Source organism: Nomascus leucogenys, chromosome 4 (assembly GCF_006542625.1).
Source record: "Nomascus leucogenys isolate Asia chromosome 4, Asia_NLE_v1, whole genome shotgun sequence".
NCBI lineage: Eukaryota > Metazoa > Chordata > Mammalia > Primates > Hylobatidae > Nomascus > Nomascus leucogenys.
In genome coordinates, this window is record NC_044384.1 from 97648684 (window position 1) to 97720772 (window position 72089).

Below are 72089 nucleotides of genomic sequence, written 5' to 3' on the forward strand. Positions count from 1 at the left end.
TTAGAACTCTCATGTACCACCAATGGGAGTGTAAAAGAGTACAACCATCTTGAGGAACACTAGAGCAATTTCTTATACTCATATACCTACCCTATAATCCAGAAATTCCTAGGTATTTACTCAGGAAAAATGAAAACACATGCCTACAAGTTATACATAAATGCTCCTAGTCCCTAACTGAAAACAATCCGACTGTCCATTAACATGTCTTTGGATAAACATATGGTGGTATATTCATGTAATAGAATACTATTCAGCACTAAAAATGAACTGTTAACACGTGAATGAATCCAACAAACAACATGAATGAATCTCAAAAACATTATGCTTGAATGGAAGAAGCAGGGTACAAAACAGTATATACTATAACGATTCTAAAATATGTGAAGTCCAGAAACAAACAAAAACTAATGGTGGCAAATTAGAAAATGCTTGCCCAGTTGAGAGGCATTGGGTAACTGACTAGAAAGGGCACTTCCTGGGGTTATACAAATGTTCCAAATTTTGGTTTAGGTGGTTTTTGCACAAGTGAATACCCCTGGCAAAATTTTTAAAACTGAATACTTTAGACATGTGCATTTTATTATGTGCAAATTATGCTTTGATTTTTAAAAATTATAATTAGATTTATCTCTATATATTTGTGCCCAGCAATAATAATATCATTTTCAAGAGATGCTGATCGATTCCTTTGCATTGTGATAATTATCTTATTATAACTATTTGTAATTATATGAAGTCTTCATAAATGTGACCAAGTGCAATAATAAAGTTGTAAAACACTTAAAATAGTAACTGGCAGACTGGGGAAAATATTTGCAACTCAGCTCTCAAAGGGCTAATGACCCTCATATATAAGAATTCTTAAAAATATATCTTTAAAATACCATAAATTCAACATCCTTTCATGATAAAAACTCTCAACAAATTAGGAAGAAAGCAGTATGGCAGTTCCTCAAAAAATTAAAAATAATAGCAGGGCACAGTGGCATGGGCCTGTAATTCTAGCTACTCAGGCGGCTGAGGCAGGAGGATAGCTTGAGCCTAGGAGTTCAAAGCTGTAGTGTACTATGATAGTGCCTGTGAATAGCCACTGCACTCCAGCCTGGGTGACAGAGTAGGACTTTATCTCCAAGAAAAAAAAAAATTAAAAATAGAACTACCATATGATCCAGCAATCCCACTACAGGGTATATATCCAAAAGAAATGAAATCAGTATATTGAAGAGATATCTGAACTCCTTTGTTCATTGCAGCACTATTCACAGTAGCTGAGATAAGGAATCTACTTAAATGTCCATCAACAGAAGCATAGATAAAGAAACTATGGTACGTTTATATACATATTATAGTTTACACACACACACACAATGGAATACTATTCAGCTATAATAACAAAATGAAATCCTGTCATTTGTGGCAACATGGATGAACCTGGAAAACATTTTTAAACTAAATAAGCTAGGCATAGAAAAATAAGTCCCACAGGGTCTCACTTCTATGTGGAGTCTAAGAAGTTGTTCTTATAGAAGTGGAAAGCAGAATAGTGGTTAGCAGAGGACAGGAGGATGGGGAGAAGCCGGAGAAGGTGAGAGATTGGTCAATAGGTACAAAGCTATAGTTACATAGGAGGAATAAGTTCTGGTGGTCTGTTGCATAGAAAGATCACTAGAGTTAACAACATTGTATTGTGTATTTCAAAATAGCTAGAAGAGAGGTTTTTGAATGTTCTTATCACAAAGAAATAATACATGTTTAAGACAATAGATGTTCAACTATCATCATTACACAATTATACATGTATCAAAATATCACATTGTACCCCACATATGTACAATTATTATGTGTCAATCATAAATAAAAAAATAAAAATGAAAGTCATAGGACTGTTAAAAGAAAACATAAATTACCAAAGTAAAGACTGCTTTACCCTGGGAGTGGAGTGCTTTCATCACAAGTGGATTTCACTCTTAGGTGTAGCCACTTTTTCCTATTTCTGGTTTTATTTTCACATTTAATGGTGGTGTGAAAAAAGGAAACAAAGAAAGAAGAGAGAGAGGAGGAAAAAAGAGAGATGCACACCTATGCTCAAAGAAAGTACTGGACAGAACTATACAAATGTATTAATAACGGGGTGGAATTATGGGCCTTTTTTTCTCCTAATGGATTTTCTGTATTTTTTTTACAGTGGACACATACCTTCTCCTCATTTATAGGAAATGTTATCATGCAAATGAGAACTATTTCTGGCGAAACTATTATATCTAGAAGTACTTTAAATAATTTTCACAAAGTTCAATTTATGAGTCAAAATTTTATTCCTTCAACAGGCAATGCTTTTATTATTCTTTTATCCCCACCCACAGAACATGGGTGGGGATAAATGAATTAAGAAAGCTTCATGAACTTTTTACATATAAATGCTGCATCATTTTATATTCTAGTAGCTGATAATATTTTTTAAAGCTCATTCAGATCTACCTAACTTATATTTGGAGTTTTCTTCCACAGTTTTCATCAGACATGGTGCCCATATTGGTTCCTTAAAATAGATGTAGAAGCTGGGAAGGTGGTGCATGCCTGTAATCCCAGTTACTTCAGCAGCTAAGGCGGGAGGATTGCTTGAGCCCAGGAGTTCAAGTTTAGCCTGGACAACATAGCAAGGCTCTGCCTCTAAAAAATAAAAAAATAAATAAAAAAAAAAGTAAACAGATGTAGTAAAGAAATCCACTGGCAATTTATATGTCCTTCTCAAAAAGCCTTTGTATTATAAAATCTTCAAATGTGTATAAAAATAGAAGACTGTCTATTTAACCCTGTATAACCATCAGGTCGACTTACATTTTGCCATATTTGCTTAGTCTTTAAAAAAAATACAGATTATAACATTTCATCCCTAAATACTTTAGCAAGCGTTTCTAAAATATAAGGACATCTTATAGCCACAAAACTATTTTTACACCTAACAAAATTAACAACAATTTCGTAATATCACCTAATTCTTAGACCATATTCAAATTTCCCCCATTTCTGCCCAAAATGTATTTTATAGTTATTTGTTTGAACTAGGATCCATATAAAGTCCGACTGACCACTTCATTTCTAAAATCTAGTCTTTTTAAAATCTAAAATAGTTTCCATCATCACCACTACTTTTTTCTTTCTTCTACTTCTTTTGTTTTTTAATGTTATTGACTTGTACTTGGTTACCTGTTTAATAAAGTGTTTCCTGGAAATTTAAAGAATGATCTGACAACACCGCCAAAGAACTCACTGTAAAAATGATCATCTCAAAAGAGAAAATCAGACTCATTTTTAATATCAAAATCTTGCAAATCTCCATCTTGAACATCAATACTATAGTGTGGAGGGGCGGGGCAAGTAGGAATATTAGAAAAATTCCATAAAACTAGCATATTTTAAGAGCTGGGTGCAGTGGCTCATGCCTGTAATCCCAGCTCCTCTGGAGGCTGAGGCAAGAGACTCACTTGAACCCAGGAGTTTGAGTCTGCAGCGAGCTATGATTATACCACTGCACTCCAGCCTGGGTGACAGAGGGCGACCCCCTTGAAAGAAAGAAAAAAGGAAAGAAAGAGAGAGAGAGAGAGAGAGAGGGAAGGAAGGAAGGAAAGAAGGAAGGAAGGAAGGAAGGAAGGAAGGAAGGAAGGAAGGAAGGAAGGAAGGGAGGGAGGGAGGGAGGGAGGGAGGGAGGGAGGGAGGGAGGAAGGAAGGAAGGAGAAGGGAAGAGAAGGGAAGGGAAGGGAGGAAGGGAGGGAGGGAGGGAGGAAGGAAGGAAGGAAGGAAGGAAGGAAGGAAGGAAGGAAGGAAAGGGTAAAGGAAAGGAAGAAAAAAGGAAGAAAGAGAAAGAAAGAAAGAAAGAAAGAAAAGATGAAAGAAAGGAAAGAAAGACGAAAGAAAGAAAGAAAGAAAGAAAGAAAGAAAGAAAGAAAGAAAAGAAAGAGAGAGAAAGAAAGAAAGAAAAGAAAGAAAGAAAGAAAGAAAGAAAGAAGGAAAGAAAGAAAGAGAAAGGAAGGCCCTGATTTTAGAAAGCTGCCTTCCCTTTGGAGCCTCTCAACCTGGAAGAGACATCACAATTTCCCTTCTAGCCTGGAGGAACACAAGCTTAATGTAGCTTGCAGGAAGCCTGACTTCAGCTGGCTTTAACACCCCCAGGAGGAGTTAAAATGTGAAAGAACAGCACTTTGCCTTTTAGGAGGCTCATCTTATCACAGACAACAGAGGTAAGAGAAAACATTTTAAGCTAATGACATTTACTGCTAACCAGATCTGGTTGAAGCAATCCATTGGACTCCAGTTTGCAAGTCTCATTTCTTAAAAGATTCATTTATCTTAGAATGCTCAACCAAAAGCACCCCACCTTCACATTTCTCTGAGTATTATGCTAGACAGTGAATTATTCTCCCAGCTAGTTAACTATCTTTAACCCCCAGGCTGCTACAATATTGCATGTATGTTAATTCAACTGCATTGCAAATTATCTGACATTGAATAACAATAATAAAAGAGAGAAATATTAAGTCTAATGGAAGGAATGTTGCTAGGGAGATTTTTATAAGATGGAACCAAGAAAGTCCTTCATGTATAGAAGGAAAATTTCTGAAATCATCCGACATGCAATAATTGAGCATCTGCCAACTGGGTCAGCTGCTGACCCATTTCTATACTGGTCAGTGGGGTCTAGAAAGGGTGAGGCTTTCATTGGCAGGTTTGGGCCACATTCCCACTCCTAAGGTCAGAGGTGAAGTCAACTTCATCCAACCTAAATCTAAGAGTCATGAACAAAGCCTTCCCCAAGGAAAATCAAAAGCAGCTACCAGCAGAAGGGGGAATGAATCCTGGGCAGCAAAACCAATAGATAGATGGGCATCCATAGAGCCAGAGATAAGTGAAATCAGAAATATCAAAAAGGGGCCATGAGTGTGTGTCCCCTCTGTCTATTAGAATGCTTGGGTCACTAATGCTTTTTACTAGCTTTGGTCCTTCCCCAGTGGTATCCCCGTCTCCCAGGTCTCTGGGTCCATTGGGTTTGTTGGCCTATTGGGCAAGCTTCCTAATATATTTCCTCTCTTGTGTGGGAAAGCCTTGTCTCCAACTAAAAGCATTTTTCTAAAGTCTTTAATGGAATGACCTTAATGGAAAGAGTGTTTTAGTCCCAATCCCTGGAAACACATCATAGTTCAGCTATGTCCACTGTTGAGTCCAGCCTTAGTGGGAGAAATCATGCATTTCTTGATTTCGTTCTTCTAGGTGTCGAAAGGCAACATAAAAAACAGTCCTTTAATTTTTCAGGGAAAGATGAAATGAAGGCAGGGAGTTTTCAAATCACTAAGCAGATTCACCTTTCTAGTAAAAAGAGATTCCTCTCAGGGCTTTCCTAGCCCAGAGAGGTTGCTTGGTCCTGCCTTGTGGTTCTTGCCTTCTCCTCCCCTCCTGCAAGCAGCTCAGAAACAGAGGGAAAACTCTGTAAGTATGGGCACAAGACAACACCAATCTTCCTCTGGCCCTGCTAGAATCGCTTATCAGAGCCTTCCAGAGAGGGACACATGTGTGCTAAAAGATGCATGGCAAATATTATGGATAATACGTTAAAAAATAAAAGGGGAATGAGTCATGTTGGCAAGTGAATTTATGTTTATACAAAATATTTGTGGAAATATGCTTTCCACTTTGGAGATTGTCCTAATCCATCACCATGACACTAATGTTGCAAGAAGCAAATCCGTCAGACAGTGACCATTACTTTTTGATAGACCACTCCATTTTCAGCAATCATACTAACAAAATCAGGACATAGCCCAGTCTGCTTGCAGGAGATGAAAACTACTTTCAAACACTTCACAAATGCTCCCCTGCACAATGAGGAAGCTTGCTCACAGGTAGTCCAGATGCAGAACAGGACAGGAGTGTCAAGGGAACTCCGCTATGCGGATTCTTCTAGGGCCTGGCCAATATCTGTGTGGTGCCTACACAGCCGGTGCCAAGTTTGTTTTTCAGAAAGCTGTTCTCATTTTGCCCAGAAAGGCTCTGCTTGAGGGCTAGGTGTATGGCCTTTGCTTTCAGATTATATAAGATGTAAAAACACATGATCTGGATCACATAGGCCAAAGTATGATTTTTTTAAAGTGCTTACCAAAGACACGAAGAAAGAGCCTTAAAAAAAAAAAAAAAAAACCTATCTGATATATTTGTGACTACACCAGAACACAATTCATTCATTCACTCTTTTGACAATTACCTCCTAAATGGTGGGAACTGTGCGTGATGTTATGAAATATGAATATTTATAAGTCATGGTCCCTGCTCTCAAATGAAAGGGAAAGACACAATTGGCCATGCTAAATATCAGAACTAATTAAGTACAAATAAGAAGCTATAGGAGCATAAAGAAATAAGTGATTTATGAAACTTCATGTGAATTGAGAAAAACTTCAGGGAGGAAATTTTTGGATGCTGACCTTGAAGGATAGCTAGTAATTATTCTTTTATGATGTTGATGATGATGACTTTCTTTTGTTGCCTTATTTAAAAAGCGATATATTTGTATTATAGAAAATACACATAAGCTCCCTACTCAAATATAACTACTATTGATATTCCCAATTTTTTCTAGCAATATGTACTTTTTACAAAAATTCATTCATATTTCATGATTAGACTTGTAGCCTGCTTCACCCAGCATGCATGTGTGTATGAGTGTGCATGCACATATCTAATGTTGTAACAGAAGCTCTCTTATTTGATAGAATTGGATGCACTAGGTCAGTAAAAAAAAATTCAGTCAATGCAAGGAATCATCAGATAGGATAAAAACCAACACCTGAAATATCTTATTTTAATTTAAAGCCAAGTCCTATACCTTCACTCTTCTGCTTTCGGGCCAGCACCTTTTCTCTGGGCACAGCACTGCTGGGAGGCTGTCCTGGCAGCAGTCTTGAGTAAGCCATCTTCCCCATGCACTATGTGTAAAGTTTAGTTTTTAAGTCTTTAACATAAAGGAAGAATTGAGAGTGGCTGGCAGAGTAATGTGACTCCAAAAACCTTTTAAACCTTTATAGTTCTTCTCTGCTCTTTAGTTGCCTCACCCACCTAATTCCATGGCATTTTTCAGTGATTACTGTTCAGTGTTTCCAAAGCATTCAGCTCTTGGTAGAAAGATCAGCTCTCTTCATGTTCACTGTCTTATGTACCCTGTTGACATAGTACCAAAATACATATAAATGGATAATTATAATAAGCAATAGAATTAGTGGCCAGGCACGGTGGCTCACGCCTGTAATCCCAGCACTTTGGGAGGCCGAGGCGGGTGGATCACGAGGTCAGGAGATTGAGACCATCCTGGCTAACACGGTGAAACCCCGTCTCTACAAAAAATACAAAAAATTAGCCAGGCGTGGTGGCAGGCACCTGTAGTCCCAGCTACTCAGGAGGCTGAGGCAGGAGAATGGTGTGAACCCAGGAGGCAGAGCTTGCAGTGAGCGGAGATCGTGCCACTGCACTCTAGCCCGGGCGACAGAGCAAGACTCCGTCTCAAAAAAAAAAAAAAAAAGAATTAGCACCAGCAGGTTTGGGAGCATACGACTCAGCCCACCAAAGCCGAGAGGACAGGAGTACGAGTCCCTGGCAACCAAAGCATTCAGGCTGCCATGGGCTTCAGTCAGCAATGGTTACATGTCAACTCTCTCAAGTCCAGCAAGTTGGCTAAAATTAATGTTTATTATATAAGACAAAGCTCTATGTCATTGTATCTGTTTTCTGTTGTTGCTCTAACAAATTACCACCAATTTAGCAGCTTAAAACAATATCCTCATTTACTTCACAGTTGTGTGAGTCAGAAGTCCAGGTGGTCTCAGCTGGGTTCTCTGCATAAGGCCTCACAAGGCCTAAAACAAGATGTTGGCCATCTCAGCTCTTACCTGAAAGCTTCAAGGAAGAATCTGCTTCAACGCTCATTCAGGTTGCTGACTGATTGCAGCTGTAGGTCTGAGGTCACTGTTTCCTTGCTGGCTGTCAGGTGGGGCTACTCGCAGCTCCTGAAGGATGCCCACACTCCTTGGCATGTGGCTGCCTCCATCTTCGAGCCAGCAGTGGCATGCCAGATCCCTCCAAGGGCTTCAAATCTATGACTTCCCCTCTGCAATCAGAAAAGAAAACTCTCAGCTTTTAAAAGAACTCATATGATTAGGTCAAGCCCACCCAGATAAGCCTATCTTTTTTTTTTTTTTTTTTTTTTGAGACAGAGTCTTGCTCTGTCGCCAGGCTGGAGTGCAGTGGCACGATCTCAGCTCACTGCAACCTCTGCCTCCCAGGTTCAAGCGATTCTCCTGCCTCAGCCAGGCACCACCACGCCCAGCTAATTTTTGTATTTTTAGTAGAGACAGGGTTTCACCATGTTGGCCAGGATGGTCTCGATCTCTTGACCTTGTGATCCCCCCGCCTTGCCCTCCCAAAGTGCTGGGATTACAGGTGTGAGTCATCGCGCCCGGCCTAAGCCTATCTTAAAGTCAACTATGCTATATGACAAAACATCATCATGGGAGTGATAGCTTATCAATCAATGAGTTCTGGGGAGTAGAGCTTGGAATCTTGGTTTTGGAATTCTGCCTACCACAGTCATTAAAATGGGGACAAAAGGAAAGGGTCTTCCAGGCTAAATGGAGTGCATAAGCAAAGACATAGGGAATGACAGGGCATTGGGTGAACAATCTGGGGAACAGTAACACCGTATCCCCCTTTAATCCCAGCTGGGACCCCTTCTGCTTCTAACATCCCAACTGAAAGCAGATAAAAGAAAGTGAGAAGATGAGAAAATAGAAATTAAATCATGCTAAGATTTCTAAATAATATTTCCTTCAGTTGTACCCTAATCATTAGTTTATGAAATGATGAGTTAAGGATCTAAAGAAGTGCCATCACATTCTTTCCCAAGAGACCAAGAGATAACATTCATTGGTCTACTGACAATGATATAATGATGTCAAAATATAGCCACTTTCTAGCTGTTCAAGTGGAAAAAATTTAAATGAGGATTACCAATGCTAACAGATAAAACTGATATTGTCAAAAATTGCAGTGTAAACCAGTACAACTCATTAAGAATATAATTTTGTAATATGCTAAAAAGAATAAAAATATTCATACCCTTTGACCTCACTTTGAGGACATTATACCAAGGAGATAACCCAAAAGAATTTTTTGAATTATGCAATAAAAATATACTTTGCAGCAACATTTATATACCGTGGTTTTTTGTTTGTTTGTTTTTGTTTTTGTTTTTGTTTTTGAGACAGAATCTTGCTCTGTTGCCCAGGCTGGAGTTCAGTGGTGCGATCTGGGCTCACTGCAAGCTCCGCCTCCCAGGTTCATGCCATTCTCCTGCCTCAGCCTCCCGAGTAGCTGGGACTACAGGTGCCCACCACCACGCCTGGCTAATTTTTTGTATTTTTTTTTTTAGTAGAGACGGGGTTTCACCATGTTACCCAGGATGGTCTCGATCTCCTGATCTCGTGATCCACCCGCCTCGGCCTCCCAAAGTGCTGGAATTACAGGTGTGAGCCACTGCACCGGTCCTATATACTATATTTTTAATCTAAATGTTCATAAATGAAAAATGGGTAAATTAGAGTCTCACCATTTAATGAAATAAGCACTTTAATTGTGAAGACTATAATGTAATACTGAAAAATGTGGATGATACTTTACAATTAAAAGTAAAATACAAAATCTTATCTATCCTACAGTTACAACTGTGTAAAAAATTCTTCTGTCCATAAACAAGATTTGGGAGGAAACTTGAAAAATGAAAACAATTGGATTAAGATTGTGGATGAACTTTCCCTTTCACTTTGATTTATATTAATAGTGCCTTACGGTTGTTTGTGCAATAAATAATAACGGTAGTAAGCTTTAGAAAAGTCATATGTGAACTCCTAAAGACTCTGACTACTGTGAATGTCACTGCACTCTCACCAGTTTTAAAAGGACCAGGGACAGTTAATCAAACAAAATATAGATTACAAGTCAAGGCCACTGTAAAATGAGCCCTCAATCTCTGAGCTCAGTTCTTGAAGCAGCCCTACAAAAGAGAATTACAAGTACATTTTCTTTCTATGCTGTTTTCATTTTATCTTAAGTAAATCAGCACATGTGGTATTGAAAATTGTATCCTCTGCCACCTGAAGCAATGAGGAATGTGAAAAGGTAAAGAGAATTGCAACAATTCACAATTCCTGGAAAGAGAAAAAAGTGGTTATTTGCAAGAGTGTGTCACAATGAAGAGACTAAAAACTCCTTAATCAAGCCTATTATCTAGAGAGTTATTAATTAAAAGGGGCTTTGTTTTTCGCTCATCATTTGGTAATTAAAAATATCTCTAAAAAGAATTCACATTCTAAACCTGAACTGGGCAGATATCATATTCAACTGCTGGAAAGTGACTTAAAAAGCAAAGAAACCAAAAATCACAGCTTTTAGCCAAAAGACGAGATGAACTAAGCTGTCCCTCCTGTTGTGTAGATTTCATTATTTGCAAACACACAATAGCATCTACCTCTTCTAAGATGAAAATTGTTTTAATTCTGTTTCACTGAGAATTGGCTCATTTTTATAATGAGACTTGCATCGCAGTGCCCTGAATCTCAAGTACAGAAATCCACTAGAGGACCTGTTACGGTGGAGAGAAGATCACAGTCTCCATTAAGGTTGGCGATTGATCAGGTAGCGTTGACCTGCCTCACCTCTGTGGGCTTCTAATTCCCTCTGGTTTCATTTTCATCAAAGAAGCAAACATTGTGAGGAAGTAGTTCTATTACCATACTTAAAATTCCTATACTAGTCAGCAGTACTCAGAAAAAAATCATGTCTCCTCCAGCTCTAGGGGATCTACTGCAAATCCTTTAAATTGTCATATTATCCTCTCATTTGCTTCTATTTTAGCAAAGCAAATGATTAAAAATTAAACTTTCATTTAGAAGCGTAATTATTTTAAAGGGTGTCAGGGCTTCATGTTAAACAAATTTACCTCAGCAAATAGAATGAGTCTTTGGAATTTTGATTGGAGAGTTAATGAAATAACCATAATTTGGTTAGGTGAATCAACCTACATCATCTTATTTGAAGAGATTTCTCTCATTATTTATTCAGTTGTCATGTGCATAGTTGTTACTTATTCTTTCAGTAAATATCTTAGCTGTGATTCTGACTGAATCAGAGAAACAATCAGGAAGATAATTTTCTAGATACATGAAAATGAAAATTAATGTGATTTCCCTCAAAGACAGTGGGAATTTATAAGTTTAAGAAGTAGTAATAGTACTAATCTGAATTTCTAAATCCTTAAAAATTCCCCATGGAACATAAAATTTTGTTCCGAATACTTGAGATAAATTAGTATAGTGTTATGAGTTGGAAAAGGCCAATACCTGGCCCAGTGCCTGAAAATCTCTAGGTTGAATGAACGAATGAATGAACAAATGAACCGTCAACCTAAATAACAGAGAGAGGCTCTCTAAAAGAAAATGATGTTTATTCAAAAACAAGTATTTGGGAATAGAGGGGCTTTTAGAGAATCTCTCTGTTACTTAGATTGACAATATGCTAATCTAGTCAACTGTCTAAGCAGTTGGGTACCACAGAGCTCATGGAGTCCAGGAGCTGGTGCAGAGGCAAGCCACTGGACATAGGTGTGATAAATATGCAATGGAAGTGCCACCTCTTTGTCTCTTCTACCTTAAGATTGTACCCCCACCACCAGCACAATAGGCCTACTAGATTTCATTGTGGGGAAGGAAAGATAAGGGAATGGTGGTGCGTAAGTCTACCCCTCAATGTATGGGTATGGACCAAGAGTGTAGATGGAAGCCCATATATGTTATTTACAAGTGATAATCAAGCTAGAGGAAGGTGCGTGTTTTCACTGAGAGCTCTCCACCCACCCGCACAGCCCTCTTCCTACATGCCAAAGGAGTCCACTCTGTGCCCCAGCGCCAGCTCTCTGTCCTGTGAGCCCTGGCGGGAGCAAGGGTACACTGGGGCAGGGCAGGTGGGAGCCAGGCTGACTCCTCAGTTGTTCCTAGACTGGCCCAACAAGGGAACAATCTAGTCAACCTCCCCAGGCAGCTAGCCTGGCAAGGCAGCTGGCAATAACTCTTATGCTGAAAGACCAACCAACTGATGGCTGTCCCACCTTCCTCTCAGGGAGAGAACCATGCAACACCACCAGCAGTCCTCAGCTGAGAAAGGCAGGTTAGAGAAGCTCAGCTCACCGTGCAGTCACCATGCAGCCACCATCAGAATGAGGTCCTCCCATCCAAACTGCATGGCTTGGAGTAACGGAAGCAAAGTCCCGAGGGAAAAATCCAAGATGATCTCTGGGGAAGTGACAAGCACCCCACAACCTTAGGTGTGCAACCGGGGCTACTCTTGACCTCCTGAGCCTCGGCCTCTTCACTCTGACCCCAGGGGCCGATGCCCTCACCTCTAAGAGGTTTGGGGAGGACTCCATGAGACGCCTTCAACTCAGCACTCCAAGGCCAGCACAGAGTGAGAGCTCCACAAACCAGAGCCTGGCGCGCTGTCGGTGCTTGGGAAGAATGCGTTCTGTCCGAGAAGGCAAGAATAGTTAGTTTGAGGCTGGCTGAGGTCCCCTGGCGGAAGCCCCCCACGTGGGGGTAGCCGTGGGGCCGCTCAGAGGAAGGCTCCATGCTGCCGCCCACGGGCCCGGGTGCGTCAGGTCTCCTTGGACCTCGGGCGAGCTCAGGCGGGCGGCGGCCTGGCCCGTGCCCGCTCCCCCACGCATCTGAACATGCCGGGCTCTGCTGGCTGGCCCGGATGGCAGAGAGAGCCGGGTGGTGCCCTCGGGGAGGGGCGGGACTCTCCCCCCAGGGTCCCAGATGGCTCGGGAAGAAAAACCATCAACCAGGAAATGAAGAAAACAGCAGGTCAATTAGTGGCGCGCCTGTGATGCGAGGGGCCCCCGAGGCGGCGGGGACTGCCGGGGCCACCCACCCTCAACGTGCGGCCCGTAGGGTGTGCTGCTGGTCCTGCGATCCCAGGACCCAAGCCCCATGTCCCGGGGACTGGGAGCTGCGCGCGGACACACTGACTCTGGGCTGCTAAGACACGCCTTTTCTCTGAGCTGCCTGCCAGGAGGTCACGGGCAAAGCGGCTGCGGATCTGGCTCTTTTTTATTTTTTAAGAACTCAGCCATCTGGAGCTGGTCGGCCTGGTGCACAACTCTTTTTCCCTTTCTTTTCAATGTTTTTCTCATTGTAGCCTCCTTTACCCCTGCCCCCACCGCTCTCTTAAGTGCTTTTAGTCGGTGGAAAAATTGACCCGCAGAAATCACTGCATTGTACCCAAGACAGTATTTGAACTTCCTAATAGCCCTTCGAATCCCCTCAGGGCTCTGCTTCTAATAAACCAAACCTTCAAAGTGGAATAAAACCGTTTTCTCACCCTGCCAACCTTCTTCATAATTAGCCTCAACTAGAGGGTCCCACTTGGACTGTCTGGCTGACAGCTGTGCCGCCCAGGCCTGGAAACTGGGCCCTCAAGGACTGGTAGCAGAGAAAACAAAGGGGGAAACTGGCTGCCCCCACTGAGCCTGGGCTGGGTGTTCTATAAAGCCATCCTGTGCCTATGAACTATTAAACCCATTTTACAGGAAGGGAAGTGAAGATCATGGGGACGGGTGATTCTCCCAAGGCCCTCTCCTCTGTAAGCTGTAGTTAGGTCTGGAATCCTGGTCTGTGGGTCTCTAAATGTTCTTATACTTCTTCCTGTGCCACATAAGATTCTCACGGGGTTATCAGCTATTTTAGTGACTGCTGGATTTAGTGAAATCAGCTACAGAGCGTCTATGATTTTCACTCAGGGGCTATGTTAATCATTCACCCTTTATAGGCCACTTGTAGGCACTTACAGTTTCTGAAAGGCCACTATAAGAATCATACTTCATTTAGTTGGCTCTCTGTGGTAGACTCTACGGCACTGGTAAATTTTCCTCAGACTAATACATCTGGGTGCTCTCTGGCATTCAAGGGGGTGCAACTTTGCATAGAAATGTATCTGTCCACCCTGACATCACACTGCTTTTAGCATCATAAAAGCATGTTTCCTTGCCTGTATTTTCTAGTGCAGATTTTCTCCTTTTCAATGTCCTTGGGTTTAAAGCCTTCATAGAGCATAGTAATCTAAAGTCACAATGAAAATGTGTATTTCCTTTTCAAATGTGAGAAATGAGAAAAGCCATAATCATAGATTAATACTATAGAGTTTAAACTGGAGCGCTCTGTCCAAGTGAATTTACAGCAACATCTTTACCAATGCTATAGTCTTCCCCCTGAAGAAAATGTTTTATTTTCCCAAGACCTGCTTATTATATCAGAAAAAAAATTCGCTTATTTCTTCAGCCACATTTCTCCTTTGTTTTGCCTTGATGGTGTGTGTAAAAACGAAATGTACTAATAAACAAATACCAAGAAATACCATAGAAGCAAGAAAAAAAAAAAAGGACTGACAATCCAAAGCTAAAGATTAAATTAAATTAAGACCCATAACTTCTAGGCTGTAAGGAACAGAGCTTTCACCTCCCCAATGTTTAACAAGCATTTCTCACGTGCCAGGCCCTGTGCTAGGCACTGGTGAACAAACCACTGTCTATGACTTCAGAAATCACAGAGTAGTGGAGAAGATATGCCTGAAGCCAAAAGTTACAAGGTATTAATTAAGCCTTACAGAGAACTGTGAGGACATGTAACAGGAGGCTGTAAGCTAGACTGGGGTGAGGGAAGTTTCTGGAAGGAAGACAGAGTCTTTGTTGAGTTGAAAAGGAGATTGCCAGTTAAGACAGGTGTTTTAGTCTGGTTTATGTTGCTTATAACAAAATGCCTGAAACTGAGTAATTTATAAAGAAAAGGAATTTATTTCTCACAGTTATAAAGCCTGAGAAGTCCTAGGTACAGGGGCTGCATCTGGTGAGGGTCTTCTTGCTGGCAGAGACTGCAGCGTCTCGAGGCAGTGCAGGGCATCACATGGTGAGGGGGCTAACTGTGCTAGCTGAAGTATCTTTTCCTCCTCTTATAAAGCCATTAGTCCTACTCTCAGGATAACTCATTAATCCACTAACCCATTAATCCATTCATTATGAGTGGATTAATTCATTTATGAGGGCCCAGCCCTTATAAACCAATCACCTCTTAAAGTTCCCACCCCGAAATACTGCCACCTTGGGGATTAAATTTTAACATGAGTTTTAGAGGGGACAAACATTTAAACCAAACTGCTGGGGACAGTGTCTCACACCTATAATCCCAGCACTTTGGGAGGCTGAGGTAGGAGGATCACTGGAGCCCAGGAGCTCAAGACCAGCCTGAGCAACATGGCAAAACACCATCTCTACAAAAAATACAAAATAGCTGGGCGTGGTGGTGCACACCTGTGGCCCCAGCTACTCAGGAAGCTAAGGTGGGAGGATCACCTGAACGCTAGGAGGTCAAAGCTGCAGTGAGCCATGATCATGCCACTGCACTCCAGCCTAGGTGACAGAGCAAGACCCTATCTCAACCATAGCAAAGGGGCAAAGAGCTCTCAGGCAATGAAGAGTATGTGGGAGTATGTCGGCAGCAGGAGAGCCTGGCAGGCTGGAAGAACTGAAAAGATTCCAGAAAGACTGATGAAAAAATATAGAGAACAGAGTGGTGCAAGGTGAGTTTGGAGAGGTCCCAGCCTATCAGTGGACATGACCTTTGCCTTAGAAACCTAGTCCAGTTGTGTAGACCACAGAGGGTAAGCTCCATGAGAACAAGGACCAAGCCTGCTTTTACTTGTTGTACTTGGCATACTTGCTAGCCCAGCACTAGTACATGGTAGGTTCTCATTAAACAGTGGCTATTTCTGCATTATTGTCACAAGTCTATTCATTTCTCCCACTTTCTCTCTATTTCTTTCCCTACCCTCTAACTAAATGTTGCACCTGTTTCTCTCACTGTTCTTTCCCTTATTTAAAAGTCATGGATCAATCAGGTTTTTCTCTTCCTTCCATGTTCTTCCCTGTTCTTTCTTCCCATTTTGCCATATACTGTATTTAACAATTCCTTGCAATGCCACAGAGAAGGGAGAAATCATCCAGCCAGATCACTAAGCGGGAAAAAAACAAGGACACTCTTGCATCTTAAATCTGAATCCATTCACTCTAGGGTGGATCAAATCTGCACAGGGCTTTTAGGTATTTACACAACCAACTAACAAAGTGAGGAGGACTTTCTGCTTTAAATGGCAGGTAATTTATACCTAAAGAGCATATTTTAATTCATCATTAGGCTCCTTTTCATTGATTATGATGCCAAAGCTTGAGGTGGCACATGGCAAATATGTGCCCTGAGTGCCAAATTGGTCCCTCTGGGACTGGAAAGGCATTTTAGAAACCATGCTTGAAGCTGATGTACACATAATTTTGAGTCGTCAAAGTTCATCTCTCTACTGTGGCAGAATCACCAATAGTCTCGGCTTCTGGAAAAAAAATTGGCATTCTTAACTCTCCAGACACTCATGCATATGTTGTATTTTGTTTTGTTTTGTTTCCAAGTAGTTTGGATACCGAGAGACCTTCCTAGAAACCTAATTAATAAGCAAATCATCCTGAGGGTTTATTTCAATTTGTTTATTTGCACTCCTCAGCCTTCTGGGAGAGTCACCTTCTGCTTCAATACCCAACTAAAATGACTCACCTCATTGTCCCACAGTTGTTCCCAAGAGGTAAAGATGCAAGCTCCTGTTCCCTCTTGCTTTGAGTTTGTGCTCAGAGCTCGTCTCCAGCCCTTTCTCCTTAAGCATGAGCAAAGCCTCTCCCGTTTCCTTTCCCAAGCACCACCAAACCAAGGTTCTGTGTATAAAAGACCTTTACAAAATCTGGAGTGAACAGAGGGTAATTACAGCTCAGGGCTGCAGGGGGAAACTTCAAGCTTAAAGCTTGACACGAATAGTTACTGAAAATTCATCACCTATCCTCTGACCAAGAGTGACTCTTGTAGTCTCCTTGGGCCCTTGGGTCACCAGCCCTATTTCTCTCCATTTCTAAAAGCTTTTCTCCCTCTCTCTTGTTGTCCAGATCAGTTCTGCTATTCTCCTATAATTTACTAAGCAATGATAGACACTTTATATTCTCAAATAGCAGAAATAATTATTTCTTCCCTGTTGCACTTTTACCGGAGATGCTTCAAGAAGAAGAGCCTGTCAGCTGGGCACAATGGCTCATGCCTATAATCCCAGAAATTTGGGAGGCCAAGGTGGGCAGATCACTTGAGGTCAGGAGTTCGAGACCAGCCTGGTCAAGACCAGCCTGGCCAACATGGTGAAACCCCATCTCTACTAAAAATACAAAAAAATTAGCCGGGCATGGTGGTGGGCGTCTGTAATCCCAGCTACTTCGGAGGCTGAGGCAGGAGAATCACTTATACCTGGGAGATGAGTTTGCAGTGAGCCGAGATTATGCCACTGCATTCCAGTCTGGGCAACAGAGCAAAGCTCTGTCTCAAAAAAAAAAAAAATAGAAGAAGAAGAGCCTGTCTTTAAAAGTCAAAACTACTATGTGTTCAGAAATTCATCTCCTCAGAGTCTTCCTGCCTCTCGCCCAGGCTGAAGTGCAGTGGTGCAATCACAGCTCACTGCAACCTTGACCTCCTGGGGTCAAGTGATCCTCCCACCCTAGCCTCCCAAGTAGCTGGGACTACACGTATGCACCACCATACCCAAGTAATTTTTTTTGGTAGAGATAGGATCTCACTATGTTGCCCAGGCTGGTCTTGAACTCCTGGGCTCAAGATATCCTCCTGCCTTGACCTCACAAAGTGCTGGGATGACAGGCATGAGCCACCACACCTGGCTGATACTTCTAACATAAAGAAATAGCCCTAAAAGGCCGGGCGCGGTGGCTCACGCTTGTAATCCCAGCACTTTGGGAGGCCGAGGCGGGCGGATCACGAGGTCAGGAGATCGAGACCACGGTGAAACCCCGTCTCTACTAAAAATACAAAAAATTAGCCGGGCGTGGTGGTGGGCGCCTGTAGTCCCAGCTACTCGGAGAGGCTGAGGCAGGAGAATGGCATGAACCCGGGAGGCGGAGCTTGCAGTGAGCCGAGATTGCGCCACTGCACTCCAGCCTGGGCGACAGAGCGAGACTCCGTCTCAAAAAAAAAAAAAAAAAAAAAAAAAAAAAGAAATAGCCCTAAAACTACCATTTTATGAGTGCTGTCTAGGTACCAGCTACGTAACAAGCCTTATTTCATTTAATCTTTACAACAGCTGTATATGATTAGCATTATTCTCTTCATTTTACAGATTATCATCATCACAGAGCTGAAATTTATTGGGTGCTCACTATGCATCAAGCTCTATGTGAAGCACTTCTCATGGTCACCCTGCTGAATCCTCACAATTCTATGTAAAGTTACTATTGCCATGCTGTTTCACAGAGGAAGAAACTGAGGCTGAGAGGAGAAATGATGGGTTAGCGGCCTTCAGACAATAATGGAGCCCAGGTCCCATGATTCCAAAGCCTGTGATTTTTCATCCACCATAGAACTTCAATATGACTGAGCTCCTGGAATTTTAGGAACATCCCCTTAGAAGAAAGACCATGAGCAATGGTCTTTACGAACTATCTCTGAGCTAACCCAGGGCCTGTCTCAGAGAAGGACCTCGGTAATTAGGTGTTGAATGAACGAGGGATACTGGTTCTGGATTCTTCTGTAGAGACTTTCAGGAGCACCACTCCGGGTTGAGGTAGCTTGTTCCTCTCACTGGGTCTTCTCTTGGTTATCATTCTGCATCCCCTGTGATGGTTCAGTTGAGGAAGTGCCCATCAATTAAGGAAAAGCATCCTTGCTGACAGTGCAGCATTAAACTTTAATGGGAAGAAAGAGGGAAGAATAGTAATTGTGGCAAGAATAAAACTAGGCTTTTTTCTAACAAAACCCCTGCCAGTATCATCCATGATTGCCTAGGACTGTGGCATGATGAAATGACCCTACTATCATTGAGAGACTTAGGAGCTCCCATTCCTTCCTTAAGTCAGCTGACAGGACCTGCAGTTTGATTCTCTCTCTGTTTCTCCACTATGTCAAGAACCTGTCATCCTAAGCACTCAGAGGAACACTGGCCTGGGACTAAAGGGAAAAGGAGGTAATTCACCTGAAACATGAGACTGGCAAAGTGATGTTCCTAGCCCCTCCAAACTTAGAGGCTAGGTTCATAGAGGGGGTACCTGCTATTCTGCTCTGATCCACATCCAGGAGAAAGGTTTCTTTGTCAGGGAGTCTCTCTGGAAAGGGAACAGGAGAAACCAATATGACCCCTCAACTGACACTCTTATGCAAGTCTATATGTCCCCATCCTTCAGATGGCAAAAAAAAAAAAAAGAAAGAAAGAAAGAAAAAGAAAAGAAAAATGATAACACGCAGTATTGGGGAGAGTAAATAGCAAAAGTCAGTCTGGCCACGTGTGCCACAGAGCTTTAGAAACGTGCATCTCATTTGACCCAGCAATTGCACTTCTAGGAATTTATCTGAAGGAAGTGATTTCAAATGTGGACTATTTTAGCTATAAGGATGTTCGTTCACAGCAGTGGTTTTATAATAGCATAAAACTGGAATAACCCTAAATGCCCAACAACGGAAAATTGGTTCCATTAATTTTAGTTCATCACTACAATGGCATATTCAGCACTCATTAAAACAATAATATACATCTCTATTTGTTGACATGGAAAGACATGACATAATGTTAAAGTGGATTAACTTAAACATCAGAATTTTTTCATTTTTGTGTATGCGTGTGTGTGTGTGTGTGTGTGTGCGTGTGCATGTTCCTTAGAAGTGGTTATTTCTTGGTAATATGATTATGAGAGCTTGTTTCTTCTTTATACTTGAATGCATTCCATGAAAATTATGTAAGTGTAGAAAAATTATAATCAGAAAAAAATTAACGATCATATTTCTGTTTCTTCAAAAAGGACTATTTATCAAGAAAATCAAAGATAAAGACAGATCCTAGGAGGTTCTCATTTAACCAAATGGATAGAAATCAGATCACTGTTGAACATCTAGTTGGAATTGACTTTACGGCTCTACTCAAATGGTGAAGGCTTCCTTCTTCCAACAGACTGTGTGGCAGCATGAATTATGGGCAGGGATCTGTGACTGCTCAACTTTTCCCTGGAGGCCCCGCTCAGGGGTTCAGCTGTCCTGTTCCGCAGTGTCACATCTTCCACAAAGCCATTCACCCTCTAAGGATTCACTGAGCACTCATCCTATGCCAGGTGCTGAGCTGGGCACCTGGGATTTGGAGGACAGGAAGACACAGTCCCACAATCAGAAGAGAAGCCTTTCCCTAGCCTTCTCTCAGAGCACTCCCCCAGAATCGCTTTGCCTATGATCTGCATCTTTTGGGCACCTTTCCTTTCCACTTTGTTTTACCTTTGCCTTCTACTTCCAGTCCTCTTACCACCAGGCCATCTGTCCCTTGAGGGCTGCCTCAGAATCTCCCACAGCATGTAACAGAATGAGTGGCACACAGCAGAAGCTCAATAAATATTTATGGAATGACTGGCTAAATGTAATTACTACCAGAGAAGCATATTTCCTTTATTTAGATTGACGTGAGTGTGGTGTCTGATATCTTGCATCAGTTAGAACTCTTTTCAGATGTAAGTGACATAAAATGCAACCTTAATCATCTTAAGCAAAAAGGAGGATTTACTGTCTTCCATAACTGTGAAGTTTATAAGCAAGCTTCAACGGATCCAGGGGCTTAAACAATGCAGAACTTGGTCTCTCTCTATCTCTCAGCTTGACTTCTCTGTGCTGGCTCCATTCTCAGGCTCTTTCCTTGTGAAACCAAGATGGCTCATCACAGCTCGGGGCTTTCACAGACCCAAGTCTAGCAAGGGGAAGTGAGGGAGAGAAGAAGGAATGGAGTGCATCTCTTTTGAAATCCAAGCAACGATCCCCAGATTGGCAAATTGGACCTGACTGCTTGGCGTGGGTTTTGTGAGCATCCTGAACCAATCACAGAGCCGGGAGCTACTGTGTCCTGACTGGCCAGGGTTGAGTTATGTGCCTAAGTCTGCAGCAGCTGGTGCACTCATAGTGAGGGAGGAGAGAAGGCTGGCTGCCCCAGACACAATCAGTGTGCCGTTACCAGAGAGAGAGTGGGGATCCGGGGATATTGAGCTTCCCTTGAACAGTCATTTCCCTGACAGAAAGCACATCTTGCCTAAGTTTCTTGGGCTAAAACTCAACCAATTCCCTTTAAGCATAAACATCTTGGTTTCTCCCCCTACCTAAGCCGCAGAACTGCACCCAAGCCCGCGTGGGGAAGATAGAACTGTCTCAGACTAAACCTCCTCAACTTTAGCCAAGCGTGGCCCCCAGATGTGTGTTTGCATCTCCCAGGGAAGTCATTCTCCACCAACCCCAGCTGCACACGGAGATCACTTGGAAGGAAGAGGGCATTTTAAAAGTAGATGCCTGGGTGTGCCTCCCCCATTCTTATTCAAATGTCAGTCTAGGTAGGACACCCCAGGTCACAAAATCACCTCTGCTGTGAATTGTGGAGCAGCAAGGGGGACACAGCCTTGTTTTGCATTCAGAAAGAGCTAAGAGCAGGACCCTGATCTACCAGCTATTAACCCTACAACAGTGGGCAAGTTAAGCGTCTCGCTGAGAGTCACTTTCCTGTCTATTAAATGGAAGTGATACCCTCTAGGTTGCAGGGATGCTGTGATGATTAGAGATAAAGCAGGCAAAATTCTGGTCCCAGTAGGTGCTTAAAGATTCATAGATGCAGGTTCCAAACAAGACTGCCAAGAGGCTATCACCTCTCCCTGCAGAAGCAAAGCTTGCTTTGTTCTTGGCTAACTTGTTTTTCAAATGCCAGCCACTCATTCCATGCTTCACCAAGGAAGAACAGTTTGTCAGGATACTTAAATTAAGAAATTCCTCTTAATATTTTCATAACGTGAAAGAATATTTTTTAAAATGTTAGTGTGTGCTATGCTCAGATAGCATGAAGCACAAAAGAGACATGCATATGCAAATTAACCTTATTAAAAAGGTTCTCTAAAGACACTTCCTGAATAATGAATGTGAATAATGGCAAAAATGGTGGTTACCCAAGCATCAAAACCTGTCTCAGAAACCTCAAACATTTGTTTTCTATATTGTTGACATTATATGAAAGAAAAGGTCACAGGTGAAATGTAAAGAGATTTTACTATTTCAAACTGTATTGCAAGAATAGCCTCCCCCTAGGATAGGAATATCTAGAAGAGGTTAAATGTCATTAACAGTCTCAAAATTATTGCAGTAGATTTGCAGAAAAAAGAGATATAAATGGCCTTTTTCATTAAAAATGTTCTTTGATTTTCAGTTGTAGCTTTGGCGGCCTTATTGGCAAGGGAGCAATTGTAGACAACATGGCTCAGATGGTGGCGAGGGCCAAGTTGAGAAGGCACTTGAAGCAGTTTACACATGAAAGGAGTTTCCCCTCAAAGAGAAAGTGCAGACCAGTCAGCTGAGCTCACAAGAAGTCATTTCGTTAATTTCCAGAAAGAAAGGAGATTGAGAAGAATACACTGGAGCACTCTCCCGTGCAAGGAAACCAGCTTCAAAACCATCCACATCAAGACTGCAGACTCCAGTCTGCTCATTCATCCCACAAACATTGAGGGATGCTTGTGTGGCTCACAGTCAGGCTGGGCTTAGGGATTACCAGCAGGGGATGAGCCAGAGCCCTATGCGATCTCAAAGTCTGGAGGGGTCTATGAGGCCACAGGATACGCCTCACAGACCCTCAACTACAGAAAGAGTAAAGGACTCAGGAAACCCATCCTGGCGTTTGCACTGAGTTCACTCCTTCTGCAGGCAGCGCCAGCCAATTCAGTCCAGCAGGAGTATTGTTAATGCAGGCCCATTCCAAGGAAACCCTGGGAGTCCTCTGTTGCTATTGCTGCTGTTGTTTAAAAGGCATGGTCTCCCTGTGTTGCCCAGGCTGGCCTCAAGCGATCCTCCTGTGATGGCCTGTTTTGACTTGAAGTCTCTCCTATGGCATGGGGGTCTAAGGGCTTCCACTCAACCTTCCTTCCCTCTCCTTCACTGGCATTGTGGTCTGGCATGTCTCCTGGCCTACCCCACTTCCCTGCCCATGTTTTCTCACTGGTGTTTCCCCTGATAAAATCCCATCTCAACATCTGTTTCTTGGAAAACCTGGACCAGCACAGGGCCCCACAATCCAGAAACATGATAGAGAAAGTAGAGAAGACAACACAAGTGTAAGGAAAGCTTTCAGTGTTCCAAGCACTGTTGAGTGCCCTGTGGCAACCCCCAGAGTTAACGTTCCCCATGCCCTCTAAGGTGGGTTCTGCTGCCATTTCTGTTTGATTCAGGAGAAACAACAAGGTACAGGGAGGGCAAGTCACTGCCCAGCTGGTAAGCAGTGGCACCAAGGTTTGCCTGTATGGTTAGCTACTACACCTGGCAAAGCCTTCAGGAGCACTGCACAGCCACTGCCTCCTGCAGCTCTGCCATCTCCAATGTGTCCCCGAGGAAACAGCACACAAGTCCTCACTGACACATAACAAAGAATAACAAGGACACTATTCTTGAGATGCCGGCAGGAGGCGGAGGTTCCTAGCTGCCTAGGCAGGGTGGACAAAGGTAGTGCTTATGCCTGGGGCCAACCCTGAAGCCAAAAGCCAAACCAAAGTCCCCTGATCAAAGAACAACAGATGGAAAGCCCAGGAAGCTCTGGGAATTGATGAAAGACAACAGGCACCGTGCACCGTTAACTCCTAACTTTCTGGGCTGGCCTGTGCAGTGGATGCTGCCGTGTTTTCACCTGTTTATCCTTCTACTGCTGGTAGTACCTCAGTTTCCCTCTGGCAACTCTCCCATCTCCCACTGCAGCCCACATGATTTTGGGTGGAGTTCAGTCAACCACTGATCAGGCAAGCCTGGCATCAAATTCTCCTTGGAGGGATGATTGGTGCAGGAATGAGCTTGGGACCCGATCAAGGCAAAGAGATATGGTGGGACTGGCCAGGCATGGTGGCTCACATCTGTAATCCCGGCACTTTGGGAGGCCAAAGCAGACAGATCACTTGAGGTCAGGAGTTTGAGACCAGCCTGGCTAACATGGTGAAACCCCATCTCTACTAATAATACAAAAACTAGCCAGGCGTGGCGGCACACGCCTGTAATCGCAGCTACTCAGGAGGCTGATACAGGAGAATTGCTTGAACCCTGGAGGCGGAGGCTGCAGTAAGCCAAGATAGTGCCACTGCAATCCAGCCAGGGCGACAGAGCGAGACTGTCTCAAAAAAAAAAAAGAGAGAGAGAGAGAGAGAGGGAAGTGGGCCCTTCTTTCCCATTGGGCTTGAACCTACCAGGGTGTAGCCCTGGAGCCATGAGCCATCAGTCATCTTCCCTGAGAAGGAAACTAACCCACGTAACAGAACTGAGAATTGGTGACATTGATTGAACCCCTGCATACAACTGAGCCTAAAATCAGCATGTGTCTGGATTTTTCAGTTACCTATGTGTTAGAAACAAATTTTCGGTGTTGCAAAGTTAACCCAGCACTCAGGCAAAAGTTCTTTCAGCAAGGCAATTTACATTTATAGAAGGGCGCTTTCTGTATGCAAGGCAGAGGCAAGAGGGAGCACTTAAAACAAAGGAGAGCAGGACTTTTTTGTCCCTAATGCAGACCCTGTTCCTGTGTCCTCCCTCTGTGGGCTGGGGTAGGACCACACAATCTAGGCTAATTCTGATTGGCTACTGTTGACATCGTCAAAGGAGGCGAGGCTGGGTGTTGGACAGGAAGGACAGGTATGGTACATCTTGGGGTGTTTGGACACAGCAGAGAGAGGGAGGGCTGATAGATGAATGGGTATGATTACCTTTTAGCATAAAACAAAGAACCAGGAACCAAAACCCTTTGAAGAACTGTTTGTTCTTAATAACAATTTCCCCCTCTTGAATTTATACATTTTCTTTTTCAAACTTATCTAACATGATTCGGCTTTGTTGTTCTTCTAAGAGAAATAATTTATTAGTATAGGATTGGAAAGAACTAGGGAAGGTTTTGGTAACAGCTGTTTTTATATGTTTTTGGACTAGTCTACAAATGTAGAGCATGATGCAGCATCTAACAAGAATAAGCACAGCTATTGCTATTGCAGGAGAAGTAACAATAGAGGCCATGAGTCCTTTCTAATTACCAAACCATTTCTCTAACCATCCTGTGAAAGGGTTGCTTATCCCAGAATTTGTGGCTAATTCATTTGACAAGGAGGTAAGACCTTGTAAAGCTTTTGTAATTGTTTTATCAGGGACTGTATTGTTGGGAATGAAGGTGCAGCATTGGGTTCCTGTCATAACACAAACTTCACCTTTTTCTGCTAATATCATATCTAGGGCCATTCTGTTTTCTCAAGCCATTTGGCTAGTAGGCCCTAATTGTTCGGCTGTTTCTTTAATAGCATCCCTAGTGTAATTAATAAATTGCTGCTGGTTATAATAGATGCAATTTATCTAATCTACATTTTTATTAATAGTTACCCATGGAAATAATGATTCGAATCTTGCAGCTATTTGGTCTCAGGCTTTGAATCTATCAGGTACCCCCCGTGGGACTCCAGTTGCATCTATATAGACATGAGAGCTGAAGGATCCATGAGGGGCCTCTCTTGTTTCATGGTGTTGTAGTTTCCCTTTTTTTGGTTGATGAAATGCCGTGGTGAAAGGGATGGCCAATTGAGTTGGAGCACAAGTGCCACTCCAGTTACTTGGCAGAGTGTCCAGTAGAGGTCCACCACAATACCACTATACATCTGCTGCGGGATGAACAAGGGCAGACTGATTGGTAAGCTCTTGGAAAGACTTAAGCTCACTGCATCCCTTTAGGTCTCCAAGAAATGCCAAATTTTCTCCCTCTCATGAGAGACACAAAGTAAAATTCACGTCTGGAGATGGAAGCTAGATGGCCCTCACGGGCTGACCCGCAGGATGTTGAACTTCAGGGAATAGCAGAGAGAGAATTCGACAGAATTCATTACCCCAAGCTGTGAGGTCTTGGAAAAAAGCCACCATACAGCTCATGTCCGGTTGGTCAGAAGACCATCCAAGTGAAAAGGGGATGACCCGGGCCTCTGGCCTACTGTGCGCACAAGCCTAACAGTCACTTTTGTTTAGAGTCCATCTAGGCATTTGCATCTTGGTATCCTGTTTTAATTGCCAGTGTTTGTTTTAAATTTTTAACCTCTACAATAGCTACTTTGGTTTTGTCATTAGGTGGAGAAGAGACAGTGGTCTGGTCAGCAGGTTTAGAAGAGGATAGAGGTGGAGATGTGAGGGATGAGGATGTGATGAAGTGTAACTCCAAGAATCTTAGGAGGTCTTTTTCTGTTATATTTGCTCTCATATCATAGAAACGGTTTAGGGTTGGGGAGGAATCTTGGAGAATCAGGATGGTGACGGAAATTTGCACCGGGTTACATTGGTTATATTGACAATTGAGAGGGGCACTTTTTTTAGTAAAATGGATATAGGGCTTTAGAACTGTTAGCGGGAAATCTTCTGAGGGGACCCGGTCTTGATATTGAGTGGTCCAAACAACGTATTTTTAAGTATGACAAAACGGGTACCTAAACAATTTACAAGCATTTGCTGTGGAGGGGCAGGAATATTTTTCTGCTGCTATAAGCTGTCTCTGGCTTTGGAGATCTTCACAAGGCATAACTAAACAAGCATCAAAGGTAATGGTTTGGGGTGACTCTGATCTAGTTACATCAATAACAAAGTGGCTAGTAACAGAACAAGGAAAGAAGAAGGAGTAATAGAATAGATGAAAGAGAGTTAAACTTCCCTTGGCTTTAGTTTGGTAGGATTTTCCCCTGGGACTATGGCCCATGACACTGGAGGGGGCAGTGCTTTTTTGACTCGGGTGTGATGGGTCCAGCCTTTTTTAGTGGTTTGGACTGCAGTTTCAGTTGTTAGGAGCACTAGATATGGTCCCTGCCAGGACGGTTCAACTTTCTCTTTTTTTTTAGCTCTTAATGAGGACGTAGTCTCCAGGCCGGTGCTGATAGACTGGAAACTCAAGAGGCGGAGTTTGCGCTAAAAGACCTTTAGTCCTAAGGGAAGATAAGGTAGAAAACAGACCAAGTATATATAGTTCCTAAGGAATTGATCTTTGGTCTCAAAAGTGAGAATGTCACTAGTGGAACTTAAGTATGGTAACCCACAGAGCATTTCTTAAGGAGATAGGCCAACGTCTTTTCGAGGGGCAGTTCAGATTCTGAGTAGAGCAATGGCGATACACTTAGTCCAAGGTAATTGAGTTTTAAAAATTAACTTAGTTAGATGATTTTTAAAAGTCTGATTCATCCTTTCTATTCTTCCTGATGAGGTGGATGCCAGGGGGTATGATACTCCCATTTGATTCCTAAAGCTTGAGTAAGTCCTTTAATGATATTTATAGTAAAATGAGTCCCATTGTGTGAGTCAATGTTTTCTGCTAGCCCGAACCGAGGTATTATGTTCTCTGGTAATACTTTAACCACATTATTAGCTGTTGCACTGGGGAGAGGAATGGCTTCAACTCAATGAGTGAGGTGGTCTACTACTACTACTAGGTATTCAAGGTGACCTAGTGGGGGTATTTTAGTATAGTCAACTTGAATGCTTTGAAATGGCCTTAATCTTGGGTTTCTCCCCCCCCCAATTCTTAGGGCCTGTTCATTAGTTTTCTTACATATTAGGCAGCTGTCCATAACTTGTTTTGCTAAGGTATAAATTCTTAATACATCCATAGACTCTGAGAACTGCATCACACATAGCTTAAGGTCTCCAGTGAGTCCCTTGATGTAGTTGGGACAGGATTTCTCTCATAAGTGGTTTGGAAAGCATTTCCCTTTGGTCGGTAACAACCACTTCCCTTCTGAGTTTTCCTTAGCCCCTAAGTGTCTCTAACTTTTCTTTTTCAGCAGGAGAGAAGATAGGGATTGTAACTGGGGGAGAGAGACAGGGAGTCAGGTAGAAAATAGGTGCTTTTTGAGAGATGGCAGCTTGCTTTGCGATTTTATCAGCAAGGTTATTTTCTCGGCTTTCAAAGGTAGAACAATTTCTTTTTTCTTCCCCCACTCAGGGCATTTTCTTTTGAAGTGGCCTGCTCTTTCACATTTGAAGCACCTATCCTGTCTTTTCTCTCCCTCAGTTCTAGGATTCTTTGACCTTGCTGCCCTATAATCTTTAGAGGGCCTGGTAGCTGAGGGTCTGGGTCCCCAAGTTGGAGGCTTGGGTCCTCTAAGCAGGGATTTGGACCCTTTATAATTCCTGGCCTCCTGAAGACTCTGTTTAGAAGCTTATGGGCTGGAAGCCATCAGTTGGAAGGTGGATAGCATAAGTTTCGTTTTTTGTTTTTGCTTTTTTTCATCTCTCCTCACATAGAATTTTTGGGCTTCTCCTAGGAGTTTCTCTATGGACAGGTTTTTCCAGTTTTCTAGTTTTTGCAACTTCTTTGTTATGTCTGGCCAGCTGTTTGTGACAAAATGTAGCTTTAACATTTCTTGCCTGAGAGAGTCTTCTGGATCTAAATCTGCATATTTTTGTTTGTTCCCTTGGTCTTTTTTAGAAATTTCATGGGGCCTTCATGTTTTTCCTGTTATATATCAAATGCTCGGGAAAGATTCTGAGTGTGGGGCACTGACTCCCGAATTCCTTTAATTATCATTTCCCTAAGATCTTTATCTTTGGGGTTTGGATTCCTAGTTAGGAAAGCAGTAGGGTTAAGGGCATTGTCAGTGGTGCATCTTTGTTTGTTTGTTTGTTTGTTTGTTTGTTTTTGAGATGGAGTCTTGCTTTGTCACCCAGGCTGGAGTGCAGTGGTGTGATCTCGGCTCACTGCAACCTCCGTCTCCCAGGTTCACGCCATTCTCCTGCCTCAGCCTCCCAAGTAGCTGGGACTGCAGGTGCCCACCACCACGCCCGACTAATTTTTTTTTTTTTTTTTAAGTAGAGATGGGGTTTCACCGTGTTAGCCAGGATGGTCTCAATCTGACCTCGTGATCTGCCCGCCTCAGCCTCCCAAAGTGCTAGGATTCCAGGCGTGAGCCACTGCGCCCGGCAACATCTTTTTTTTTTTAATAGAATGGCTTCATATCATGTTTTTCCAGTGGACTGCATTGTTATTATCCCATTGAGGATCTTGAGCTGGGTATTTCTGGCCTGCTGCAGGAATGTTTTGGCTGGAAGGATGTTCACGTTCCCAAATTGTCATAGCAGCCCTGTGAATCATCCCCCTTTCTTCCCCTGAGAAGAGGATACCCAGGATGGACATTCTCTTCCTTCCTGGGGCACCTCTCTCAAAGGGAAGAGAGTTGGAGCTGATTCCTTAGAGGTAGAGGCGAAAGGAAGGTTTTGAGTCCTTTTAGGGAAGGATACTTAGGCTGACCCATGGGGTGGCAGTAAGTGAGAAATCTGATCCTTCCCCTGCATTTTTTAGGGGAAAGAAGATAACAGGTCTTTTTCTCCAGCAGAGAGCGTAGTCTATTTCTTTCTGCGAGACCAGACTTTTGTCATTCACATGCTGAATTAAAAGATGACAGACCCAATCCACATCTCATCCATATTTTGGCCAGAAGACGTCAGGTTTGAGGATAGGTTTCTTGGCCCAAATAAAACTATATTCTATCATCTGTTGCTTTTTTTGGTGTCTGGTCCTCTTATTTTCCTTCTAATAATTTTAGCATGAGACCTAAAGGAGGGGATCTGACTATCCCCATCCTTACCTTTCCCAGTTGTACTAGGAGTATTTCCCATTTTGGAGGTTTTGGATGCTCCCTTGAGTGTGTGTGTGTGGCCTAACCTCTCTTATTAAAGCCTTCCCTTTATCTAGAAGCTCAACCCCCCTTACTGGAGTTTTCTTGCACTCCTTTCCGTTTGCTTTGTCCTATCTGGCTGCTTCCCTCATGGGAAATTAGGTCCCTTTTAGCATTGGCATGCTGGTATAAGCCCCATGGCAGGATCCTTTCTAAGCCATATGAGTTGACTGCCAAACCACAGATAGGACCCACTCACTCCACACAGCAGTAGTGCTTATCACTATTCACACAAGCAGCACCGCAAGCAGTAGTGCTTGTGATTATTCACACACACTCTCAACCTCCAAGATATCCCGACTACCAAGGAAATACTTTGCTGCCCCCCGGCTTTTCTTACCTTGGTCTGTGCACAAAGTTACCTGGTTGCCATTGTGTTTGTAGGCAAGCCTTTCCTTCCAACGTTGCTGAGAGTCTGGGTTTATTTGTCATAGTGGGTGGGGTCTCGATCTCTAGCCCCTGAGGCCACCAAAATGAGGCAGTGGGATGCATCTCCCCCTGGGAGATGACCAGAGACCCCTTCCACAGAGAAGAATGGGACTCCTGGATGAGCCCCCAAATTGTTAGAAACAAATTTTCAGTGCCGCAAAGTGAACCCAGCAGTCAGGCAAAAGTTCTTTCAGCAAGGCAATTTACTTCTACAGAAAGGCGCTTGCTGTATGCAAGGCAGAGGCAAGGGAGACCGTGCAAAACAAAGGAGAGCAGGAGTTTTTTAGTCCCTAAAGCAGACCCTGTTCCTGTGTCCTCACCCTGAGGGTTGGGTTCGGACCACACAATCTAGGCTAATTCCGATTGGCTACTGTTGACATCATCAAAGGAGGCAAGGGTGGACGTTTGATGGGAAGGACAGGTAAGGTACATCTTGGGGTGTCTGAGAACAGCGGAGAGAGGGAGGGCTGATAGATGAATGGGTATGATTACCTTTTAGAATAGAACAAAGAACCAGTAACCGAAACCCTTTGAAGAGGAACTATTTGTTCTTAATAACATAAGTAAGGCAATAACAGCCCATTTATGCTTCAGACAGGTTGAGAAGGGTTAGCTGTAACTTGCAATGGAAAGTCTTTTACCTCTCTAAGCCTGCCTTCCCACATTTTATCTCTGCTTCAAACTTTCCTGCTGCACAGAACTCCTAGAGCTCCCTTTTTGTCCTCCTACAGTCCTGCATGCTTGACTGCAGGTAACCAGAGTCAGGACCAGCTGCAGCTCTAGAATTTGCCTGCTGACCACCTTCCAGGAACTGGGAGCACTGGAGGCATTGGCCATCCCGCCAAAGGGCTCAGATTCAGCACCAAGCCCAGAGGTTCCTACCAGGACCACTTGCAGGGGTTCCCCTGCTGAGGACTGGTCTCCTTCTGTAGAAATCCCCCTTAGTACTGGGTTTGAGAAACACAAACCTAAGGCTAGAATAGCAGGCTGTATGCAGGGCCTCAAGATTGTGAGCTTGTCACCATTAAGGGGCACTTCAGAGCAATGACCATATGCCTGACACGGGGCTGAGCCCTTCTCCTCACAAACACCTCAGGATGTTGGTGCCATTATTGCCCCATTTTATAAAAGAAGACATGACACTTAGAAGGAAGATTTGTGGACTTTTCTTGTCCTTTCCCCAATCCATTAAAACTCTGTCTGTGAATACTGTTATTTTTCTCACCTTTAAAAAAATAGGTAGAAAGTTAAACACTGCATGTTCTCACTCATATAAGAAAGCGAAAAAACTTGACCTCATAGAATTAAAAACTAGAAGCTCTGACATGATGGCTTATGCCTGTGATCCCAGCACTTTGGGAGACTGAGGCGAGTTTGAGACCAGCCTGGCCAATATAGCGAAACCCTGTCTCTACTAAAAATACAAAAAAAAAAAAAAAAATTAGCTGGGCAAGGTGGTGGGTGCCTGTAATGCCAGCTACTCAGGAGACTGAGGCAGGAGAATTGCTTGAACCCAGGAGGCAGAGGTCGCAAAAAAAAGAAGTAAAAAGTAGAGCCAAGGGTACTAGAGGCTGGGAAGAGAGGGGGGTTGGGGAGAGATTTGTTAAAGGATACAAAATGACAGCTAGATAGAAGGGTAAATTCTAGTGCTCTATACACTATAGGATGACTGGTTAACAATATTATATACTAATAGTTTCAAACAGCTAGAAGGAGGATATTGAATGTTCCCAACACAAAGAAAGATGCATGTTTGAGATGATGAATGTGCTAATGACCCTGATCTGATCACCACACATTATATGTACAAAAACATCACTGTGTACCCCATGAATAGGTATAACTATTATTTGTCAGCTAAAAAGGTACTGACTTTTTAAATTAAAATTTTTAAAATAGGTGATACAGACACTTTATCTAAAAATTTCAAGCCGGGTGTGGTGGCTCATGCCTGCAATCCCAGCACTTTGAGAGGCCAAGTTGAGAAGGTCACTTGAGCCCAGGAGTCCAAGACCAGCCCTGGCAACATAGAGAGACCTTGTCCCCAAGAAAAAATTTTAAAAAATTATCTGGATATTGTGGTATATGCCTGTAGTCCCAGCTACTCAGGAGGCTGAGGTGGGAGGATCACTTGTGCCAGGGAGGTCAAGGCTGCAGTGAGCCATGAATATGTCATCGCATTCCAGCCTGAGCTATAGAGTGAGATCCTGTCCGAAAATAATAATAATAATAATAATAACAATAATAATAAATAAAATAAAATTTCAAGCAGTATAACAAAGCTTAGAGAGAAATGTCTGTCTCCCATTCCTGTCCCAGAGCTCCAGGATTTATTGAGCGTTTGCTAGATGCCAGGCCCTGTGCTAAACTTTTTACATTCTTCATGTAATTCTCAAAATGACTCTATGTGACAAGTGTTATTGTTATTAGCCCCTGTTTAAGATGATGGAATTTAGGCAGAGTGAGACATTAAAAACAGAGCTGGGATGCCAGATGCACTGTCAGGCCCCAAAGCCCATGCCCTTGACGTCACCTGCACAGTGGAGCCCCTCCCATTTAGGCCAGGACTTTTGTATCGGATCATTTCCAAAAGGCACTCTCAAGCCTCAAGGTCACTTGAGGGTTTATTTCAGAAATAAAAGCAAATTGTTTCCCACTGCATCAGGAAGATCCCTGTGTATCTCATGTCATTCCCAGCTCTTTAGTTCAAGCCATGTCTGCCTCTTTCCCTGACCCAGCTCAGGGCCATGGACCAGCAGCCGCATTCTGAGGCTCCCCTTGTTCATTCCTCGTGAGATATAAGGGTCTGCAATGACAACCGGCATCTTATTTTAAGGCTGCTGGGCACTTTGCTCTCTCTACCCACTCTGCAGCACAGATATGCATCTGGGAGATTGGAAAAGGCCAGCTCCTTAACATCCCCCGTGACATGGGGCATAATTCCATCCCCTCCCTCTGGGCAGATGGGGCCAGCAGGTAGAATCCTGCCACCCCTCCACAGTTGGTAGCGCAGGGAAGGGACCTAGGCACTGTCTTCTCAGTGAGGTGAAAAGAAGCGTGGAATTGCTTCCCCACAAAGCCCAGTTTGGTCCATGTGCCACCTGCACTAAGCAGCAAGTGGCCTGGGCACTGAAGACTTCTCTAGGCTCTGCCTAGACAGTGCCACAGGCAAGTGAGAAGAAAGGGAGGAAGGAGTATCCTGCCTGCTCTGTATTCATTACACTGTAAAGTCAAATGAGAATCCACTGATGATAATAGGCCTGTGGGTGGTGGATCGAGAGTATCTGCCTCTTAAGGAACAGGCTGGGAAACCTTTGCTGTGAGGAAATTATATTAATAAATGGGTGGCAAATATAGAACAGTTTCCAGCCTTTAGCCGTGCTGACTTGCTGGTGGAATTGAGCAAGGCATGCTGTTCTCCAAAACGCACATGCAGGAAGCTCGGCTTCCCCCAGTGCCTAAGGGCAGGGGTGTGCTGGTAAATGTGTAATCACCAGCTTTCAGAGGGAAGGGAAGGCCTTGGTTTGTAACATTCGCTGATTTCTGAGATGTAAATACTCCTACCATGCCTGATTCAGAGCTATCTACATGAAGTCACTAAAGCTTCTAGCACAGCATTATATACATAAAATAGATGTAAATAATCCCCAAAGCATAGAGAAGAGTAAAATGTATAAAATAACTAGGAGGAGATGAGTTTCAAGTATACTACCTTTGGATGTGAAGGTGATCTGGCTGTGACACGTGTCACCTCATTGATCACCAGGATTGATTCAGCTGACCTTGCTGGCAAGGCGGGTGTCCCTTTCCTCCCTCACCACTCAGTGTCCTTCCCGAAGCTGCTAGAACCTCCAAACAAGCTCTCAAGTATTCACTACCTTTGTTTTTAATATAATTTACTTAATTGCAGGCATATATGTATATAATTTAATGTGTAATAATGGCTGTTCTTAACAACCACCTCACAGAATTCCCCAGAATCTCACAATTAATACCTGTGAGCCAGTGTGAGCCAGTCTGGCTCATCACTAACTGGTCAGGAAAGGCTACTGTATTTGAGTTGTTACAATTTTTAAAAGAGTCAGACATGGATTATCCTGGTGATGGGAGTTTAGCATAATGATGTGCTAGCAAGTGAGGGTGCCCCAGACACTACCTCATCAGCTACAGGCTTGTTGGGGTTTCTAGCGCCATCAGGCCTGGTGTAGGATTGCAGCAATCAGCTTGGCATGGTTGTGCGGACAACCTGAGCTTTCATAGCCCAGCTCTGAACCTCTGACATCAAAGGTCACCCCTGTTGGAAAGCTGTGCACCAAGACACCTCAGGGATGAGCCGGCCTCCCGCAGGACCAGCCTGCATCAGATGCTCACAGATCAGGCCACAGTCACTGGTCCAATAGATCATGCCTGGAATCACAGGGTGGGTCCCCAGGTACACACGCAGCCTGAGTGCTAACAATTGGAAGCAGAGAGAACCTCTTGGGGCCCCTTTCCTCAGAATGTGCTGTGTGCGTGGCAGGCCCTTGGAGCGTCACAAATCCTTTCTGCAGTGAGGCTCCTTCATTTCATCTCCCTTGGGAAGAGCTATGGGGCCACTGAAGGATTCTGGTTTGTTTGCTTTCAGAACTAAGTCCTTCTTTATTGCTGAGTAAATTGCAAGCCAGTTGCTGCTAGACAGACTACGCCTTGAAGCTCAAGACACATGGAAGTGAATATGCTGTTTCACCTCCATATTCATTATATGAACAGTAGTGACTGTTTCCAGTCACTATGCTGCTGTGTTTAGGAAAGAAATGTACCATCTTTCAAGTAGAAAGCTGAAGCTGCTACTTCTCATGCTGTCACTGCTGCTTGGAATGTTGCCCTCTCCATCTCTCCTCCTTTCCCTGCTTGCCTCCACAGACTCCTATTCTCTTTCAGGGTACTTTGCTAAAGTTGAAAAACAAGTGACAACACACTATACAAACCAAGATTTCGATATTGGACATGTACTCACACATACCATACATAGGAGAAGAACATACATGCATCAAAGTGGGATTTTTTTCTATGCACTTTTCTACATTTTGCATATTTCTTCCACTGAACATATATTAATTTTATGAACATGGAAGAGAGCACCCCTCATTTTCTCCATGAAGCCTTCTCCCACCCCCACAGCCATCAAATCAGTCCATCTTCTGACCTCTAACTTGTGCATGCACCCCAGTAGGTTGTAACTGGCTTTGTATTTCTTCCTATTTTCTCACTAGACATGAGTCGTCACTCAAAGGCAGGGGTTTGGCTTGTCCTCTCCCAGGCACACTCACTCTCAGCTTCTGACCCCATGCCTGGCACAAAGAGGCCCTCAGTGGATGATTTATGAAACTAAACTAGGTCACTGCAAAGCCCAACCTGAAGACTGCTTCAGCCTGAATGGAAGGGAATGGTAAACTCCCACCTTCCAGGAATATCCCTGCTGGAATATAAATTACACAATCCTGTCATGGACAGACCTCATTAATTTCAACCACTTCATCTGTTCAACCATTGTAGAGATGAGAAAACTGAGGCCTAGAGAGGTCTAGGGATTTTCTCAAATCACACATCAAGTAAGTGGTGGAGCCAAAGAGGAATCTAGGTTCTTCAAGTCTTAATATTTTCCCTGTCACCAGATAAGAGTACAAGAGAGAAAGTATAAGGTGCCAAAGAATGATAATAAGAGTTAGCATTTACTGAATTGAGAATTTTCAGTGTGCCAACCCCTTTTCTGGGTCTTTCTTGCGTATTATCCCATTTAAGCTATTCAACAGGTACTATCATCATCCTCATTTTACTAGTGGCAAAACTGAGGTTCAGAGAGGTTGGGTAACTCTTCCAAGGTTGTAAGGCTGGTCCAGCCTCAATAATCCCTAGCCCAAGTCCCTGCGCTATTAGCGGCTAATGAAACCCAAGGTCCAGAGCTGAGCAACATGGAAGTTCTGCCTGCAAGGACTGTACAGGGCCTCGAGGCCATGTTAGGATTAGGCTGATAACAATCAGATCCAGGGACAGCTGGGGAGCAAAAGGCTGTGGCACCAAAACAGATGGGTCAGAATCACATGTTTGTCTGACAGAAAAAAGGCTGAGAGGAGCCAATGAAAGCTCAGCCACATCTCACATGCCTTTCTTCTTGGTGTCTCTCTCTGTTTCGTTATTTTGCTTACCTTTCCTTACAGCTTCTCCATTGGCTTCTCTCCTCCTCTCCCACTAATGCCACAGCAGGTCCTGAGATCTGCTGGACTCTTCTTGCTTCTGTGCTAGGACAGCGGCCTCTTGTATAGTGTACCTTCCTAGGGATGAGGCTCTTCTGCCCTTCCATCTCTCACTTCTTTGCTTAGCCACAATTCCTTTGTTCTTTTTCTGCTTCTGACTTAAATCCTCATCTGAGGATGCATTACATCACCCCTCAGTATATCCAAGCTCAGCCCCTTTGATGGCAGCTCCCAAGCCCTTCTCTCTTTTGCTGAAATGACCCTCTCTTTTTATCTGTATCATTGGGAGTTCAGGATTCCAACAGCCCTTCTCCTCTTGCTTTCAAATCCTTACCATTTAGGAATCTTTGTGATTTGATATGATGGTCAAAACAGAAGCATGTCTAACCTTCCATATACTAAAGTTACTCCAATTTTACTAAAGTTTTAAAAGGGAGAACTATCCCCAGAGATATTTCTTAGCACACACACACACACACACACACACACACAAAAACCACTTTTCTGAAATTAGGAACTTGTTCAGATTTTGTGTCCTGGATAGAGCAGTCCCTACCCAATGAGGCAGCACAGTGGACTGGCCATCTAACAGACCTGGTTCAAGACCTGGTTCTGCCGCTTTCCAGGTGAGTGACCTTAAAAAAAGAAACAGCTTCTCTGTACTGTAATTTCCTTGTCTATGCAGTGGGGACAATCATGGCTACTCTGTATTTGAGGACTTGAGACAATGCCTGGTACACACACAGTGGGTACTTAAGAAGAGCTGCTCTTGGAATATTCTTTTTTTTTTTTTTTTTTTTGAGATGGAGTCTCTCTCTGTCGCCAGGCTGGAGTGCAGTGGTGCGATCTCCACACACTGCAACCTCCATCTCCTGGGTTCAAGTGATTCTCCTACCTCAGCCTCCCAAGTAGATGGGACTACAGGCACGTACCATCATGCCCAGCTAATTTTTGTATTTTTAGTAGAGACGGGGTTTCACCATGTTGGCCAAGATGGTCTCAACCTCTTGACCTTGTGATCCGCCTGCCTTGGCCTCCCAAAGTGCTGGGATTACAGGCATGAGCCACCATGCCTGGCCTAGTCAACCAGAGGCTTATGCTGAGGGTACTGTTTTGTGTTTATAGAGCATCTTCAATTCTACTATCTAAAGTAGGCCCATAAGAGTTTAGTTGTAAAATATAGGATATACTCTAACAACTTTCAGCAGAAGGGGCTTATTTCAAAGTAATAGATGGGTAGCTTCCAGAATTATCAGAGACTTGAAGAAAATGACTCCACCTTAAGTTTTCTAGAATGGCAGAAATGGACCACCAAAAGACTGCTGCCTCTCCTATGATAAGGAAGCACTGCCTGATCTGGAAACTTGCATTATAACTGTTGACCTCAAAGCCATGCAACCACTACCATGATCAGAGAGTCACCATGGTCAGAAAGTCTCCAGGACTGCTGCCAACTGTGAGACCTCACTGCCATTATTCTCTATTTAACGCATTCCAGTCAGAGTGAATTCCATTGAATCCACTCTTGTCAAAGTCACCAGTGATCTCCCCCTTAATAAATCTGAAGATCCATTAGCTCCACTCATCTGACCTGTTCTAGACATGGAATGCCTACCCCTATCCCATCCCAAACAGTAACTTTCCTGAACTGGAGGATGCTGCCCTCACTGCCTAACCTTAGGAATGCCATTTTCTCCTAAAGACATTTCAGAATTAATGGAATATTCCAGCCCGTTGAGTCACATACAGTCACAAACACAAGCTCCAGTGGACTCCAGTCCCTTAAGGAATCCCCTGTAGCAGGGATGGAGAGAGAGGAGAAAAGTAAGTTCACACTCCCTGGGGGCCTTCCTACCAGAGGCACACTACCAAGCCAAATGTCCCTTTTTTGGCACAGCCACAAAACTATGGACTTTAGAGAGTGGAAACTTCAGCAGCTTCCAGGACTAGAAGCCTAAAGACCATCCAATCTAGCTCTCTCATCTTGCAGAGAGGCACATAAGGCTCTAAAGTGTATCCAAAGTCATAGAGACAAGGCAACACTGCTTCAGTGGGAAGGATTCCTTCAGCAAATCAGACAACATACCAGAAATTAACTTGGCATAGTGGTTATCTTCAGTCAGGCTCCCTAGAAGTAGAGCAGGAGAGGGGATTTGTCACTTACTAAGGGAGTTATCTTAGGGGAAATGGCATGGGAGGGGGAAAGTAGGCTAGGGAAAAAGAAATTAGGCAAGGATGTAGTTTAGGTGACATGAGGCCACAGTGTGATCCTGCAGGGAGCTCTAGAACCACACTGTGTCACAGAACTTGAGCCACCTTAAACAAGGGAGCTGGGCTTTTATGCTTCTGCACCATCTGTTTATTAGCTATGTGCTGCTCCAGGATAGAGGTTGACAGTTACCCCTAGGCACTCCCAGGTAAAGTTGCTCTAATCTCTGAAGGGCAACAGAAAAGGTTTCAGGTGTGAGCTATTAACAGCAACACCTCTAGCAGTTGGGGGATGGGCACACTGAATGGTAAAAGGGGTCCTTCCTAGATCTGCTATCTAGATGGGGCACCAGCAGTGTCTGCTACAGTGGCTAAGAGAAATCTCTGGATCCTAACATAACAACTGGGAATCTGTATCAGCTGTGTGACCTTGGACAAGTCACTTAATCTCTCTAAGCTTCAGTTCCCAAATCTGAAAATCATGAAAGTACAGCCGGGCACAGTGGCTCACAGCTGTAATCCCAGCACTTTGGGAGGTCGAAGTGAGCAGATCACTTGAGGTCAGGAGTTCGAGACCAGCCTGGCCAACATGGTGAAACTCCATCTCTACTAAAAATACAAAAATTAGCTGGGTATGGTGGCACAGACTCCTGTAATCCCAGCCACTCAGGAGGCTGAGGCAGGAGAATTGCTTGAACTCAGGAGGTGGAGGTTGCAGTGAGCCAAGATCGCACCACTGCACTCCAGCCTGGGTGACAGAGTGAGACTCCATCTCAACAAAACACAAAAAAACAAAAAGAAAATCACGAAAGTAATACTGCCTCTCAGGGTCATTGTGGGCATCCAGTGTGCTAATGCATGGGAGGTGCTTAGCCCAATGACTGCATTCAGTAAGTATTATTGTAATTATTAGTGGTTATTATTAATAATTATATTACTTTATTATTATAAGTAATTATAATGATGATAAAAATTGATGATCCTAAAACTGGAGCTATCTGAAGTCATTATCCATCTCTTACTATCCAAAGGAACTGGATGTGCACTGTCTACATCTTGACAGCCGAAATTAGGATCATCCAAGAAGTGGCATTATTTTTATCCACAATGTGGATGTAAGTGTTTGCCTTTGGTGCTCCCAGCTCACCACTGAGATAATTAACCAGAAGCAATTATAGTGCACTTGGCAAATTGCAGCTTTGCCCTCTTTGCAAGGCACATGTTTTATTTATACTTCCTCCCTTGTGGCTTGCTGATTGATCACATTCCAAGTCTAATATTTAAAGGTGAGCTGCTGACATGGACTTCACCTGGGTTCCCCTCAGAGTTCTCACACTCTGGGGTCTGAGCAAGAAACTTGCCCAAGAATGCAGCCATCTCTCTGACAATCTGAATGTCTGGGCAGATCACAATGCCCCCATCCCTGGCACACCTGCAGAGTGCCCCTTATCGCGGGCGAGCCAGTGCAATGCCCTGGGCTGGACACCTCATTTCCTCTGCCTAGTCTTCCCCAATTTCAGAATCACGGTAAGCCAACACATTTTTCAAATATTGAATGCATAGAAGGCTTTTGAAGCTGGACGTTAAAAGTGGACATCCTAGTAATTCTATTTCTGGAAATCTGTCTGGAGGACATAACCTGGAATGAGGATTTATGCCAAGATTTATGTGTGAGATGGTCACCTAAGCATTATTCATAGTAGCAAGAGGTGGGGAGAATGAAATGTCAATTTCAGGTTAGACACAGCATGCTCAGACAATGAGATAGTAGGCAGACATTAACATAATATAAACAAAGACTGTTTCCTACACCCTTAGACTTAAGGTTATAGGAAAATATATACCTATTGTAAATGACGAGTTAAAGGGTGCAGCACACCAACATGGCACATGTATACATATGTAACAAACCTGCACATTGTGCACATGTACCCTAGAACTTGAAGTATAATAATAATAATAAAAAGAAATCCAAAAGAAAAAAAAAGAAAATACTAACCAACGGTTTTTCTGTACAAAATTGATCTTCTCTATATTCCCCCTCCATGACCATTTGTATTAGTATCTTTTTTTTTTTTTTTTTTTTTTGAGACGGAGTCTTGTCACACAGGCTGGAGTGCAGTGGCGCAATCAGCTCACTGCAACCTCTGCCTCCCAGGTTCAAGTGATTCTCCTGCCTCAGTCTCCCAAGTATCTGGGATTACAGGCACGTGCCACCACATCTGGCTAATTTTTGTATTTTTAATAGAGATGAGGTTTCACCATGTTGGCCAGGCTGGTCTCGAACTCCTTACCTTAAGTGATCTGCCTACCTCAGCCTCCCAAAGTGCTGGGATTAAAGGCGTGAGCCACTGTGCCTGGCCTGTATTAGTATCTTTATAGGTAGAAGTTTAATATCAATTCTGTGAAGCCTCATGAGTTATTAGCATTTTTAATAATATTCTTCAATAAATCTTCAAAATATGGAAAGTTTAAAATATATAAACTATTTGATTTCTTAACAGAATGTCTCTATTTTCTCATTAAATGAAACAAAAATATTACCCAGGAGAAACTTCACACCTTGACTGTATTCTCATTTCTCATCATAATTCGCATCCAAAATTATCCTTTTCTCACTGATAAAAAGGGGATTCACCTTCTTAAGGTGACAAAATAAGAAAAGGGGGGGGCACCAGGCTATTATTTGTCCTTATAAACAAGCAATCAATCCCATGAGATCTGGCACAATAGGGCGGTAAGTTACCACTTAACCACATGGTATGGCAAACTGACAATTACCACATACTCTTCTCCCCTGGCCTCCACATTCTCAGGGCCTCCCTAGTAGAGTCAGCTTTGAAATGCCATCCCTGTTCCCCTATAGGATAATACTTGAAAAAAACAAGGGTAAATACTAAATTTAGATTTTGAACATTAAATTTCATCTTTATATGCTGGTGGCTAACTTCTGCTTAAAATTAATTTCAGTCATATTTTATTCACAAGTTATTTGTTGTGCACCTTACGTATTTCAGGCACTGTGTTAGGCACAGGAAATAAAATGGTGAGGTAATTTCCACCCTACGGGAGGCTAGAATTAGTGGAAAACAAAGAAACCTTAGTCAAGAAAGACACAATTAAGTATTAAGTATTAAGACTGAACTACCAAGTGCCAGAAACGAAGAGGAATAATAAGAGATTTGACCTCATCAGTGGACAGAGGAGCTCAGCTGACATTTGAAAGATGGGTAGGAAATGAGAGGAGAGGAGGCAAGAGCATCCCAGGAAGAGGGAGCAGAATGGACAAGAGGCCCAGCGGTTGAGAACATGACCTGTAGAAGCTGGAGCCAAAGAGGTGGGGGACCACAGTGCAAGGTGAGACTGGAGAAGTGGAGAGGGTAGGCAAGAGAGACATCATAAGGGGCCCTTTTACTGGATGATGTTGGATACCCATTCAGCATCACATCCATTCCCACCAAAAGAATTCCAACTTTGTGGAGGTAGTCAGCCCTTCCCCATACAGCTTTGTGATGCAGGAAAAGATGGCACCACCCTCAGCTCCAGGGAGGGTTCCAATAGATTGAGGCCAGTCCTTCTGGATCCCAGGTTTAAGCACTGCACAAGACAACTGCTAATGGTGCCCAGGCAGGAATGTAACCTAAACTGGACCAATGGGACCCCCAAGTGACAGGAGGACTTTCATGCTGTACTTGAGGGAGATACCTTTCTGTTTCCCTCTAGGCATCCATAAGGAAGCCCATTGGCCTAATCGCTGCCATCAACCCAGGGACAAAGCCAATTGGGTGGACAGCAGAGAGGCAATATGGGAAGAACCTTGGTCCTTGAAGATATTGTGCCACTATATCAAGCAACCGCTGAAGCCTGAATTACCTCTGGATGCCTAATAACGTGGAATAATAAATTTCCTTATTGTTTAATTTGAGTCAGGATTTATGATACTTGCTTCCAATAGCATCCCATGGGGCACGTCCTTGTGGGTAAGGGTTGTTATTGCTTTTATCCCAAGAAGAACAGTCTTCTGAAATTTGGGAAGAAGTTGCATAATTCTAAGAAAAAGGTTATAAAACAGGGCCTGGTACATTCCTATCACCACCACCACCCAAAACATTCTAATGTTAAAAGAAAAATGTAGAAAATGAAATTCCCTACATATGATCCCAACTGTACACACACAGACACACACACACACACACACACATTTTTTAAAAGACTGGTAAGAAAAACACTACGTTAAGTGATTGCTCTTAGGTAGTAAGATTATTACTAGTTATTATTTTTTAACCTCTGCTTTATTTGGTTTGGTTCTTTATATTCTTCAGTACTGCCTGATTTTCCTACAGTGAACATGCTTTACTTTTTTAATAGACATCAAAGACAATAATTGTTTTCTATCTAAATTTATACTACCTATCACAAAAGAAGTCACTTTGACTTTTTAAAAACATAATGGCCAAGTGAAAGCGAAAAAGTAGCATATTTGGTGCAATCTATTGGTGAAAGGAAAACATTTCCAGTTTTTATGTACTATATCCAGAGACTTAAAGATTTATCATTGGTCATATAGTAGAATAAAATATCTTGAGAGAATGGGCATGTCTAATTTTCATTTTAAATCCTCAATTTATAAAAGTTACTATTGCTCATTTTTTAAAGTTCTGTCATATAAAATAGAGGTACTTGCAAATATTGAGACCCTCAGGAGATGTCATTTAGCATCTCTGGAAAACATAACATTTAATTATCATAGCATGAGGTACTTTTAATGCACATTTCAACATCACGATTGAGGACTGATTTCTGAGAGGCAAATTCAGTGATATTTCCACTCACATGCCTTATTTAAATACAAACTACATGCACAATTATCCTTGATCCCACTGCCACTTAAAATATAGAAGTGAAAATACAAGATACTCATAGGTTTTTTTCCTCAATAACTACAGTCACCAAAAGAGTAATAATTACCAAATACCCCTAAAAGCTTTGGGGGCCCTGTTTGCTAACCAATATCCCCCATGGGATTCAAATTCCAAAGCTAACCTTTTTGCTATCAGAGCCGTTTCAGATGAGTTTTACTCCAGGAAGGAAAATGATATTATTTTTATTAATTACCTCTAAACACAAAATTTGCGATTTTTATTCAACCTTTGCTCAACTACATACTTCTTCCTTTTGTTTTCTAAAAGTAATAAATATAACTTCTTATTTTGTATTACCCATTTGCTGTCTAAGATGGCAGGAGTATTTTTAGAGAGATAAGGCAGGCAGACAACCCAACAGAGACATCGGAGGCAGTACCTTTCCCTGAGAGTCCTGCTATTGTACCAAGTGAGGGAGGATTAAGGAATGGCTGGTAGGCACTTGGGCTGTTCACAAATACTTACAGTTCTCCCCTCTGTGAGCACATGGTGGGATCGTACTTCTCTCTTTTGAAATTAGGGTGGCCATATAACTGTCTGTGACCGATGGTTTGTGTATAGAAGGTTGAACTTCAGAGAGCCAAGCCATGAGTCATCACACCTTCTTCACTTGCCAGGGAGATGGTGGGAGCACATGTCAAGGCTTCCATCAGCTTGAGTCAGTCCTCAGGTGACCACAGGAGCAGAGGCCCCATCCCAACCAGCAGTGGAGAAATATACTTTTGTTAGGTTAAGACACTAGGATTCGAGGGTTATTTGTTACTGCAGTGTAACTAAGGCCATACTGATTGTACAGAAGAAAAAAAGGGAAAAGAGATTTTTAATTCCTTCAAAGCCTTTTATATTCCTGTTGAAACACCCATTTCATTTGGTAAATTATAACTAAGTTAAATGGACTCCTTAGAAAAAAGTACAAAATCATCCTTACAACATGTAAAGGTCACTGTGTTATAATCAAAACATTTTCATTATAAGCTTGAGTTCAATGGTTTAACTCTAAATCCATATTTACTATGTTACTTGGATAAGTTTACAGGTACCTGTGAGCTCTCTAAGGAGAGTTTTTAATTTGACGTTTTCATGTTGATGATAAAATAAATTGATGTAAGCATATTCTGTACCACCTGGATGGCCAACCTACACAAGGCAAAGCCCAAGTTTGCATTTCTGTTTACTTTATGTTGGTGCCAATGGTACTACTTTGTCAAAGGCTAGTGAGTGAAGAACTGAGTTGGCCATAACTCTAACATACTGCATTTGTACCAAAGGAGTTCACAAAAAGCTAAGATGGCCAGCATCTTGTTTCAAGCAGTGGTTGACTTCCAAAAAACCATATCTTTCACAAACCGTATCTTTCTAAAGTTAATGCAGTTAACTTTAATTGCATTTGTTTTATTGTTTGACTTTAACCTATAAATTAGTTTTCTGTTTTATGGTTTTATAAGAACTATAAACATAAGAAGTTTATATCCACTTTTCTGCAATATGCATTTAAGTAATATCATAATTCAAATAGCAGAAGTCCACATGGTGGTGGTGGTAGGGTGTGGTTCTGGGATGATTTTTCTTTTAAAAGGCCCCAAACATTGTTCATTTCAGACAAGTCTCAAATTAGCTCTGTCTCTTTAAATGAGTAAATTGTCAAGTTATATGAATTTCTTCATTCAAGTTTATCTAAAAGAGTTACCTGAAAACCAAAGAACTGGCTCGAGGGCTCCATGAATCTCCACTTCATGCTTGTGACAGAGGATGCCAGAGAGAGAAAGAAGAGAGATCAAATGCTCTGAAAACCAAGAGTCAGAAATGATTCGAAAAAAAAAACAAACAAACAGGCATTTATGGCTCTTTTTGAAGCCAGGACCTGTTGCAGCAAAATATCTCTTTATTTGTATTGATATCACTAGGATGAAAAAGCAGCTCTAACCGTTCTCATATGCACAGTTCTTTGTTATTTTGTTAAGACTAATAAGGAAGTCATGTGATATTTAAGAACTGGCACATTCTTCACTAAGAACACTGGCCAAAACAGGGTCAAAGCAGAGTACTTTACATTACTGAAAGCAATGCAACTTTGCTTTTAGTCCCTTTTCCTTTGTTTGAATTATTGATTTTTTCCGTAGTGATTTAACAAATTTCTCTTTTACTATAATAAATACTAGCTTATGTTTCCTCACTGCACCTAAAGTTGTCTATTCCTAAAGATGTGCCTGGAGAATCAGGAGAACAAGCAGAACCAGTAGCAGGTGCCCAAGAAGAGGGGCTGATGCTGATGCTGACCACAAGGAAAATCCTAACCAGGTCAGCCGGAGAGCACAAGTGTATACCGCCACAGAATCATACCCGTGAAAGCACTTAGAAATCAGCACAACACTATCCTGAGGGAAAATGAAATCAACAAAGGGGAAGAAAAAGATGACGAAGATAATGAAGGTTGATGATGAAGGAAAATGAGAAAAATGATGACAAGGGTGAATATGATGGTGATAATGATGGTGATGAAGACGACAGTCTGGATTCTTTCATGGGTTCAGCATCATTTAGCATCTCATGCCATGCACAAGGCCCTCTAAAAGAAGAGAAAAGACGAAAAGAGTTAAGACAAGTAGCTGGGCGCAGTGTCTCATGCCTGTAATCCCAGCAGTTTTTGAGGCCGAGGCAGGTGGATCACCTGAGGTCAGGAGTTCGAGAGCAGCCTGACCAACATGGTGAAACCTTGTCTCTGCTACAATACAAAAATTAGCTGGGCATGATGGCACATGTCTGTAATCCCAGCTACATGGGAGGCTGAGGCAGGAGAATCGCTTCAACCTGGGAGGCAGAGGTTGCAGTGAGCCGAGATTGCACCTCTGCACTCCACCCTGGGCAACAGAGCAAGACTCTATCTCAAAAAAAGAGAAGAGTTAAGACAAGCACTCTGCCCTCAGTGAGCTTCCAGGCCAGGATGGGAGGCAAAGCAAGAAAATACATACAACATAAGAAAAGACTGTCGAAAAGACAGGGTTTTCTCCCGTTCAAAACAAAGGTTCTTAGCCTTTGATTTTCTGGTCTAGTTTGACAGATTTCATCCAGAGTCTAGCCCCTTGGTCACCCTTTGCCAGTATGTGACAGGTTCATTCATTCATTCACTCATTTATGAAACAACGATTTGTTGTTGTCTAGCCCCATGTGGGGCAATGGGCTCCAAGTGCTAGGAGAAACCCTGGGCTTCCACCTTCGTGGAGTTCCCAGCAAAGCTGCTGTATGGGCCTGCTTCCTACCTGGCCACACTCTCTTATGTGCTCACGAAGCAAAGTGTTCGCACATTTCCCAAATTATGAAATCTTTCTTTGGTGACAGCTTACTATTAAATTATGCCTTTTACCTCCTTATAGCAGATGGTGACAGTGCCACTCAGCATCACATTCTGTCTGCTCAGTGCTATGTTGGGAGTTTCCTCACTGTAAAATAAATTAACTTTATGCATTCATCAAAATGTGACAGGTCACCTCTGAAGGACTGACGCCACACACACCAGTTGAGAAATACTGTCCTGAAGTATAGGAAGGCAAATTCAGTCTATACTTTTAGTGTACTAACTACCTCCCAGTATTCTGGATTTGAAGAGCACTTTCACAAAAACACTTCCCCATCATCTTAAATTCATTAAACTCTGTGTTTTAAAGAGGAAATATAATTCATCGTATCCTGATTTGTTTGCACTTATTACAGCATTGTTTTGAAAAAGCTGATATGCAAAAAGCCTTTTTCATCAGCTTATTCAAGAGCTTTTCTCTTCAAAGGGAAGAAAAGAATTGGACAGTGTTTATCAAGGGTAAACAAACCAAGGCCTTAAATAAAAATCCAGGTGTATTTCTAAAGCCTGAACTCACCAGGAGCCAAGAAGGTTTGAAACTTAAGGTCCCTCCTCCCTCTCTTGGAAAGGACTGAGACTTAGAATCAACCGCCCTGCCTTCCCTGGGGAAGCTAGTGAGGCTTGCTCTCATGCTGTCATTGAGCAAACCTTACCGCGTGCTCCGGAGCTGGGATGTGTGTTTGCAGCGGCCAGTAAACACTCCTAATGATGCGCTCAACAAAAGCCCATATTTTGAGCCTTGTTTTCGCTTTTCATGTTGTTTTGCTCAGTGAAAGGATCAAAGCAATGAGGCTACTTTTCCTTCGCTCAATCAGACAGGAGTTCTTTGAAGTAAATGTGTTATTTTGCTTTTGCTTTTTTCCTTTTCTCCTTAAGGAAGAACCTTGATAATCAGAGGCTGACTTTGTAGATTTCCTTAATGGTACTCCCTTAGCAGGTACACGTGTCTCAGGAAGACGAGTCTGCAATATCTTTTTGCTCGGATTTCCCCATCTTCTTTTCCACTTGATGAGAGCCATCGGGTGGGTTTTAATGTGCCCAGGATGGTTGAGAACATCTAAAGACAACATTATCCATTCATCAAGAACATCTGAAAATGACGATACAAGAGTTCAGATGAACAGAAAAATAAATCAGGGGATTTTGAAAAGGCATTTGTAGTTACAGCTCAAGGCTGTCTTGTTTAAAAAAAAAGTATCAAAATAACTCCATTAATGATTATCTCAAAAGCAAAATGACGCTGAAAGCTTGTTACTATGGTTCTTGCTTCCACAGGGAATTCAAAATATCTTATAAAAAATAATGAGATGATGAATTAAAAAAATGAGGAAGTCAAGCTGAGCATGATGTCTTCAGGAGCCTTTCAGTGGCATATACTGTACAAAACAAGAGTTTCTTAAAGAATGGCTATTTTTCTAATGGGTGATAATAATAACAGCAGCTAATGTGCACTGAACACTTACTATGAGCTAGTCATTGTACTGTTTTCATGTACTATCTCTTTTTATCTTTATATGAACCCTGTCAAGTGCTAGCATGCTACCAGTCCCATTTTGCAGAAGAGAAAACTGAACCTCAGAATGCCCAAGTGACAGAGAAAGAACCCAACCCAGATCAACATGATGCCAAAGCCCAGACTCTTGACCACTGCAAATGTGGTTTATCAGAAACCTGTTATGTATATTCATTCTATTCAAAGGCTGAAGTCACATCTGTCCTGGTTAAGCAAACTGAAGCAATAATCTGACTTGGACAAAATTCTTTTTTCACTGTTAATTAGCTCAAAGAAAGAGAAATTGTTTTAGAGATGTTTCCAGGCATTCCTTCAACAACCCCTTTTGTATAGTGGTAGTAAAGACTTTCTTCCCTGTTCATTTTCCCTATCAAAGCTTGAGTAAGATTGTCAAAACCTATCAAACTATACACCTAAAATGCCAGGATTTTCTCATATGTAAATTAGACCTCAGAAAGTTTTTCCAAAATAAAGAACCCAGAGGTTCAATAGGAGATGTTCACAGTGTGTTTTCAGCTTCACCATTTCCTAGATTTTATGTCAAATTGTTAAGTCAAACTACGTGAAATTGCCATTTGTGTATGTCTATGTCAGTTCCATACAGATTTCTTTTAAGTATTTTGTTTGTTTGTTTTTGAGACAGAGTCTTACTCTGTCACCCAGGACAGAATGCAGTGGAGTAATCTCAGCTCACTGCAGCCCTGGGATTACAGGTTTGCGCCACCATGCCCGGCAAATTTTTGTTTTTTTTAGTGGAGACGAGATTTCACTATGTTGGCCAGGCTGGACTCGAACTCCTGGCCTCAAGTGATCCACTTGCCTTGGCTTCCCAAAGTGCTGGGATTACAGGCATGAGCCACTGTACCTGGCCTTTTTTTAAGTTTTAAATAGTGTTAACACACTTGTGCAATGTAATCTGCAGCTATTCTCACCTATTGTCTTAGTAATACATTTCGATTTAGAAAAATATTTTCTTTGCCAGCAAATGCACCAGGGGAATGGAATTTCTTTAATTGCGTTCCTTTCTTTTTCTTTTTTTAATTTTATTTATTCATTTTTTTGACACAGAGTCTCACTCTGTGCAGTTGCTCGATCCCTGCTCACTGCAACTTCAGCCTCCCAGGTTCAAGTGATTCTCCTGCCTCAGCCTCCTGAGTAGCTGGGATTATAGGCGCATGCCACCATGCCCAGCTAATTCTGTATTTTTAATAGAGACAGGGTTTGACCATGTTAGCCAGGCTGGTCTTGAACTTCCAACATCAGGTGATCTGCCCTCCTCAGCCTCCCAAATTGCTGAGATTACAGGCATGAGCCACTGTACCTGGCTGATTGTGTTCCTTTCTCATAGATTGTATTTTTGTTTTTGTTTTTGTTTTCCTGAACACTCAGCTGGACTGCATTTCCCAGTTTCCCCTGCAGTTAAGTCACAAGTAGGTGACTGGGTTCTGCCCAGTAGAAGGTAAGCAGAAGTGATGTGTATCACTGCTATGTATGGCCTCCCAAAACCTCCTAAAGGTTATGTTCCCCTCTTTTTCCCCATCTATGGCCTGGAAAGTGAAATATTATGGAGCTTTTGGCTGAGGCACAAGACAGAAGAAACCCGTGTCTCAGAATCAGAGTGTGAAAAACCTGACAGACCAGCACGTGAGAGGAGAACAGAATTAAACTTCTGTTGTTAAGCCACTGAAATATGAGAACTTGCTAGTGAAACTAGTGTTACTTTTACCAACAGTCTCTCTTTCTTTACCTTCCTTCCTTTCAATAACATTTACTGCAGATTTTCTATGGCCTTTAGAGACCATTCAATGTATCAAAATGAAACAAATGGCTCTTCAAACAGCTGCTATCAAAATATATTCAAGGTTACTGCAGCAAATGCACTTCCTGTTTGTAGAAGACATCTGTTATCTGCTGCCCATCATTGATTCACCCTCTTCCTGGGAACAATCTCCCTATGTTTCCTTTGGGAAACCATCCCTCCTCCCTACCTAACCATGTGATTTAGGTGAGGTTGAAACCCCCAACAATGTGTAGGCCCTGATCAGCTTTAGCCAACCAGTATCTCCCTACCCTCTGGCTCTAGGGATTGGCCAGTGACACATGAAGGGATGAGGGGGCATCACTGAATCCTTCCAGCAAGGAAAGATTTCTCATCCTCTGCAAAAACTAACGCAAGAAGACCCTCTCTCTAAACCTGGAGAATGTACTGCAATGATGTTACAGCCTGGAACTCTGCAGCCATCTTGTTGCTGCTAAAGATAAGCTGGTCTGCCAGGACTATGTGAAGCCTGCAGATGAAGACGCTGCTCCATGAAGAAAATCTGAGGGTCTTGGAGGACCTCATCTCACTATCTGGATCTGACTTCTGGTCTTCTGGACTTCTCAACTTTATGGGGCTATTACTCTCTTATTGTTCAACCAACTAGAATTGGATTTTCAGTTGTAAATTATGTAACTTTGTTATTCATTCATTTATTCATTCAATCATTCATTCTGAATTTGGCTGAGTAAAGAAGGATGCCAATTTGTATGAACCAAGGAAAACTCAATATTGAAATGCACATACTATTTTCTGTTTTATGAAGGTTGTTTTTCTTCTCTTAACAATTACTAAAGCTTCCAAACTGAGCCTAACTATAGTAGCACAATGATTCCTGCAATGATAATTGAGCCTCAGCGTTCAGGAAGAATTCAAGCTAGACCACTGCTGATTGTCAAAGAACTCCATCAAGTACTTTATGAGTATTGCATTTATTTGTACATCCTATACTGTGATACATACTCATTATGTAAGTTAGAGTTATAATAATTTCTTCTAATACTTCATGTTTTCAAATATTATATAGAAAATGACATGTAACTGTAGATCAGGTGATGTTGTACCCCAAAGACCTTTCAGCTACTCTTGTATTTTGGCTGAAGCATAGCTCACGCTCCTCAAGGCACTGGCCTTCATGGCCTTTATTCATTCACTCATTCTGAAATTTGGTGGATGAAAATTGATGACTTATAAAAAATAGAAAGTTGGCTCCAAAAGGAGCTCATGATACTGAGCATGTCATTGAACCTGCAGCTACTTTCGTTTTGTTTTTATTCAAACCTTCCTCATCTTTACTGACTATGTAAGTTAATACCCTTTTGGCAACAAGTGACAAAAGAAAAAAAAAACCCAAAATGACTTAATCGAAAGTAAGAGAGAATTTATTTGCTCTGGTGACTGAAATATCCAGGGTAGATCTGGCTTCCAGTGTGATTGAACCTAGGGGCTTATACAATGCCAGCAGATTATCCCAATCTCACTTTCTGTCTCTTGTCTGTTCTCTTCTGTGGCCACCCTCAGGCAGGCTCTCTTCACGTGGTAGTGCTCAGCAGCTGCATTCTTCGTCATAGCTTCAAAGCCAGTAGAACAGGGCCTTCCCCAAAGGCCCTGCTTGGCTCAAATGCCCATTGCTAAGCCAATCTCTGTGGCTAAGGGTGGGGGACATGCAATGCTCTGATTGGCCAGGCTCATAGTACTCATACAGTCAGCCCTCCAAATCCGCGGTTCTGCATACATGGATTCAATCAACTGCAGATCTAAAATATTTGTTTAAAAAATATTCCAGCAAGGAGGCAACAAGGAAGCTCTTAAGAGCACAGCTGGAAAGAAGCTGAATTACAGATATCCTGCCAAAATAATTTCTTCAAAGCCCAGACTTGCCATACCCTATGGCCTCAAGACTCTGCTCAGGGAAATTAGCAGAGCCATTCTCAAAACCAACACATCGAACATGACCCAGTTTGCAGCAGTTTATTTTAAAGAACTTATTATGAATAGAGAAGGGACTACTTCTCTGGATGAAGTGGTCAGAGGGAACAGAATCTAAAGTACCTACACAGACGGAAAAATCTACAAAGACAAGGACAATGTAACCGGAACAGGATATAGTGACAAAACCACCTAGTTTCCATCCATTTATGCTGAGCTAGGCATTGAGCAAACTGAAGCAGTTCGTGGTCTTTCTTCCAAACCAGCCACCCCAAGACTACTACCCCACCCTCATAACCATCTCCAACAGCTGTTTCACCAGCTGACACAGCTCGGTTTGCTTCTCAGATATTAGCAATGGCAGCAAGTGAAGCAGGACAACCACCACGATATTCTAACATGTGGACCCCTTATTGTGTAACTCATAAGAATCAACAAAGTCACCCATCACTGCCACCTGCAGCTGGGCCTTTTCCCCAAGCAACTCTGTATCTAATCCTAAGGATCCACAGTTTCTGCAGCATCCACCAAAAGTCACTTCTCCAACTTACAAGATGATCAAAGATAGTAAGACCAGTGCCCCACCTTTTATCTTAGTAGGCTCAAATGCTCAGAAAGCACAGGAATGGAAACCTCTTTCTGGACATGCTGTTGTTTCAAAGTCAGAAGTCTTGAAGAGTTATGCTGCAGTATAAGTGCCCATTGCTGTTCCTGCAGACGAGAAATTCCAGAAACATACCTTAAGTCCCCAGAATGCTTGTCTTGCTACAAATGGACAAGATGTCCCCAGGCCAGAAAGCCTTGTTTTTCTTTCTGTTGCTTTCTTAGTAGAAGGTGTAGCTTTAAAAAGTTCAGGATCTGGTGACAAATGTGCTCCCTTTGGAAGTTACAGTATTGCTTGGGAGATAACTGTGACTCCTGCTCACAAAGTTCGCAAAGCAGCAACTTAAAACCGATCCAGAAATGACGCTGTTTGGGTCAACAAACGTTCAGGGAGGAGTCTGCCACCAAGTGTAACATATCAATAAACTTCACACAAGTATAAAAATATATATATATTCTACAAAGGTTCAAAAAGCAAAACTTGAATTTGCCACGCAACAAGTACTAGGATAAATCCACACAAATGAAGTGATGTGTAGGCATTGTGTTAGGTATTATAAATAATCTAGAAATGATTTAAAGTATATGGGAGGATGTGCGTAGGTTATGTGCAAATACTACACCGGGTTATATCAGGGACTTCAGCACCCACGGATTTTGGCATTTGTAGGGGTCCTGGAACAAATCCCCCATGGATACTGAGAGACAATTGTAAATCCTCTGGAGCATATGGACTGAAAATGATGCTGTTTCTTTCAGAAAAAGGAGTGAGGGAATGGACACGGGATGCCTGTATTAGGGCGCTTAACATTAGCTACTATAACAAGCAATCCCACGTATCCATGGCGTGACTCAACAATCAGTTGTATTTATCACTCGTGCAAAGTCAAATGCAGAGATGTTCTGGTTGGGCAGCTCCCTTGGCAGCTCTCCACCAGCACTGACTCAGGAAACCAAGCCTCTTCCATCTTGGGAATGCTGCTACCCACATCACATAGCCTCCAAGGTTGTTGTGGAAGGGGCAAAGTGAACTGGATGAAGCATAACTGCTCTCAGCTGCCTTGGCCTTGAAATGACCCAGCAATCTGCCCTTGCATTCACTGGTGAGAACTTAGTCACAAGGCCCACACAGATGCAAGGGGGCTTGGAAATACAATTTAGCCATGTGCCTAGGAAGAAGAAACAGATTTGTGGCCACCTGGCTTATCTCTGATACAAAGGCAAATGCAACCCATTTCAAATACACAGCCAGAACTGCCCACTGGCTCTACTCTGGTCAAACATTGAGTAAGGGCCAGCAGCGTCCTGAGAGGTGATCTGGTTCCACTCTCTAATTAAACAGATGCAAAAGTAAGAAAAAAAGGGCCTTTCCCAGATCACTTGACACTGATGTAAAGCACATGGATTTAACTAAACATCTCAAAAAGGAATAAAGAGGCATTCCCTCTCTGCAGATGCCAGAAACTCCTTCCAACTACCAACTTATGGAATCTTGCTATTATCAAGCATGGAATAGTAGAAATGTGGTGGGTTTTATAGCCAGATAGCCCTGAGTTCAAATCCTAGTTCTATCTCCTTCTAGATTGAACAAAGAATTAAGCTCTCTGAGCCTCAATTTACTCATCTCCCCAACCACAATGTTCAACAAGCATTCAATTCCTACTCTCTTCTTATTATTTCCTACCGTAATACCAGTGATGCCTAGAGTTTTCCAGGAGCGACTGATAGTTACTCTTGGACCCAAGAGTATAATATATTTTCCCAACTTTTTTATGGTCAAGGCACTAAACCCAAAAATACTTCCACAGAAATCTGTAGAAGCTCTGAGGGTGAGGAAGTATCTCTTTGTAGAGGTGAATTAACCTTTGTATAGTAAACATTTTACCCCCAGAATGTACTTTGCTGATTCGATTATCACAGTTCCTGCTAGAACTTGACTAGCTAAGCTGAAAATGGAGATATACTAGCTTCTCTCCAGGTCTTAAACAAGAATAATCACTTCTTCATAGGAGGAAGTGGCTCCATTCTTGGAGGTGACCAAATTCTAGATCCTTTGCAAGCCTGTGCCTGGCAGACTACCATCTAGCAGGAGACCTCAACTCACCATTTGAACAAGACTCTAACTCTCAGTCCTCAGGCCAAAAGTGCATACCATGACTAAAGCGTTAAACAAACCGTCTGACTCCATGTTTCCAGGTCCTTTCTAAGGAAAGCAAGCTGTTTGCAAAGTCAAGGCCTTGACCAGACTCAGTAGGACCAGACCAGGAGACTAGCTTGGTTTCTAACACCAATAGCCACCACAGGGCTGTGCACAGCAGAGGCTCCCCGACCCCAGACAGCCCCCCCAAATTCGGGATGGTCCTTCCCTTCCTTAACTCATCAAAACTTCACTTTGTTGCATGATTCATTGCCTCAGATCTTTGCCAAGCTCTCAATCAGCCAACCAACTTGATAATGTGATTCAAGGCTGCCAGTGATAGCATTTCCCAAAGAGCAAACATTCCTTTAAACAGAGGCCTGTTTGAGACAAACCACCTGCTTCAACCCCAGAAAAGTACATCGGAAAAGTAAGTTTGGTTGAGAAGGCATTTCTGTGTCCTGGGAATTCTATCAGTTTAGCTTTGTCCAAAAGTATGCTATATCACAAAAATTGGCCTCAGGTCTTGAGGCATTCAGTGATTCCTCAAGGAACATGGCCACAGATACTGTCTGAATTCCCTCCACATTGAATTAAGCTTCTGGGCAGGGGGCATTATAATTGTAACACATTCATCATGTTTTGCATTTGCTTTTGCCAGGCTACACAAAAGGTCATTATAAAGTTTTTAAAATTTCATTTGGATATTTCTTAGAGGAGGTCTGCACTGTATCTATCCACACTTTCAGGAACATTACGGTTTCCTCTTCATAATACCAGCTTTTTAAAAGGTGTGTCTTTATTTCCTTCTGTTTCCTTTTGCTGGCTTTCAGAGACTGAGCCACAAAAGTGTGCCTGAAGTGTGGAAAGTGAAAACTGAGAAAGAAACATATATTCATTCCACTTTGAGTTGGTTACTCTACGACTGACTCCTGCTTTTAAAAGGTACATCTGGTACACTTCCTGGAGGAGCTCACCACCCTCCCACGGGCCCTAAACCTTGATGATTTGCACCCCAAAATAGATCAACACACATACCTCACTCCTGCCTCATTTCAGTTCCAGTCACACCTGGATCTTACTTGCATTTCATAAGCACTCAAATATTGGGGATCTTTCTTAGTAATAGACCTGCTTAAATTTCTATTAGGCAGACAAGACACTGAGAGCTGAGGCCACTAACTCAGAGAACTGACCTCTAAATAGAAAGAGTCCTTGTTTTCATCCAGGTTAGGAGGGATGGAATCAATGTCTGTTCAATGCTCTGCCTCCCTGCACCATGAGACAGCTCATATAGCAGAGACAGCCCTGGCTGGGGAGTCAGGAGACCTAGGACTCTGCCAAGAACAAGATGCGGTGTGACCTTCTGTAACCTACTGTCACAGCCTCAGTTTCCTTTCTTGTAAAATGAGGTGGAGCGGGGAGAATGTGGTCTAGGTCAAACTCAACCTTTCTGTTGCTGGGAGGTGGTGTGGGGAAGGTTTTCCCTTCCAGGAAACAGAAGAGGTTAGATCCTCTCCCTAAGAAAACATGCAGGGACTCAAATGTCACATAAATCGATGGCTTGGGATTATTAGCTTAATAACCCTCAAGGAAGGTATTCTTAAAACACTCTCTAGTAAAATGACAACAAAATAGTCGATTCTTCCTTTCAAAAACCTGATGGTCATCCTTGAGTGTTTTTACTCTCACCTCTGCCCATCCCAACATCGAATCCACCTCGATTTCCCTACTGTGCTATCGACATAAGACAGACCCAAAGGCCCAGGCACCCCCATCCATGCTGCCACACATCTCTCACACAGCTGTCTCTCCCTCTGATCTCCTACAGCCCATCAGTGGATTCTCCCTGCCCCATAGCTGGAGAGCTGCGCCGCCTGGTGGCTTTCTATGGCCCTGCATGGTGGGGCTCTGGCGTGATCTCCCACCAGATTGTCATCCAGCCTCACCCTTCTGCTTTCTCTTTCTTGTATTTGCCAAACTTGTTCCTACCTCAAGGTCCCTCTGCTTGAACCACTCTGTCCCCAGAGCTTCACATGGCTTTAAGGTCTCCATTCAAATGCCCCCTTCTGGGAGAAGGCCACCTACAGTTACTGGCTTGCCCATCTTCCTGCCATGGTGTTGTCACAGCACATATCACTGACTGGAATGATCCCATTTGAATAACCTTTCCTCATTTATCCAGTCTGCGTCTCTTCCCTCCTTCTTCCACCCCTGCCACCAAAATGTAAGTTCTGCCAGAGGAGGGTCCTCACCTGTCTTGTTCACTCTGTAGTCTGGCTACGGTGGCTATATACTATATATTTGCTAAACCAATTAAATAAATTATAGTCAAATCATTCCTTTCATACCATGTAATAAAACTAGTAGACTGGCTCCTGTTTTTAAAAATATTTTAATTGATTTTCATGAAGACATCAGTAGAATGCCATTAATATCGCCCCTAGGATTTATTTCTCCAGATTAAATTTCTTTTATTCCTCTAATCTTTCTCACCAGCCTTACTCTCATCCTTTTAATCACTTTCCAGGGCCTTCCCTGGAGGCTCTCCAATTTCTCCTTGTCCTCCTGAGAAGTTGAATAACCTTGTTCTTACTGGGACCTACAGTGAACCTACAGAGGGGACGAAACAACAATTCTGCATGGCAGAGGGCTTAAAAATGGAGGTTTTCTAAGCTGGCATAGATTCAGATGCAACCACTTTCTAGCTCAATGACCTTGAGTGTATTACTTCCTCAGCCTTGGTTTCCTCCTCTGTAAAACGGGGCTGACAAAAATATCTCAAAGAGCAGTCTGTGGTGAAGCTTCCAGGAGCTTTTTCCAACAAAGTACTTCGCATAAGGCCTGCTGCACACCAACACCTCAGTAAATTACAGCTACTTACTAATAAATAAGCTAAAACTGTAGCCACTCTAACTAAATAGGGGAGCCACGCAAGGATACTGAGGTGTATGCAGGCAACGCTCTACATGGTTTCAGATGTTGTAGGTGAAAAGAAAAGGTAAGCGAGGAGAAGGATTATTTATGAAAACCCTGAATAAAGCAAAGGGGGCATGAAAGACCATCTAAAGCCTGTTCCTGGAATGGCAGGCACAAAACAGACTTCACTAATCGTAGTGTGCACAGTGAAAGAGCCAGCTGAGCTGTGTACGGGGCAAGTGTACGGGGCAAAAGGCTCACCTGCCTGAAGGGAAAGAACACCTCCTTTTCATTCCTGGAAGATGAGCTCATACAGGGATGTGATCCAGGGTGTCACACACCTGCCTTTTCAAATGCAGAGCACTCCTCAGCCCTGGAAGGAGTGGCAGAGACTTGACTCCACTTCCTTCGGAGGCCCCAGGACCTGCTCAGAGATCCTTGTTAATGGAAACCTTGTGGCCCCAGCTGGCAGAGATTCACTGAGAGATACACAAGCACCAAACTCAGAAAGACTATATTTGGAGGTTTATGTTTAGAGCACACACTTCCACAATGACCCAGCACAATGGGGCAATTCTGAGGGTCCGCCAGAACTGATGCACTGCAGAAGCAGTGGGTGGGCCTCAGGGTGCTTAGAGATCAGGATCCATCAGGCCACCCAAGCAGTGTAGTAGTAAGCAGCTACTAAACAGAATGGATTGGATCCCCATGCTCTGACATAGAATGATGTCCAAATATATTTGGTCTAGTGACAGAAGTAAGGTGCAAAACTCTCTGTAGGATAAGGGTCAGGGAGAACTGTGCCTCTCTCCTCTCGAGGAGGAGACTTGCAGCAAAGCCTCACACCTCCTTCCATTCCTGACTCAGCCTCCCCAGGAGAGCTGGCCATGCCCTGCACCACGTGTCTTAGAGGGCAGGGAGGTGGGGGAAGTGCACGAGGCCTCCTAGGTCTCACATTGCCTATTCCAGGCACAGCAGCGGCTCACACCATCTCTCAGTCCCTTTCCTGGGCTTCTCATCTCCAGCAGGAAAGTAGGCCAGAGGAGATGAGCAGACCCATGCTTTCTCCCTTAGGCCCAGCTTCTCCTCTGACATCAGGGTGGGTGGGTCAGGCCAACTGTGCCCTGTGAGCCTGGCTGTCTCCAGTTCAAGGTGCCATGTGGCCATCCGCTTACCACAGAGCTGTCAACAACGTAAAAGCTGGGTGGGTGCAGTGGTTTGCGCCTGTAATCCCAGCACTTTGTGAGTCTGAGGCAGGAGGATCTCTTGAGGCCAAGAATTCAAGACCAGCCTGGGCAACATAGAAAGACCCCTGTCTCTACAAAAGATAAAATAGATTAGCTGGATGCAGTGGTTCACGCCCATAATCCCAGCACTTTAGGAGGTCAATGCAGGAGGATTGCTTCAGCCCAGGAGTTTGAGGTTGCAGTGAGCTCTTACAGTGCAATTGCACTCCAGCCTGGGCAACAGAGTGAGACCCTGTCTCTAAAAAGCATAAAAGTTAAAAGGATGAGTAGGGGTGTGGCGAACAGATCTAAGAATGATGTTCAATGTGCCCTGGCCCATTCGTGTGTAATTTCCTCCCCTGACTGTGGGCTGGCCTAGTGACTTGCTTTTAACCTACAGAGCATGGCAAAGTGGTGGGATAGCACAGTGTGATTGGTTCCTTCAGACAGAGTTTGCATCTTGCTGGCACACTCTGTCCCTAGCTGGCTGGGAGGAAGCAAGTTACTGTGTGCAGAGCTGCCCTATGAAGTGGCCCACATAAAAAGAAATGGAGGGTGGCCTCTAACTGCCAGTCATAAGGAACTGAGGCCTTCAGTTTAGAAGCCCACAAGAAACCAAATCCCACCAACAACTGTGTGAGTTTGGAAGTGAATCCTTTCTCAATGGGGTCTCAGATGAGTCTCCAGCCTTGGCTGATTCCTTGATTACTGACCTGTGAAATACCCTGAGGCAAAGGATGCAGCTAAGTGGTGTCTGGCCCCTGTAAGATAATAGATGTGTATGAGTTTGTCAGTAAGTTCATGGTAATTCACCACATAGCAATAGGCAACAAATAAGGGAGCATTACTTGCCAATACTTTCAATGGCAAAAACTGCAATTACTTTTGCACCAGCCTAATGAGAGTTCGTATAGCATGGCGGTTAAGAGCCCAGGCTTAGAGCCTGACTGCTTGGATTCAAATCCTGCCTCCTTGAGCTTCTTTGTGTCTAAGTTTCCTTATCCTTAGATGGAGGGTGGCACTCGTCCCACGCCATGGCCTGATGGTAAGGATTAAAGGAATTAATTCCACTAGAGTGCTTTGAACAACGTGTGGCCCCTGGTCAGAGCCCAGGAAAGGCTGGTTCATGCCTGTGCGTGTTCACTCCTTGCTCTCACCCCTAAACTATCGAGAGCTATTTTCTCTAAGGAGGATTATTGTGGCAATTTTCACATTCTAAGACATACATTTTTATGCTCTTTTTTTCGTAGCAATGAGCATTTTTATCATTTTTATGTGGAAAAAACAATAAAGTTCTTTTTAAAATTCATATTAACTTCCTGTTAGGCCCTTATAAGGATGAGCTCTTTCTCAAGTCCCTATAAAAAAAAAAAACAAAATTCCATGCAAGCCAGCTTAAACAAAATGGTGGTGGCCTTGCAGGGTGAACTCTGAGGTATGGCACGGAACAGAAAGTTAGGAAATGTTCAGGGGTCTTGGAGGAAGCTGGGCCCAGGGACTGATAGCGTGGCTGGATGCAGGTGGACAAGGTCTTTCGCTCTCTCTTTGGCCACATGGTCTCTTTTTGCACCTCTCCTTTAGGTTTCTCTGAGCCCGTGGTAGAAGGTGGCAACCCACACTGTTTAGAATGACCAGACATCCAGCAGAAACTGATTAGCTCCTCCATGTCCCAACTCCAAATTCCCTGAGGAAAGAATCTGATGGGTCAGATGAACCTGGTCCCACCTGCAATCACTGTGGGTAGGGCATAGGGTTTTCTAATATAAACTGAACTGCTGTGACTACACAGGTAGTAGCAGTGTAGAAAGAGGAGAGGAAAGTGAATGGCCAAATGGTGTCTTTTCCAAGTCCTGTCCTTCTTTTTACTAAGTGACGGTAGGAAATTAAGAATTTTGTCCAAGAAGCTTTCAGAGACTTTAGATGAGAGATCATGTTTGTCATGAACACTAGAACCCATGAGAAATTTCTCATTTGGAGAGAAACTGAGCAATTTCTTTTAATCAGCTGGATTCACCCTTCTCTCCTTGATACCCTGATCCACACAGGGATGCTGCTATCCTACCGGGCATAAAACATCAGGGGTGTAAGAGGAGGTTCTGCCTAGCTGACACTCTGTCTCAGTGTGGCAAGCCTAAGAAGATTCACGGGACCCCTGAAATCAGTACTTAATATACCAGTTAATGGGCCATATGCATGTCACCCATAACCTACCTCAGGGAAGAATGTGTTCCTCCTCACTCTGTCCTTGTAAAAATCACAGTTATAAACAAAGTACAGTATAGGCCCAAGTCCACAGCAAACTCTGCATCTCATACAATGATGCTAAAGATAAAAAATACTGTTCGAACTGAAATTATACCTCACTCAGTAGAAACTTATCTCAATTAGCATAATTATCTAATGAACATTCAAAGGGGAAAAACTAATTACTAGAATCATGGGCTCTCCAGGTTAGAAGGAAACTCACAGGTCATTGTAAAAGCCTGTTCTCTCCCCTGTCTCTCCTACTCCCCAGCAGGTACAGGAATTCCTTTTACTATGTCCCTGCCAGGTGGGTGCTAATTCTGCTTCACATCTCCATTTCTGGATAACTATGGTTATCAGAAAATCTTGACTATAGTGGAACCAAAAATTGGCTTCCTCGTAACCTACCAATTGGCACATTTGCCCAAATTTTGCTTCTGAAACGTCATAAACAAACCTTCTGCTTACCTCCAGACATCTTGTTTTATGAGATAATCAGGTTTTTATCACCTAACCACTGCTAGCTGAGCTCTCCGTAAATTGTAATGAATCATGTTTTAGCCAATGACAGTTCACCAGAGCTCCGGGTGTCTGGCCTCCCACTCTAAGATTCATGTGACCTTTCAAGACCCTACCTCAGTCCCACCTTTCTGACCTCTCTCCTCAATTCAATCCCTGTTTGTCAAATGTGTTGAAGAAAACTCAACACAAGCCCCCAGTGAAAGCTAACACAACAGAGCTCTAATCACTACCCCAAATTTCACATTCTTGGCAGCCATCTCCCACCTCAAGGCTGCAGTTTACCGCAACACCTGAATCCCTCTCCTAGACTCAGGCTGAGGCCCTTACCTGCCATCGTTGTGTAACTTGTTGTCTGGACCCAAGGGCTGGACTTTGCATTTCTCTGTTATGCTCCAGGTTGCTTGACTTGACCTGGCTTTGCAGACTGTCGGCATTGCTCTGGCTCATTCTTCTTTCATCCAGTCTATTAGCTCTACTTCTGCCCCATGGTGGCCTGGAAATGTGATCAGCATGCCATCCATGTGCTCACCCACACAGCTAAAAAAAATTTAAAAACTGAATAAGACAGCAGCCAGAGATGAAACGCAACACAATACTAGCAGTTGGCCTGACAATGATAACAGCCCTACCAGTGTCTCCAAAAATACACCACTTGATACCCATTTGGATTGAACTTTTTCTGGTATTAATGCCAGCAGAAGATGAAGGCAAGATTCATCCCACAGGAGCTAAAATGCTGAGGACAGAATGGTGAAGGGAGGTCAACACATCCCATGGGTCATTATTATAGCTGTTATCAGTCTCTCCATTCTGGGTATCCTATAACTGCAGCTTGTTAGGTCATGTGCAGCAACACACAAGTTGAAAAGAACTCCTGGGGATTTAAGAGCCTTGCTCTGAAAAGACTGCATTTTTATAGAATAAAGGTATTTGTTCCATAACAATAGAACACACTCATGATTTATAAAGCAAAGCAAAGATGTATGGCCTGCCATTCTAATAATACATATTTTTATTCTAGACACAATAAGCAGATCCAAAGGAAAGAGAACTCCTGGATGAAAGCAGGTATCTGTGATATCAAAAATGTAAGGGACAAAGACAGAGAAAAAAAAACAAGGAAAAGAAAAATAGATGCCAGAAAAGCAACCAGAATAACTGCTTTGCATTTCCTAAAATCTGGATTTTGATCTTACCTACCATTTCCACTTCATCTCCAACATTCACCACTATTCCACACTGCCACTATTACCATCACCACCAACTCCTCTGCTGCCACTACCACCACCACCAAAAATTCTATGTGTGCCACTATTACCACCAAGAACCCCACCACTGCCACAATCACCACCATTAATACCATGACTACAATTACTCTGTTATAGCCACTAATACCACCAACATCACCATCACTGCCATATCACCATCAACAATATCACTATTACCAATGATAACACCATCATTATTGCCACTGCTGTCAACACCATCACTACACTAAACCACCATCAAAACTTATCTTCCCTGAGCATTGCTCCAGGTATCTAGAGGAAAAGGAGATCTGGGCCATAGTTCTGACTCTGCTAATTAGCTGGTGACCCTGGGCAAGTCACTTTACTTCTTTGTATCTCAGATCAATAAACAAGTTGAATGACTGGAAGAATTAATATTGTATTACGTCTGCTCTTAAGGTCAACAAAAATATAAAGAGTCAACAGAAATACAAAAAGTGCTATAGAGGCAAGTCAGTCTAAGCATTTGGTCTCCACCTCCAGGACACACAGCTGCAGCTGAGCTGGAACACTCATTTCTCCATGTCTCTTTATTCCTCTAGGATCAGAGTTGTTTTTTTGTTTGTTTGTTTGTTTGTTTGTTTTTGTGTGTGTGTGTGTGTGTGTGTGTGTGTGTGTGTGTGTGTGTGTGTTTCTTAGAGATAAGGTCTCACTCTGTTGCCTAGGCTGGAGTGCAGTGGTGCAATCATAGCTCACTGCAGTCTTGAACTCCCAGGCTCAAGCAATCCTCCCACCTCAGCCTCCCAAGCAGCTGGGACTACAGCCATACACCATCACATCCAGCTAATTTTTAAATTATTTTTTTGTAGAGACAGGGTCTCGCTATGTTGCTGAGGCTGGTCTTGAACTCCTGGCCTCAAGCAATCTTCCTGCCATAGCCTTCCAAAGTGCTGGGATTATAGATGTAAGCCACTGTGCCCAGCCTAGGATCAGAGTTCTTAACCACAAACCATGAAGTCTTCTAAAGCTGTATGCAGAATAGGGTGTGTCTCAGCAAAGAACACTCATAACTTTTAGTATGTTCTCAAAGCGGTCCCTGTCCCTAAAAACATGAAGAGCCACTTTGCAGTGCTAACCTTATTATTAAAAGACCTGGAAGTCAGAAGGAAAAGTCAGAATAGGGTAAAGAAGTTTGATTTTTGAGTGACTAGTCTGAGGTTAGAGAACCATCTAGGTCAAAGACAGATGTCTTGAGTCAGGTATCTGCTGACTCAAAGGTAGTCAGAAATCTTCATTTCCTTCATGGCACTTGATATGTTGAAGTTGTTTTTCATTTACTTGTTTAATGTCTGTCTGCCCCAATTAGCATGAAGCTTCCTGAAGATGATGCTTATTTGTGAGTGCTTTTTGTTTGTTTGTTTTTTGAGACAACGTCTCCCTCTGTTGCCAGGCTGGAGTGGCGCCATCTCAGCTCACTGCAACCTCCGCCTCCCAGGTTCAGGCGATTCTCTTGCCTCAGCCTCCCAAGTAGCTGGGACTACAGGTGCGCACCACAATGCCCAGCTAGTTTTTGTATTTTTAATAGAGACTGGGTTTCACCACGTTGGCCAGGATGATCTCAATCTCTTGACCTTGTGATCCACCTGCCTTGGCCTCCCAAAGTGCTGAGATTACAGGTGTGAGCCACCACGCCCAGCCATTTTTGAGTGTTTTTTTCACCCTGTGGGTCACCAGGCCCTTGCACAGTTACTCACAGAAGAAAAAGGAAGATCTTAATATGAATCAACATCAACATTATGTGTAATGCTCAGGGTCTTGGTGTTAGTTTTTGACATTGCTTGAAGGTAAAATAAAAATAAATGTTTATTAGTCTCAGATACAACTAGAAACAAATTTTTAAATGATGATAAAACTGAGTGTAGGCAGGCATTTTGGTAAACTGGCCTTTCCAGCACCAGGGACACAGTGGGTGAAGCCTGGTGCTGATGTACTTGCCCAGGGAACACCCCAGATCCAGCTGCTCCTCTTGGGCAAGGGCCCTTGCTGCATGGATGGGCTACTTCACCTGCTTTCATTCTCTCAACCACAAGACAGGGAAGCTGGACTTGGTGCAACTCTAGCTTGGTGTCTGAGAACCTGGCTACACCAGCCAAACACCTTGGATAAGCCACTTCCGTTCGTGGCCTTGGCATCCTGCTCTGCTGATAGGGAGCTGATGAACTCTCTGAGGTCCTTTGCCTCAAAGGAAGGCCAAATTAACTGCCAACTACCCTTCCTCTCTCTGTTGGGCATCAATGTCAAGGTTTATCCCAGTGGACTTTACTGCTTATATCACAGAAGTCAAGAGAAAAAGTCAAATTTTGCCTCAAGCAGTGGCCTTCCTTATTCAGGCCCCAAAATGCACTCTTAGGGGGAAAAATTCCTTCTAAACAAGGTTGGTGAAGGTTTCAGTGCCACTCTCATTGGACACTGATGACTTCACATAGTCTTTACCTAAACTACTCATTCTATTTGAACTAAAATGTTAATGGGCCTAGGTTTCTAGAAGACCTGAGTCACTGGTGGACTGTCAGAGAGAGGAAACCACCCACTTTCCTGGCTCCCACGGAAGCGGGATTCAGCCAGCGGGGACAGCCAGCTTCCAGCCTGCTGCCCAGGTTCACTGCTGAAGGTGGGTTAGTCAACTTCACCTCCCCCAACAGCCAGTGACTCTTGGGACTTCCGGACCAAGGAACCACCTCTTACCATTTCACATGGCAACTTGGGTTCTGTGTCTGCAGAAATGATCATCTCCTTCGAGCTACTCTCATCCCTCTGTCTTTTCTCTCCATTAACCTGATTTCCTACCAGGCTTTTCTCAGTCATGTGGGAGGATGCAGAATTTAATCCTTATTCATTGTTCCTTGAGGATTTACCACATGACACACACTGTTCTGAGCATTCTGCATGTATTAAGCCCATTTAACATGAGGTGGGTAGGGATTGTTATTATGCCTATTTGTGTTTGAGGAAACTGAGGCCCAGCAAGGGCAGGGAGTCAATCGTCTGTGCTCTATAAATGCAGCGAACAGCCCTGAAGGAGTCCCCCTACTCTTGAGAAGCCAATGTCTCTAGAGTGGGGAGACCGAAAGTGAACAAGAGAACAAATGAGGTAATTTCAGGAATAAATTAGAAGGACGTATATGAAGGAGACTGGCCCAATCTCGTTCTAGGTCACACAGTAGCTACTAAGGGGGGGCACTGGGCCCAGAACCCAGGCTATCTGACGCCAAGGGCAACCTAACATTGCACCCCACATCATTCTTCTTAAAGGGGCTTATCTGGCATTTCCTATGTGGTTCCTTTGAGGGAATTCAAATGAAGTATTACATATAGAACAATGTAGCAAAGAAGAATGTATTAAAAAGTTTCTTTTAAAAAATTCAGCAAATAATAATAACCAGATGAAGGAAACTTCTCTAGATTCTTTGCTTCAGATCCACACTTCGGATGAAAATGGCCGAAAAGCAGGCAGAGATGGCAGAAGACTAAAGGAAAGCGCCGAGCTGTGACTTGACGCCCATTCCAAGGGCAGTGTGGCTCTTGTGAGACCAAAAGAAGAGTAGGAATGAACGCATGGGTCCTGTGAGCAGCGGGTGGCTTTGCTGAGTTTGGTGCTCTTAGAAGACCAGCCACTTTTGTCCCTGCAGCCCGGGGCCACAGAGCCAGACACCAGACCCACAGCAGCCCGGGAAGTAACGGTCGCTCTGTCTCGTCCGGGAAGATCTCCGTTGCCAGGGCTTCCTGGACCCGCCCCCGCACAGCTTCCCAGCAGTCCCGGTTCCGCCTGAGGCTCCAGAAGGCGAAGCTGTACAGGAGGCCACTTTTCTTCTCAGCCTAGAACTCGAGAGACCCGAAAGGAAGGACGACTGGCCACAGGAGATGTTTCACAGAGCCGCTGAATGAACAACACAGTCAATTCTGATCAACTTTCCACTGCTATCTGGGGTGTGTGGGTGTGTACATCACATTATATAATCTGGAATGCTGAGTACATTTAATATATCTGCATATAATACACGTTGCTATATATATATATAGATCCAGCCGGACGTGGTGGCTCACGCCTGTAATCCCAGCAGTTTGGGAGGCCGAGGCGGGCGGATCACGAGGTCAGGAGATCGAGACCATCCTGACCAACATGGTGAAACCCCATCTCTACTAAAAATACAAAAATTAGCCAGGCATGGTGGCGGGCGCCTGTATTCCCAGCTACTCAGGAGGCTGAGGCAGGAGAATCGCTTGAGCCTGGGAGGCAGAGGTTGCAGTGAGCCGAGATCACACCACTGCACTCCATCTGGGCGACAGAGCGAGACTCCACCTCAAAAAAAAAAAAAAAAAAAAATCCATACTTCCTTAAGACGCAATCCTCCTAGGTTTGTAACTCCTAGGTTTCTGGTTCAAAGATCATAGAAAAAAAAAATGCTCTTTCAAGAAAAAGAAAAAGTTATCCACAAGACATTCTTTTTACTAACTGTTCAATTATTCTCCATAGAGATTATACCAATGCAAACTTCTGCCAGCACTACTGACAACACTATTAATCATTGATATACATCTTAGACAATTTGGTAGGAGAAAAATGGCATCTTGTGGTGGATGTAATTTGCATTTCTTTGATTATTAATAGAGTTTTTAAAAATCCATATTTTACGTAATGTTTTTCTGACTTTAACAGGGGATTTGTAAACTCGGCGAGGAGAGCATTTGTAAAAGGGTTAAGCATCCCAGTTTTCTAACTGAATTACTACACCGTTAAAATGAGCTCTGCACAACATGGCAGCAAACAGGCTTCTGTCTGAGAGACAGAGAAGGGTGTATGTGGCTCCTTTTCTAAATCGGAGAGCTGAAAACCCAAGCAGAGCCATGTCCTGGGAGTAGGCACTGACCGCCACAGTCACCTGCCCGTCCTGTCAAGCAGCTTTTCCCAGCTAACCTGAGTTCCCATCCTAATTCTTTAAAGCACCGAAAAGTTTTTGAAAAGAAAGACACAAGAAATATTTCTCCAGTTTTTTCTATGACTAATTTAAGTTGTAGTAACACGATAATACTTTTCACTTGAATAGTCTCTAAGATTCATTTTGAAAACAGCAGTAGCCACCTTGAGACATATTTATTGTGAGTTTTCAGCACTACACCAGTAGGGGTACAAAGAAAAATTCTAAAATAACTACTTATAAAGCTTAAATGAATTTAATTAGACTGCTAAAAATGAAAAAAATGCTAAATTATAACCACCCTAGACATGATTAATTACATTTACATTATGCAGAAAGCACAGGAATGAAACCACCCCACGGCTTTTTCTTCCCAGATTCAGAGGTATATACTGTTGCCAGCAAGACAGCTCCTGGGAGAGGCAGACCTAGACCCAGTGTCTGCAGTCAAAACAGTGAGGCTTTGAACAGAAAGAGTCTCTGCCTGCCTCCACAGCCTCAGAATCACCGAGCCACCTCTGCAACTTGGGCCCATTTCCTGAAATCCCTTCCTGCCTCTTCCTCAGTGGGAATCCATGGAGCCCCCCTGCCCATGCCAGATCCAGCCATCCATCATCCCTTGCCCCAGCCCCTCTGGGCCTAGGACACATCATCATTTTTTTGGTTTTTTGATTTTGTTTTTTGAGACAGCATCTTGCCCTGTCGCCCAGGCTAGAGTGCAGTGGCACCATCATGGCTCACTGCAGCCTCAACCTCCTGAACTCAACCAATCCTCCTACCACAGCCTCCCGAGTAGCTGGGACTACAGGCACATGTCACCACACCCAGCTAATTTTTTTTTTTTTTTAGAGATGGGGTCTCACTATGTTACCCAGGCTGATCTCAAACTCCTGGGCTCAAGCAATCTTCCTGCCTTGGCCTCCCAAAGTGCTGGGATTACAGGTGTGAGCCACCATTCCCAGCCTACACCACAGTTTTTGATCTGTCTTGACAATTGTCATTACAGTAGGTACCCAGGAAACAAGTGCAGAATGAATGAATGGAGACTGGCAAAGTGAGCACTCCCCATGGGAGACTAAGAAGGACAGTAAGTCAAGTGGTCCATGGCACATTAAGTGGAAAAAACTAGGTATCAAACAGTGTATAGAGAGGACAATCCCATTGTAATTTTATCAAATGGTGTGTACATGAAAAGAAAAAAGTCCTGGAAAGACGTCAGCTTTCAAAGGTGGGAAGCACTGGGTAGATATAGACAAGACACTAAGAGAGAGGTTCTCTCTCCTCCTAGGCTTCTTTCCTTATCAGGGAAGTAAATATTTTACCAGAAACTCCCTGGCAGCCTTTTCCTGAACTGTCCTAAGGGCTATGGCTGAAGGTAAACTGGGAAAATGAGGGCCTGGGTTTTTCAGTCTCTGTCATGGCAGGTGGGGACAGAAGGAGGGAGCTGGGAATAATTAAGTGTTTGACCCATGTAGTCTCAATCATGTGTGTCTTTAGCAAATATTTACTGAGTATGTGCTATATGCCAGGCCCTATTCTGAGTGAGAAGATATAGCAGTGATAAAGACAGAAAGTCCTGGATCTCATAGGGTTACATTCTAGATATGTCTATTCATGTCTACTGGAGGTGGCTGCACAATACATGTTATAAAATAGTAAATCATATGGTATACCAGGCAGCAAGGAGGGCTGTGGGTAAAGCAATACAGGGGCAATGTAGTCAGGAATGCCCGATGGAGCCAGGATTGTAATCCTAAATAAAGTGGCAGGGGAAGGCCCATAAGGAGGTGACTTGTCAGGCAGAAGGGAGCCAGCAGGAGGGTGCCTAAGGAAGGAGCTTCTCCAGCAGTGGGAGCAGACAGGGCAAAGACCCAGTAATGGGAATGTGCCTGGCACACCTATGGCACAGTGGGGAAGCCACTGTGGCTGGGGCAGATGTGCATATGGTCAGGGATGGAACTGGAGGCCAAGATGGCCTGGGGCCTGGTAGGGCATCATGAGGATTTAACTCTCACTCTAAGAAAATCGAGGAGCCACTGGAGGGTTGACAGCGAAAGAGTGACAGGATTTAACTTCTATTTTTTAAATAGCTTTATTGAGATATAATTAACCTACCACACAATTCACCCATTTAAAGTATACAATGCACCCGTGCACAGTGGCTCACACCTGTAATCCCAGCAGTTTGGGAGGCCAAGGCAGGAGGACCACTCGAGGTCAGGAGTTTGAGACCAGCCTGGGCAACATGGCGAAACCCTGTCTCTACAAAAAATACAACAATTAGCCAGGTGTGGTGGCATGCGCCTGCGGTCCCAGCTACTCAGGAGGCTGGGGTGGAAGGATCACTTAAGCCCTGGAGGTGGAGGTTGTGATAAGCCAAGATTGGACCACAGCACTCCAGCCTGAGTTATAGAGCAAGACCCTGTCTCAAAAAGAATAAATAAATACATAAAATAAAGTGTACAAGTCAATGGGCTTTAGTGTATTAACTGTGTTGTGCAACCATCTCCACGGTCTAGTTTTAGAACAGTTTTAGTCCCCCTCCTCGACAGAAAGTACACACACCCCTTAGCCACTCCCCACTTCCCCACCCCAGTCCCTGGGCAACCACTAATCTGCTTTCCATCTCTATAGAATTGCCTATTCTGGACATTTTATATAAATTGGATTATACAATATATGGTCTTTCATGACTGGTTTCTTTCACTTAGCAGAGTGTTCTCAAGGCTCATCTATGTTGTGACATGTATCAGTATTTCATTCCTTTTTATTGTTAAATAGTATTCCATTGTATGGACGTACCCCATTTTGTTTATCTATTCGTCAGTTGATGGATATTTGGGTTGTTTCCACTTTGGGGCTATTATAAGTCATACTGCTATAAGTATTATATACAAGATTTTGTATAGATGTATGTTCTCAATTCATTTTGAGAAACTGCCAAACTGTTATCCATGATGGCTATACCATTTTACATTCCCACTAGTGGTGTTTGAGGGTTCCGGTTTCTCCACTGCAATGCTTGTATTGCCTGCATTTTTATTACAGCTGTCCTAGAGGGTGGGAAGTAGTGGTCTGGATTGTGAACTCAACTGAGTTTGACCATGAAGGTCAAATTTACAATTTTCTAATGATTAATAATGCTGAGCATCTTTTCATATGCTTACTAGCCATTTCCATGTCTTCTTTGAAGAAACGTCGATCCAAACCCTTGCCCATTTAAAAACTTGGCTTATTTGTCTTTTTCTGACTTTTTTTTCCTTTTTGTGGAGATGAGGTCTTGCTATGTTCTCCAGGCTGGTCTCGAACACCTGGGCTCAAGCAATCCTTCTGCCTCTGTCTCCCTAAATGCTGGGATTACAGGCATGAGCCACCATGCCTGGCACGACATATTTTAAAAGGCTTATTCTGACTGCTTTGTTGAGATATCGTATACAGGGAACAAATATGACTTTTATAAGCATAAGAAAAACTAAAAACTGTTTTTAAAAATTTAGTGCTCTTAGAATGGAAGGAATTGAACACAAGCTCTGGCCCTCACCATGCCTCACAGTCCATCTTTGACCAGGTGTAGATCCGTCACCAGGTGTGGGGCCCAGAAAACCAGATCCTCTCAAGCCTCAGTGTCCAAATCTCTAAGTGGAAATACAGGGCCTCAGTTAGGACATGTGTAGAAGGCTCAAAATGAGGCAACTGGGATGGCTGGGCCTTGCCCATCACAAGACGACACAAGGGCAACGTGTCAGGGCTAGACGTAGAGAGAGACAGCTGCGTTACTCAACAATCCTTCCTCAGACATACCTGATGGTACTGTGGGAACTGGGTTCTTCCCACTGAGTGCCTGAGATCTAAGATCTTCTCAAATCAAAGTAGAGGGA

At 43.2% G+C, this 72089-nt stretch overlaps 1 pseudogene; it reads left to right on the top strand.

The window, feature by feature from the left end:
- Nucleotides 1-15613: 15613 nt before the first annotated feature.
- On the top strand, nt 15614-53305 carry LOC100601328 (annotated as a pseudogene).
- Nucleotides 53306-72089: the final 18784 nt, after the last annotated feature.